The 72,089-nt window shown below is 34.1% G+C and overlaps 2 protein-coding genes across 4 annotated transcripts; one reads left to right on the forward strand and one right to left on the reverse strand.

Annotated features, from left to right (window-relative positions):
• Window positions 1–5,856: 5,856 nt before the first annotated feature.
• LOC149805710 (uncharacterized) lies at window positions 5,857–18,439 on the reverse strand. Of its 2 annotated transcripts, none has more exons than XM_089950384.1 (4): window positions 18,053–18,439; window positions 15,977–16,189; window positions 8,140–8,346; window positions 5,857–6,573 (listed from the first exon to the last, which is right to left on the reverse strand). In XM_089950384.1, exons 1-4 carry the CDS (start codon window positions 18,326–18,328, stop codon window positions 6,385–6,387), a joined length of 885 nt encoding a protein of 294 aa, XP_089806510.1. In that variant the 5' UTR covers window positions 18,329–18,439; the 3' UTR covers window positions 5,857–6,384. The 2 variants fall into 2 exon arrangements, with proteins under 2 accessions (XP_089806510.1, XP_089806509.1); XM_089950383.1 differs by having other exon boundaries at window positions 15,974–16,189; window positions 18,053–18,438.
• Window positions 18,440–22,573: 4,134 nt separating this feature from the next.
• On the forward strand, window positions 22,574–58,585 carry LOC149805711 (polypeptide N-acetylgalactosaminyltransferase 14-like). Of its 2 annotated transcripts, none has more exons than XM_089950386.1 (15): window positions 22,574–22,639; window positions 24,488–24,600; window positions 27,670–27,765; window positions 29,960–30,027; window positions 33,341–33,406; window positions 34,242–34,363; window positions 36,445–36,532; window positions 36,794–36,863; window positions 38,824–38,927; window positions 39,939–40,059; window positions 41,846–41,938; window positions 44,533–44,616; window positions 50,186–50,312; window positions 51,194–51,313; window positions 54,715–58,585. In XM_089950386.1, exons 1-15 carry the CDS (start codon window positions 22,613–22,615, stop codon window positions 54,856–54,858), a joined length of 1,443 nt encoding a protein of 480 aa, XP_089806512.1. In that variant the 5' UTR covers window positions 22,574–22,612; the 3' UTR covers window positions 54,859–58,585. The 2 variants fall into 2 exon arrangements, with proteins under 2 accessions (XP_089806512.1, XP_089806511.1); XM_089950385.1 differs by lacking the exon at window positions 22,574–22,639 and adding an exon at window positions 22,714–23,177.
• Window positions 58,586–72,089: the final 13,504 nt, after the last annotated feature.

A 72,089-nucleotide genomic window follows, 5' to 3' on the forward strand; every position in this document is an offset into this window, starting at 1 on the left:
TACATGTTTGCTGAAAATGCATATCTGTTTGTCTTCATTGCTGGGACCATTTTCTTTTTATAATGTGTTTCTATGATTGTTTCCATTTCTGCAGTATCCTTCTTCTCGGCATAAGTTTGACTAGCCACAATGGCACGGTCTAAATACATTTGACCTTGTTCATTTTTAATTTGAACGATACTTTATTTGGTTTTTGTTGTTGTTATAGGGTTTAACGGCATTTTTCAGCACAAGATAGGCTATAAATGGTGGCCAGTACAAGTGGTGGAGGAAGAACCAGTGAGAACCACAGAAAGGACCACCGACAAATTAGAAGCTTCTGGCAAGCTTTCTCACATACCAACATTGGCCAAGCCTGAGAATCGAACCCACGCAGACAGAGGTGAGATTTCAGTGATCCATAACAGTGAGCGCTTTAGACCACTCGGCCAACCATTTCGTTTGGTACTAAGAAGTTCATATACCGACAAAACGTTTCATCATCTGATGGCTAGGTGAAATGTGAGTCATGTGAAGAGTGACTTTAACATCGATCATGGCAAACTTGTTTTTGGATCGTTTGACGTGTTGAATTTTGTCAACAATTTTTGAAGAAGCTAATTCTGTATGTTTACTAAACTTGATCCATCATGAGCGATGGATAGTCTAAAACAATTGTCATTTTTAGCTTGACACTTGTCATTTCAGTGTCACTAATAATGGTTCTCATTAGTCTCTACTGAAACCTACTGCTTTATCTGGTGGAACTTTTTCAATTGTTCCATGTGTGTGTGTGTGTGTGTGTGTGTAAACTGTCGTTCAAAATTTTCTACAAATCACTTTTGCGGTCTCTTGAATATGACAATAATCATCAGGTGCTACTGAACAAATTTATTTTTTACTTCATGGTCTTGTATTGGAGATGTTGGGTCAGGCTCATTCATGTCCTTTTGAAAATCACTGGCATGAACATGTGCAAACACTTCACATTTCATCATCATTCAAAATGATTTGATCAAGGTAAACACTCTTAGCTGTGAGAAGTTTGTGAAAATGTGTGATATGTTAACACCCTTCTTTGGTTAACAATTCCGACTATCTCTCTCAGGACAACTCAAATCTCTATAAAAGAGAGATACTACTCAAAACTTTGCTGATATATGTGTTTATGTTAGTGCATGTTTACGTCTATGTTCACAGCCCAACTAAAACTTTAAACTTTCCACTCTTATGTGTAATATTACGTTTGGTTGGATATATTATGCATATAAACACTCCTACCGTTACTTGCATGTGATAGTATGTTTGTATGTACCTAAGTATATAGTGTGTATAAACCATACCTACCCATTTCGTTGGATAGTTTGGTGTAAATTGAACAGCATATCAATAGTGGTGTGTTGGATAGTATATATAAACAAAGGCAATGGTGACTGGATAGTATATTTAAAAGTGTTGTGTTGCATATCAATAAAAGCGAATGTGTTGGATATTATATTAAAGTTAGTGTTGGATTGTATCAAAAACTTTTAACATTTCCCATAGCAGTCCATCAATTTTTCAGCAAGGAAACGGCCTATAAAAATGCCAAAGTTAACATTTCATTTCCCACAGAGGGCAATGGTCTTCCACGATTTTTATAAAAATATCGGTCCCATAGAAGGCTCAAATGTCTCATAATGCTATATGTAACAGAATCTGCATACATAAAGTTCTACAGGAGTCCTAGAGTGTATATTCGTTTTTTAATTATATGATTTGAAATGAGCACTTCAGAAAAACTTGTATTTTTTATTTGTTCCATTTCAGTGTGAGACGGCTTTGCGCAATATTCTGCATATTATTGTTACCGTTATTTGCAAAAAAATCATCTTGAATACTCTAAAAAATGGTCCGACCTGTCAAGAAACTTTTTCTTCAGATAATGTATTAAAAAACTGCTTTGATAATGTACATTTAGTATTCCAAACTGTGTGCAATTAAGAGGTAGGAGAATCCTGAGTGGTTTTTAGAAAGATTCTTATTGAGGTTTTCTCTAGGAAACATCTTCTTAACACTGATACATTGAAAACAGATATCTTCACTTTTGTCTCTGCATTTTCCTGTCTGAGGGGTTCCTTTTCTTTGAGGCTGCGTACATTATGGAACCATGTTTTTCCTCTTACCAGACAACATGTATCTTCACTTTTATTTCAAGTGGAGTAGTTCGAAGTCTTGTTGAAAGTATACTTTCAAACAAATCCATGTATCTCTGATGAGGGCAGCGATCTGTTGTAAATCTTCCATGTTCAGACTGATTATCCTTGGCTTTCTCGAGGCAGCTTAGCTGCGTGCATCACCGATGTTATTATCATAATTATTTAAATCATCGTAATTGCGAGTATATGCATATAGAGACAACACGCCATCCAGGTTGTTTAAGTAAGGAGTCTGTCCTCTTAATCTTTCATTCACTTAGTCATGTCTTTATTCTGTTTTTAATGAATTCTGCAGGTTTTCTAATCGTTCTATTCTATTGGTCAGCGTGTGTAATTTTGTTATCAGCAACTATATTAAGATCAAAACACTTGAATAAATAATTTCTTCCTGCAAATGCTGGGCCATTAATTATTTATCCTCCAATCAAAACGCTTATGTAGTAATTTTTATAGAGATATTTAGCTATTTATCCTCCAATGAAAACTACTTGTGTAGTTATTTTTGTAGAGACACTGATGGTACTCTACATTTCCTATTTTGCAGGGTTAGATTTTTTTTAAAGAGAAATAATTTCCCTGGTTTTCCATACTGGTTATACAAGCTATTTAAAACAGACCTTGCAAACCTTTAACAATCTTCAAAGATCTTAATTCCTTTTATTCTGGTGTATGACTGATGGGTGTAATATGGGTTATAGAGCATACAGCTTGGCCTTACTTCAGATGTGTACCTTTCAAAAAACTGCCAACACCAATTAGTCATTGCCACTTCCTGGACTTAGGAGGTAAATTGTTTATATACAAAAAGATATATATATATAATTTCTCTGGATATTGTAACTAAAAACTATATTATCTAAGCACACAGCTAAGCAAAAATGAACTATTTTTTTAATGTTTTTCTAATTGCATGGTGTTTGTTTTTGTAATAATATTATTATACGTTTTTTATCTTATAGGTGTTGTCTAATGTTGTAAAATGCTTAGAGCTTCTAAAGATTAGGCGCTATACAAAGTCCTCATTATTATTATTATTATGTACTAAAAAAAATCAACCTAATTAGACTAAATTATACTATCTTGAGCAGTTATTAAAATAGGGAAAACTAATTTTTTCAGGCTTGACAATACCACCTTCAATACTTTGACCAGTTTTCTTTCTCCGACATTTTTATAAAAAAATGCTATCAGGAAACACCCAATCCTCTACAAAGCAGTCTAGGTCCAACATCATTGTTTTATATATTTCCTTTTTCATTTCATCCATTTTCCACCTAGGGCAGTACTTTTTAGGCTCATTTTCTTTTAGATTTAGTTTTTAATTGCTGCTCATTTCAGTATTAACTGCATCAGAGCTCTCCTTAATGCAAGAGTCTATTTAACCAATTGAGTTATAGACTTTTGATCCAAATCAGTTCAATATTTTCTCAATTGTTTCATGGTTTTATTTCATCAATCCTCCCTTGTATCATACTGATTCTTGTAACCACTTATCAACCAGCATATTCTTCTGTACCTGTTTCAGCTTGTAATTTATTGTACATCTCGTTGATTGCAAAATCTTTCATAGTTTTGTTCTTATAGATTAAATCTATGAGTTTGTCTTTGGAGTAATCAATACTTTTTGTTATTTAAATTAAATCATTTTGCTTTGCACCCCTAACGATGCATTATTTATTAGCTTACTCATTTCTTTATAAATTCAGATCTCTGTATGGTGAAAAGAGCATTTTTTCTCGCCTGCAATGAACATCACATAAGACAATACACAGTAGTCAAACTGTCCATCACTGTCCGGTGTCAGACATTGTTCAGCTCCTTTACTCTCACCCAAGGGAAAATGTTTCCTATTTGCTTCATTGTCAATGATTTCCTCTGTATAAATACTCATTACAAGTATCACAAACAATTCAGAATGGACACTTGTCAACAATTAATCTGCCATCATATCCCCTTCAGAGAAACCAGGCAAGGTTAGAAACTGCCAAATAACTTTTTGATAGCACAAAAACAAATACAAAAATCAGATAAGACTAACTTATGAAAATAGTTTGTCAATCAAGAGACAATTTTGATAATTCTAATCCAATGCCATGTCTGATCCTGCATCAAAGTCTGATCTGATGCCAAGTCTGATCCAGTGTAAAAGTCTGATCCAATGCCAAGTCTGATCCAGCATCAAAGTCTGATCCAATGCCAAGTCTGATCACATGTGTCGAAAGGTGGGCATAAGGGGATATTTAATAATGATTGTTTTTTTTTACTTGAATGTGTCTTTGATAATATTACATTTATATAGAATTACAATAATTACTGAAAATAAAGAAGATACTACAAAGCATTAATTACAGCAGAGTACTAATCTCACACTTCACCAATTTTCGAACAAACCTAACGACTCAATATCGTGTCAATCAGTCTGATGGTACACAGATGTTTGTCAGGTAAAAATTCTGATATTGTTGAATTAAACAAGTCCAGCACTTACAAAGCCAAAGATACTTAAGTATGATCTTTCACACATTTTCGCACAAGCTTGTGCTCACAAAACAACTTAAAATGTAATTTCACACTACTATATATGTGTATCTAAATTCTGTGCTTAACATTTATCCAGATTGTTGATTGTATTTGAAGATAATGGTCATGTCTAAATAGGATGCTTATTTGACTAATTTTTATCCAGATTGTTGATTGTATTTGAAGATAATGGTCATGTCTAAACAGGATGCTTATTTGACTAACTTTTGTCCATTATTTTAAGTTATAAATAACATGTTGACATAACTTTTTAAGTTAAGAATATTCTATACCATACATGTTTATGTAGCAAGAAGGTATGCAATAAAGATGGTTTACTGTAATGTGTTTTCTCAGATCTGAGGGTGCCGTGAATTCAGTGAAAATGAAATCAGAATTAAAACTACAGAAACCTAGGACTTCATTTCATTTGACTAAATGAAAATAACAAGTGACCAGTAAACAGAAGAATTTCTCAGGTTTTTACTAAATAAAGAATTTCATGAATTTTCAGACAAGGTAACCTCATTAAGGGAGATCACTCTAATGAATATACCCGGTATTCTTTATATGGTAGCATGGTAACAGCTTAATGTTTATGATACTCATGAATGCTTTTAAATAAGAAAAACATCCAACATGGCTTGTATCTTGAACCTGCCTTCTCATCTATCTGTTCCTCTTGACAACTCGGAGGTAGATTTTTTATACAGTGAAATACAATTCATATTCGGGGGCCCCGAGTGGCCAAGTGGTCTAAAGCGCTCTCTGTCACAGATCACTGCCATCTCACCTCTGTCTGCGTGGGTTCGAGTCTCGGATTCGGCTAATGTGGGTATGTGAAAAAGCTTGCCAGTAGCTTCTCAAGGGTCGGTGGTTCTTTCTGGGGATTTCCCGGGTTCTTCCTCCACCATTAATACTGGCGGCCATGTATAGCCTATCGTGTGCTGAAAAATGGCGTTAAACCCTACAACAACAACAACAACAACAATTCATATTCAAAACCTCTAGGAGTCAAAATTTTCTGTTTAAATATCTGATGTGTATGTCTCAGGAAGAAAAGAAAAACTTCCAAGTTACGAGAAACATCCAAGCATGTGATGCTCAAGTTATCAAGGTTAGTACTGTAATAACTTGACTAATTCAATGAAGATAGAAGTTCAAAAAAACATTCTTTATTTGTCATCAAGACATAGCCACATATAGCAAAAGGTCTATGAAAAAAGTGGACATATAATTTTATATCAAAATGTACACAAAAATGTAAAATGATGATAGTATGCTAGGACATTTAAATCTGGTGTCTTGGAAAAGCTGTGAACAATATTTTTTTTACAGTTTGTTTATTTAATACCATATTTACTTGCTTACAAGTCAAGTCAAACTGCAAACAACAAAGATCCTGATCTGCCATAACATAAACTGCCTGTAGACCAGGGTCTATCTTGCTTGTTGTAATGATTACCCCTAACAAACTGCACAGACCCAGATCTGCTGGTGCATTATGTGATGGCCGATATGGATTTGTGCAGTTTGCAGTTGGACTCATTTTATAAGTGAATATATACAGTAAATAAAGCTTTACTTGAATGGCAAACATCAAGTAATTGCACAAAAAAAAGCTGAGTAGAAAAGGTCATATTAACATGTGATTCAAAATATTTGAAAAACCACTACTTGAACCATTCTATGACTTTCGTCTCCAAACAGTGGCATGAGCAACTGTCCACTGATTTTTGTGAGCAGTCTCTCGGATGAAAAAAGGCATGTTTTTCTCCTCTATAAGATCGAAATCAGGTCCCAATTTCTTCTGCAGAGCCTGAAATCCACTGACTGGCCTCTTCTCCTTGTCATAGTAGCCACCAATCCATTTACTCTAAAAATTACAACATTTTGAATTAAAGAAGGTTTCAACAAATACAAGCACACATTTAATGAAGAATTTTAACAATTCTTTCAGGTTATTCTTTAACTGTTAAAACAGATGTAACAAACTGAGTAAAAATTACTTTTCCCTTGCCATTTAGTAACAAACCAAATGATCAATTATGGTTATATTGCATTATCTAGGCAAATATGAATAGTGTAATCAATTAGCTACAGTCGTCCCCCTCAGGAACGACCCCCCTGACCAACGGCCACCCACTCATTGCGGTCAGAATCCCTTGGCACCAATGAGTTTGTGTTAAAAATTAACCCTCAAGAAAAGCCACCCCTCTAATGTGACCAGCAACCAACATATTAGTGCACAAATGTAAAATTTACCCCTCACAAGCGGCCACATTTTATAATTAATATGTATCCAGAACCAGTATTTAAATATAGCAAGGTAAGTAATCCAATTATCTTTCCCTATGACTGTTTCTGGATGACAGGTTTTTGTTACTGAAAGAGGTGTTGTTTTGTTTTTTAATTGATGATTACGACTGGACGTAAATGTCAAGATCATAACATGGTCAGATAGAATTGGGGTCAACAATGTTTTGATAGAGCTTTGGGCTTATCACAGTGGATTTTTTTTAAACTGATGATTATGACAGACGTAATTGTCAAGATCATAACATGGTCAGGTAGGCTAAAAATAGATTTTGTGAATTAACACACACACACACAGAAACAATTAACCTTGAATAAAACGGGGTACCAGACAAAGATCGAAAAATGATGTGACAGTACATGTATCACTTCCTTTATAATAAGGTTTTTCATTTGCGTAAGATTTGTCTGCAAAATTAAACTGCAGTATTGTACAATTAGCAACACAGGAATAAATCATTACAAACCATTAACATGTCATCCTGTAAATGAAGAAATAATACTTCAGAAGGAAAAGTAAAAGTTATTCCACTTGATGACATTGGGGAGAGTTCACCTGCCGAAAGATTTTTGGGGGGGCAAGATTCAAATAAACAAAGATCATTAAAGATAAGGAGAATATTCTGAATCAGCAGGAAAATAAATATGAAACAATGTATGTACCAAGATTTAAAAAACGTTTTTGAATGGTTTTATAATGTGCATGCCAACATATCCAATTTACATTCCACGCGTGAGAATAAGTACTATTAATTTCTGTTACCTTGAAATAACTCTATTTTTAAGACAAGAAGAACATTTTAATAATTAATGCTACTTTTAAATGAAGATATTAGCTGCTTTAAGTTATATGTAGCTTTCCTGCTACATACACATTTACATACACATCTTATAAATATAGCCCCCCCTCCCCCTGGAAAGGCCACCAGTTTTATAAGTTCAACTTAACCAGTGCAGAAGTGGTGGCCATATAAGAGGGGGACCACTGTAATTATGATCATCTAATTACACTAATATAAATTTGGTAAATAATAAATCTAATAATTAATTGAACTAAAATTTATGTTTATAATTGGTTCATCTTTAAAAAGATGAAAATTAACAGTGTAGTATTGTAGTCAAGTACCTTGTCCGTAAATTGCTCCATCCATGTGTAAGGGGAGGTAATTACAAGAATGCCTCCTGAAGCAACAAGTCCTGGTAGACGCTCAAGGAAATCCATTGGGGAATGAAGCCTGCAAATAAGGTTAGCTGCTAGGACACAACCAAACTGACCCAAGTCAGTGGGAAGACTGCATGCATCACCTTTAATAAATTTAGTCTTGGACCTATCCTGAAATGAATACAATGAAACTTGTCTTTACTGATATCTCAAAAACAAGGTTCATGCATACAGTGTTTATGATTGCCATTTCCTCATTTCTTTTATATATTCAACCTCTATATGGAGGAAATCTGACTCCCAAAAAGATTTTTTTGTTTGTTTCTTTAATGTCCTTTATAGACAAGTTCCACACACACAAACATACGTGCACACACATATGCACTTGCACATACACACACATAAAACCAAACATTAAATCCACTAATAGGGCATTGACTGCCCAAGCTTTCGGTTCCAGAATGGGAGAGACAAATGATGGGAGTTTGGCATTCCACCTTGTTGCAAACAGGTCCCCCAACAGCTGGTCCCATCATGTATAGAACAGAGTGAAAACTGAAGGATGGAGTGACCATTGTGTCTGCATTAGTTGATTGTTCTGTGACAAAGAGTTAGCCAGTACATTGAGGCATCCCAGGATATGGCGAACATCAGGAGTTTTTGTTGACAACACCATTTAGAAAGTCCCACACCATGACATAAAGGTCTGGCAACTTGGATCCCCCTTGTCACTGGAGATAAGTCACCACTGTATGATTTGGTTCCTCCTTCTCGATTGAGATAAGTCATCACTATAACATTTTTGGATAGAATGAAAATTCTGTTGCCATGCAATTAGTCCTGCCACCAGTGAAAGGCTTTCACAATGGCCATCATCTCCAAAATTACTGATATGAAGACATCATTCCTGGGGAAGAGCAAGCAATGTTGGCTTCCTGAAAGGATGTTAGTAGGTGGGTTCCCCAGCCTTCCATACTTGCATTGGTACAGAGTGTAATCTGGGATGGTTATACTTGTAGAAGTATACCTGTTGAGGCCCAGTTATGTTGCCCCAATTCCACAGATGGTGCCTTGATTGGATGCAGATGGTGAGAGGATGGTCCAGTAGGCAAACTTAAGGACTCCATTTGTGCAGAAGAAACAGTTGCAATGGGTGCATAAGAAGCTGCCATGTTGAGCAAGCCTAGTAGGTGAAGAAATTCCTGTGTGGATAGAATTTCATGAAATGTAAGGTGCTACCATGAGTCATATTTTAATGTCCGATCCTGAGGGAGACAAAATACATTGCCTGTGTACCTAGGCGAACAAACTGTTGAGATGGTAGTAGGTTAGATTTTTCCTGGTTGACAAGAAGTCCCCACTGGCAACAAGGGTTGTCACATCTTGTTAGATCAAATTTAATGATGGTGCTGCAGGATGTTGTCCATGTAACTTGATGTTGCTGCTACAAAAATAGTCTGGACATGCACCATTACTCTATCAAAAGAGTGAAGACCGATGTTGAACCCTAGTGGGATTGCCCTGAAATGGTTTAGGATGTTGTAGGCAAATTGCAGGAATGTCCTGGGAACCTTGTGAAAAGAGACATTAAGGTATGCGCTGTTTAAGTCCACAGTGATGGCAAAGTCTCCCTTATGGACGATGTTCAAATGGATTGAGGGCACTTAGGCCAATCACTAAACATAGTGTTGTTTGCCTTTGGGACCAAGAAAAGTCCAATGAGGGGCCCTTGGAGCCTTTTGTTGATTCCTCATACTATCCCTATCTCAACACTGTGGCATGTGGGGGGAGGGAATATGTCTCCTTGATGGCTTGTTTGTACACTTCATCCTTCTGGACATTAAACAGAAGGTTAGAGGACAAAGGCTGTGTTCTTAGTCTGGCAGTAAAGTGGTCTTTCAGGAAAAGTGCAGGCAGAGAGTACTTAGGTGCGTTCCACCAATTGTACTTGCAGCTGTGGTTACGGCATTGGTCAAAGTGTGTTGAGTGGCTGTTTTCAGTATTTAGGCCATTCTTGACATGCAAGACCCTCATGCATGGCTGAGGTATTTGGAGTGGGAGAAGATAAGCTGTTACGTCTGTTGGAAGATAGCCATAGAGACGAAAGTCCAACATTCATGTCAAACAAACAATATGCTCACTAACTGCTGAGTGTCATCAAAAACCATCTTGTCCGTAATTGTGGCATGGTTATCCTCCATGACTGGTGGGAGGCAAAGGTAGAACCAACAACAACCACATGTCAGAATGTCTGTAACTCTCCCAGACAGAAGAGTAATTGAAGTCAGACTCTTCCATTCTGTTGTAAGATAAACAGCTGCTGGAGCTCTGGTCCAGATTGTTGATGTAGTAGGAGGAGGAGGACTAAACTATGGGGGTGGAAAACATCCTCAGTGGAGACTCAGAAGGCTGAATCTTCAATGCCATCGGATAATGTATAATAGAGGGCAGTTTTGGAGAATGTGCTAAGGTCCCCTGTAATGTTTGAGACTTTGCTGGTGAATAGGGACAAAGTCTGTCACTCACTAACTCATAGAACGCCCTGAATTAGAAACCATGACTACAAGACAGTCACTGAGTAAGAGTCCCTACTCATGGCAGAGCCTAGAGAAATTACAAAGCGACATCTTTTGAGGTATGAGGAACTATTCATGGCATAATACTAAATGAGTGTCTCAAGGTGGTATGAGGGTCAGACTGGTCCCAACACGTCTGTAAAAGTTGGGTTTGACATACTGGAAGCCAGGCTGTTAGTGATTGAGTCTATAATATTGATGTTTGGGACTTTGTGACCCCAAGTATATGGCCTAGGCTGGTTGCAATGGGAATAATCCATCTATCAGAGGATTTTGTCATGATCATTAGATGGGATGGTTTATGGTATATTTGGTCCAGGTAACCTGCCCATATGTCTGTTGAAAGAGTGAGGACCAGGCTATTAGCTGTTCTGCAAGAAGAATGAAGTTGGACCCCAAGGAGGCAAGGTAGAGGCAGACCTGCCAACCCTGACAAGTCCATCTCAGTAAGGCAGTTGAATTTTATCTGTAAGACTGACCAATTTTCAGTAAGGTGTAACAAAATATCAATAACTGCTACTCTAATACTGGAAAGCATAATTAAAAGTTTGACGCTTCGACGATATACATTATGTTCAACTGAAAAGTTTGTAAAGCATGCATAGACTTTATTTAACACTAGTACAGTTCCACAAACTCTAATTCCAAACCCTATGCAGCTCAATGGCTCGCTGCTATCTCTCAACTTGACATAATTCTTGAAAATTCTTTTCCATTTCACATGATGATGGCAATCATATCTCCCCCCACGAGTCATATTCAATTGGCACGTAATGTCCAATAAACGTAATTGTGTCCTTTCTAGCTTTTATTCACAAGGATCTGAATACTCCTTTTTATTCTTCTGTGTTGATTATTAACACTTTTCTAGAAGCTTATTTTCCCTTTTGTCTTAAACATGCACTGCTTTCTAGACGCTACATAAAAAAATTATATAATCAAAAGATTGATCGTGCAGACACTGCACATGAACAAATAGGTGCAGTTTATCAAAAAAAAACCACATATGAACCAATTATCTGGATTTTGTGTCAACTATAATCTTTCTGTAGTTTTTGCTAGCATGCCATTAGTCTGTATTTTAATGCTAATAAGACTTATGGCAAAATCATAAGTGTTGGCAGGTCTGTAATAGCAGGTCTACAAATGTCCTGTGATGACTTGGATGCCAGTGCTCTTTCAGAGCATGTCAATGACCAGCACTTTGTGACAGTCCTGCTTCAACCACCTGTTGAGTCGGAAAATGTGAAAAAATTCAGTGGGTGTAAGCACCTCCCCAGATGTACACATTGTCATTGTACGAGTACATCAGAAGAATATGATCCAATAGCTTGGCAGCAAGATCAAAGACTTCAAATAGCTGCTGAATGGTGGGAAAATGTGCTGATATTTACGAAGACTGAATTCAGAGGCAAAAAGACCCAGTGATGTACATGTGTATAAGAGTACATCAAATAAACAACTTTAGCTTTCATTATTGTGTTCATTTCCAAGTGTAGCCAAATAAGTAGTGCGTATGACTTCAAAATCATGAAAATACTGAGAGTTAAACAAAATGATGTTTGCAAATCTGGATAAGAAATTGTGGGTTAAACGGCAAATTGATGAAGATTGTAACGAGATTCAGAAAAGTGCTAAAGTGGCTAGAACTGATAGTTTGCATAGAGCATTACAACCAGATGTAAGAAAGTGTATGATGCCTAGGTTAGTGCTTGAAATAGGACCTTTCCTTGGCCTGAAATAATTCACTCTCACTCTAATGAACAAACAACAGCTATATGTCCATGAAGTTAGAAAATTAAATTCCGTGGCAACCACTGGTTCTTCTCATCTGGAAATTTAGCCACTTCAGGTATGCCCAATATGCTTCTGGTAGGGGACTGCAACCTTTGCTCGAGTCCCTCCTTTTTCCCCAAAAATAGGAGTCCTGGACTCCTAATTTTAAAATCGTAGCAAAACCGCTGTTAATCATTAAAAGGTTGGCCCAGAAATTTATAACAGACAGTCTAATAAAGCAATGAAGCATACAGGTACAAATATTATGACAAGACCACCTCCACAATGGAGAATTATAAACCTGTGGGCCTGCACATGTGATGTTTGAATACCCTGTGGACGCAGAGTATACCAAATGATGGTTACCTGGAAAAAAGTGATAGCAGATATCAGTTACAATGCTACCTGTAGGGGAGGTCAAGGACGGTCTGTACAGGTAGAATCATTGAAGTATGGCATTAAAAGCTAAGGATACTGTGGTAAATGAAACTCACATGTATGTACCAGAATAGATGGAATTATATATATCCAAGGAATTTACTAAGAGGATAAAGACATGCACACATATAAAAAATGAAGTCCGAACCTATCTTGTGAAGTCGCATTGGCTACCCATGAGAGCAAATAAATACTTGTTAAATATGATGGAACATTAATGCAGATAATCATGACTCAAGTGTCGCCTACATGAACATGCATAAACAGGACATGACTGAAAAAACCATGTATAGAGCACTGACCTGTATTTGTCTGACCAGAGCTGAAGAAATAAACAGATGTACACGAGTGTCTATATTACACACAAAACAAATCTTAACAGAAAAGGGAACTGAGGTACCGTAAAAAGACTACAAAAAGTAGGTGCGACAGTATCCAGTATGAGGCAGTACATGTACTTGTAGAAAGAAAAGGCCCACAATACACAGTTAAAATAATCATCAGATGGCCCATAAATAACCGTAACATACTGAATCAACAAACAAGAAAATATTTAGTGGAAGACAGAAATTACATACAATTCAACAGAAAAAGCAGCTCTCTTGAAAAGGATGATTTCAGTCTTACAAAGGAATACATGTTCTTAAAACATTAGCACACAATATCAAATAACTTTATGCAAAAAATGACATTCTTCTCAACTTTTTAACCGAATTTCTTCCAAACGTTGGAGTGCATATTTTTCAGGCACCATGATGGCATATGTGACAAGTGTCATGTGTGTGATTCAAGGTTCATAAATATAACTTTATTTTGTGAAAGTCAACATTAATCTGTGATAAATACAACAATTCTGTAAAAACGTTACTAATTTTTTTAATTATTTTTCCATGAAAACCCAATTTTTCCTAGTAAAAACTGTTTCTTCAAGAATACTTACCCAATCATAATACTTTAGGGAACTACTACTACCTCACAAATCCAGCCCTCACAGATACTAATTTTAGCTAAGGGAGCTAAAAGATGACTGCCAACCTATATGGGGTCGGGCAGAGTAATTTCCCCTTAGTTATAAGGGCTGGCAATAACATGTCAGTTACTACTTCTGATTGTGCCAAGAAGCACGCTCTAGTCACAAGAGACATTACAAAAGCGAGAATCTACAAGGAAGATATACCATTACAAGTAAACTTATTAAAGAAGAAATGAAAAGATTCTTAAAATATCATTAAATTTATAATAAGCTTACTTGTCAAGTTCCATCAATTCCTTACTGATGGTCACTACCATAATACCAATTGAGTGCTATAGTACTAGGGTACATACCACCAGAACAAAATAACATGGTAAACTGGTATACTGGTAATATCATGCACCCCTATCCTCAATGATTAATAAGTTTTCTCTAAAATTGTTATTTGTAAAAATAAGTTTTCTTTCTGAAAACTATACCATAGAATTCCACCAGGTGACAGCATTTTATGCCATTCCACTGCCATTAATTGATGACAAGCAGATTTACTACATATCAATGAATTAACAGACATTTCCAGCCATTACTGAACAGTTTTATTTGATCAGGTCCTCAAACGCATATTAAAGGAATATAATAAAAACTAGTTGTTATTGCAAGTTTCTTTCTTCTTTTTAATAAGGGCCTAGGCTATCTATCTATCTATCTATCTATCTCTATATATATATATATATATATATATATATATATATATATATATATATATATATATAGTTCAAAACACCTAGTATGTGCTGGCACACAACCACACAATACAAATTAAAAGAACATGGTGAGGGACTGCTGTGGTATCTATAGCACACACTTGGTGGCAATTGTTCAATGATAATATTTTTATAATTCAAAGCTTTCACACCTCTTTTGTCCTGTGTTTTGCTGTTAAAGAGTGTTCAAACCATAGGGATAGTATAATTACCAAACAAATACATGAGATAATTATGGGAACCTTACATCCAATGCCTGAGAGTCATTCAGCTCGTTTGCCAGTCATATCCAGCAAGTAAGGCCATTTCAGATAGATTAAATATGTCAGGTTTTTTTAACTGCAGTCACTGATTATAATGTTGCCCATGGGAACCTTAAAGTGTCCTCCCATATGAGTCAGTCACCTTGTGATAAAATATATCATATATATAATTTTATAACTACGTAATAAGACCGCTCTGGTAGCCTAGTGGTTAGAGCATCCACCTTGGATGTGGGAGTTTGTAGGTTCAATCCCCCGCAGAGTCATACCAAAAACTTACAAAAATGGTACTAACAGCTGCCTCGCTTGGCGCTCAGCATTAAGAAGTTAGTGTTAGGACTGGTCGGCCTGGTATCAGGATAATGTGTCTGGGTGGGACATCATGCTACATGTCTGCAGCATGATGCCCAAGTGCTAGACATCACTATAAACTGTCACACTGCAGACATCGTAGCGATATGACTGAAAAATTGTTAAAGCTACACAAAAAGTCCAAATCACACATACTTTCATATATGCTACATAATACAGGATCAATGACCTTAACCTCTTAGAAGGAATCATGTTTTATTGATGTTATTTACAGAGAAAGTGGGATAAAACAGTATTAAAATAAAGGCAAAGTAAACAACTTAAGTATTAAGGTTTCTCTAGGGTGTTGATGGATGGATGGATGGATGGATTTATGGACAGATGAATGACAATGCACACAGATGCCAAAATATGGCTACATTGAGCTAACACCAAAATGGGCTTGACATAAAATGTATGGAGATAATGAATTCATTACATTTTATTTTAATTCTTGGTTAAAGTAACAAACATAACACTTTGTGTGTTTTTACTGACATAGTATCTTTCAATATCCCTCAGAAGAAGGTTACTTTACTTACAATTCCTGTCACTTTGTGACTTCCATGAACAGAGTTAAAAAGAGAGACAAATCTTACTGTAAACTGTAACCAATGATAAGCACTAACACTGAATGTGTATCTGTTTATCACATACCACCTCATCATCCACTCTGGCAGTCAGTGAAGTCCTCAAATCTCCCTCATCTAGTACATTATACTGCATACATCCATCGACCTTCAGCTTGTTACATACATCTACAAAGGCCTGGCTGTAGTCTAGACCAATTACAGAGTCAAATATCTTTGCCAACTCAAACGATGAGCGACCAACTGCACAGCCGATGTCAAAAGCTCTTGATGGAATTCCATCCTAAAAAAGATTATTATTAACTAAATTGAATAATTAAATAACAAGGATCTGATTATTGATATCTGGCATTTTAGGCCAAATAAAAAAGTATGAGTGATTCTGGTTGCACAACTGCCCCTGTTTGTTTCTGCCAGCTCTATGGTTGTTTTGCAACAAACAAACTAAATTGGAAAATAAAAAAAAAAATTTATAGAGAAAACAAATTAATAAAGGAAGGTAACTATGATCAAAGCTAAAAACAGGATGCAAAGTTGCAAAGAAAACTCCAATCTTTATCATTGCTGATAGTTTAGGAGAGTAATAACTCCAGTACTAGACTGACCACAATAAAGTCACACTGCTAATGTAGCTGATGTCAAAAGTGTGCTGCAAATTACAATTATGCATCAAGTACAAAAGTTAAGAAACTGAAAATTTCACACTGATCATCATGATGTAAAATTTCAATGCTTTGCACATTATTTAGACCCATCTGAGAATTTTATAATTTGACTTTGTTTGATAAATATATGCATTATATTTTATCTTTTCCACACTAAGCCAGTGCTAGTCTGATAAAAATCCAGATGTTCAGTTATGTTGTTGTTTTGGGTTTTAATGCAATTTTTAAACACCACAGGCTATAAAAGTCAGTCAGTATATCTGGTGGAGGAAGAACCACTGAAAATCCTGGGAAGAACAAATGACCCATGGATAACCAATGTCTATCCCTTCTCACATACTATGTTGGCCAAGTCTGTAGCTTGAACCCATGTGGACAGAGGTAAAAAGTCAGTTATCTGAAAAGATGAGTGCCTTAGACCACGCAGCCGCCTGGTCACCCAACTAGTTATGTAACCTCATTGTGTAGTGCAGTGAAGGTCCATCATCAACATGCTTTATAGCACAATAAAAATAAAATAATGGGTACTGAATGAAATGTCACACATTTTTTTGTAAATACAGGCAAATGCTGCAATTCATTAAATGCATCATCTCCAGCATCGTAATAATAGCGGTTACTGGGAACACATCAATTTACTCACAAGAACTGTGATTTGTTTTTGTTTGAACAGTAATACAGAAAAAAATAAAATATGATTGGAGCAATTTTGATATGAATTATTTTACTTTTTTTTCCCTAGTTATAACACTCGTCAATCATACTTTATTAGACAGGTATCATAAACGGCTGATCGTTTCCTTCCGGAACAAAAAAGGTATGATAAAGACTGATCGTTCCAGAACGGAGGTAATCTCTGGATTAGACGATGTAAGTCAGTTTAATTCATATATAATAAAAAATTTAAAGTAAATCTATTATATAACGTCGGCAAATAGGACTCATTCTTTTCACTTTCATTCTGTGTATGTATTACTACAAATCTGTTTATTATATCTGTCTAATCAAGTACGACCGAGTGACGCCATTACTTGAATTTAGCTATACAGTAAACATGAATAAAATAATTCATACCAAAATCACATAAATCATCTTATTTTCCTTTATATTATTATTAGTTAAAAATAATCAAATAATATTTCCTGTGTGTACACCGATATATACACACCGAGAATATGTAAATATATGTATACTTCAGTGCATAATTGGGGTTATCACATTAATATTATAAATATTATCCAAACATTTTTTCAGCGGTTATCGTGCAAGACTCACAAATGAAAGGGTCTGCCCATATCGGCTACCTCCCATGTCATACCCCTACTGACACTTGATTCTGTGGAAACTAATGTCTACGCTCACCATGTTATTACGGTGAGTGTATACGTTAGTTTCAACAGAATCAAGTGCCTGTGGCTAAATATTTTCCAACATCATACAACACCAAACCAAACGAATCATACTGTAAAGAAGTAAATTACCATATCCTTAAAATGCTTGGTGCACAGTTCTGCGCAGCGCTTAGGAAAGTGTAGGGAATCTTTTGGGCCAAAATCATAACTCAAAATTTCTGCATCCTTTCCATAATGGAAAACAAGATATTCGCTGACAAGTTTCTCGGTTTCATACAAGTTCTTCTCTCGTTGTCTCTTCCTCTCTTTCCAGAGCTTGTAACTTGTGTAAATGGATACCCCTGCACTGAGGCAAATTGTGGTAATAGCAACCATTTTATGGTCAACTCCAAATAATGTTGCCATTGTAATCCTAATGTAAAATTAAATTTCTAAATACAGATGTCACAATTGGGAACATAACAAAATGAAAATAAAAAAAGCTGGCCCGTGCTTGCCAGTGCGGGGTGGTTTAAAGAACGGAACGGACCAGAACGAATGCATTCAGCGGAACGGACCGAAATGAATCGGAATTTTCATATTTACAAGATGTTTGTTCTCGATATTATTTTTTATTGTATTAAACTGTATAGTCATGGATCTAAATATTTATAGGTAAATGCATTTGGGGAACTTTTGATATTATTTATTACAATTTATTCCGGGAACAAATGTAATACTCATAATTTAAAGCATTTTATTATAGATTACAATAAAAGGAACGTCTTTTTTTGTCCAAGAACGTCTTGGTTTCTTTTCAAAAATTGTAATTAAGTTTCCATGTCTGCTAAAACGTTTACTATTATTCTTTATTATCTATATTTAATACCAATTTATTTTTTTATAGCCAGCAAGTATGCATTTGGTTACTTAAATTTAATATCCGTTAATGATGCAGTCAGAAAATAAAATAAAAAATAAAAATAAAATATTACCGAGTACAAGCATTTCGTATCTTCCGATAATTACATCTGTTCCAGTTCGTTCTGGTGGTAGTACTAAAGTGCAAAAAGAATTTCTTTTCGCGAAAAGAAGAAATACGTGCGAAAAGAAATCTTATTTATTTCTTTAAATAATTTCAATAACTCTTTTATTTAATAAAAAGATAATGAAATCACATTGAACAATGCATTTACAACATGATTTTCGTGACGTTTGGGACTTATGACCAGTCTGCATGTACTGGGGTTTGTCAGATGAATTGCGAAAATAAGAATATGTGCGAAAGGATCATATATTTTCTTTATTTCTGAATCAAATTTAAAAAAATAAATTAAAATGAAAGATAATGACAAAACACAATGACCAATGCAATTTACAACATGTATTTTCATGACATTTTTGTTCTAGGACCAGTCAGTACATACTGCCGTATGTAAGCTGACCTGCGAAAAGAAGAAATAAATGCTAAAATAATTGGTATTTTATTTCTTGATCAAATTCAATTTTTAAAAAATTCAAAAAAAGATAACGACAAAACACATTAAATAATGTATTTCTAACATGAATTTTCATGACATTTTGGGCCTACGACTAAAGTGCCATTGTCCCTAAGGTATCCCCATTCACTACTGACCAGTCAGTACGTGTTGCCTTATGTAGAGTGGCTTTCGAAAAGAAGAAATAAGTGCGAAAAAACTTCTGTTTTCTTTATCAATTTCAAAATTCTTTCATAACATGAAAGTTGACAAATACATTGATTGTAGCATAAGGTATGTAAAATGACTTGCAAAGAGAATAAGTACAAAGCAAAACGCATTTTCTAGTAATTTCTTTATTACTTGTTCCAATTTCATTATTCTTCTTTTTAAAAGCCAACGGCATTAAGAAACATATGGACAACATACCAATATTAGAATGTTTTGTTATATGACCTTTCAGTACAAAACACGATGCCTTTAAAATATTTGTCAAAGGAATATGCAAGTGCAGAAAGACTATGTGTTTCCTTTATTGCTTGATCAAATGGAATATATATTTCAAGGAAGACAAAAGATAAAATTACACTGAAGTAAACTAGGCATAATTTTTGAAAATATATTTATTATACGACTTGTAACAATTAGATCAACGCGCAAAAAAAAAGAACACACAGGTTCCTTCTAAGTTTATCTTACATGAATAAGTCCCTCTGGGTAATAACGCCGTCCATTAGAGGATTGCTGCGTTGTTATCAATTTTCTTTTTGCTGAATGAATTCTCGACCTTTCCGCCCCTTTTCTTTTCGTTTGGTTTAGTTTTCTCCGCGACGAAGATGGTATTACTATCGTTCTATTTCCATCCATGGACACAACAGCATAAGGGTTCGTTTTCCCGACATCTGACAAAGAGCGATTCACTCTTCGTTCCCGTTATTCCTCAGAAATAAATCTATCAAGATCTATGTCATGTTGCAAGAATATTTCTTTTAACTTGTAATTGATCATGTTCCTCAATTTTCAACAACTCTCTACTTTGTCACCGTACACAATGTCTTACAGCGTTTTGAAGATCGTTGAAAGAACCTGGAACATCCAGTCGATCGCAGACTTCAAAATATGGTTATCACTCTCGGAATTTGTATTCGTCCAATTAAACGGAATTCTACATTTCCTAGCCAGTTTTGTTATGTTTTATTTTCCTGAAGTGGCAGCAATTTCTGGTCAAAATAGGTTCTGAAAGGCTTTCCACTCACCGTTTCATCCAAAATGTATATTTCCCTGTGGAGTCTGTCAATACGAGTGGAATATGTGTAGATTCAACGATACCGTCTGTGCCAAAGATGTCCGTCGGAGTATTGTGACCTCACTTGCAAGAGTCTGCTGTTCTATGGGAACATAACCCTTCCTTCCCATGCTTTGGTTTTCTCCAGGATTATGGTTGCTGTAGTTGAGCCATGGTTCAATGCCCAGCAATTGTTGCAAAACTCAGAACGTTTCCTGTATTTCCATCTTTATACACTGGATGTATTGCGCATCACAAAATAATAGCCATCCTTTCGATGCGTTTGTATTTCGTTTAAAACTTTGAAGGAAATTTAAGAATATTGGAAGTGTCATTTATGTCCACGAATGTCTTTCCAAGGGGTCCCGGAGTGAATATTGGCTCTTTTTGTACATTGTATGGAACTGTTTTAATCAGTTTCAACTGGATTTTGGTCAATCTCGTTTGTTGACATCGGCCCTTCTTGCAAAGAGTCTACATGCATGTCAGTTGTAGACAAAGATGATGTATTCGCATCAATTTACTCTTCTATAATTGTTGAACGGTTGCCTTCTTGATTAACCTATAATGGTTCAGTTTCCATTGAATTTGTTTTATTGTTCGTATTCCTGTATTGCTAATATATCAGGAGCACTGTGCCTTGGCAATTCTACCAGGGGCACAAAATGATTTGGTATCCATTCCCACTTGGGTTTCCTTCATAAATTGGAGTTTTCACGGTCGAGTTCCACTGTGTTAGTCGACATTATTGTTATTGATCCGTTTTTAGGGTCCGAAATGGAAGGGTTGGAGGTCATGTTCACGCTCTTTAATACATTATGTTTGGTCCTGTTAACACTTGTCATGAAAATTCACGTTTATAAATGCATTAGTCAACGTGTTTTAACGTTATCTTCCATTCATTCAAAAAACAAAAAAAGAAGAAGAAGAAGAAGAAAAGAATTATTAACTTTGATAAAGAAATATAGATAATACGATATTACGAGTTCTTTTCGCACTTATTTCGTCTTTTCGCGAGTAATTTGACATACTGCAGTATGTACTTACTAGTCGTAGGACCAAAATGTCGTAAAACAAATTCGTGTTGTAAATGCATTTGTCAAAGTGTTTTGTCATTATCTTCCTTTTAAAAGAAGAATTTTTTAATTTGATAAAGAAGTAAAGAATATAGGAGTTCTTTTGGCACTTATCTCTTTTATTCGCAAAAAGAAGTTCTTTTCGCATTTTAGTACTACCGCGTTCCTGGTGAGTCTACCTACATGCTTTGCCGGTATCTTTCCGATGTTATGGAGAAGAAATAAAAACGTATGATAAAACACACTGCAATTCAATCATTTTGAGGTCGTGAGGATGATGAGGGTATTTCGAAGTTAACAAGAACTTTATCTGCCTTTATGTCAGGTTATTAGAGAAGCCTCGGATGACAGTCGTCGGCATTGAAAACTATATTCTGAACTACTTTTGGTCCCGTGGATAAAATGTGGTGGTGGATGGAGACAAAGTTACAACGGAATACTGCCAGCTTTTGCTGTAGTAACATATGTGGTGCACTCGGCCAGAAGCAAACCACCAAATATATACACTTGATGGTATAACGGTACTAAGTGTACAAGCCCAGGTGGGCGGAGCTTAATGTGTAGGAACATAGTATTCAGAAATAAACAACAATACAGTAACTGTGATTGACGCATTATGTGATAGTTATACTTTCTGTTAGGCTTACAAAAGTTGAACCTCTAGGCAGCATGTGAGATTATGTTAATTCATATCTAGATCATATTTTGTATTTTTTAGGATTTTTTAAAAAATGTGGTACACATGGCTGAAAATATCTATTGTTACTAGATAACTCTTATCCCTGTCTAGTTCCAGCAGAGTTAGCTCTCTTAAATGCAATGGAGTACTTGGTTTTGTCCTTGTCAGATTGACAGTCTAACATTATTCTCTATGACAGTGTGTGACATGCATGCTGAGGTAGGATAGAAAGTATATTTATTTCACAAAACATTAGCATTGAGCCCTATGGAAAAACATTCGGTACCGTGATACCTGATGTGCAGTCCTACGACAGCTTCCGCAGTTACATCATGTTGTGTCGAAAATGACCGACTCCGATCGCGAAGTCAATAGTTATATAGACGGGTGTCATAACGTTAGATTATTCTGAAAATTAGACATGCACTAGTTTGAGATGCATATCTCTTGACAAGAGGCAGCATATTTTGTGATGTTAGTAAAGAAAGGTCCACGTTGCAGGTCGGGTAAAGCAGTTCATGTGAATGATAATAAACCTTGAAAATTGAGTCGTAACTTGAAAGTTATCAGTGTGGACAACAGGTGGAAGCGCATTATTTGCATTATCAGTGTAGATATGAGATTTCAGTTAAAAAGACTTGTGTATATACTTGTAATTTTGTTGGGATTGTTATTCCTTTATCGAATCAAATATGCCATTTTGTACTTCATATATTTGACAAAAAATGCACAGTTACAGGCCAAACTGAGACCTAAGGTGAGTTCATTATTTGGATTGAATATATATATTAAATGTATGCTAAAATAATAAAATAAAATAGAGACAAACAGTCATACATATAATTATATTGTTATAAAGGATATACAATATATCAGTTTAAATTATACAATTTTATATAGTGCATTAGCATTAAGTCCATTAGGATACAGAGTATGTAACTTATGAATCCAATAACTTATTGGATTCATAAGTTAGATACTCTGTATCCTAATGGACTTAATGCTAATGCACTATATAAAATTGTATAATTTAAATTTATATATTGTATATCCTTTATAACAATATAATTATATCCAGTAAGTTATTGGATTCATAAGTTAGACACTCTGTATCCTAATGGACTTAATGCTAATGCACTATATAAAATTGTATAATTTAAATTTATATATTGTATATCCTTTATAACAATATAATTATATGTATGACTGTTTGTCTCTATTTTATTTTATTATTTTACTAATTCAAGTTTCATTAAAGACTCGTGTATCTTTTAGATCCTGTCATATATAATTGTTATGATGATGCATATCATTTATGACGTTACGTAATGACATAATTGTTGTTTTAAAATAAAAGACGTCATCCGTTACTTTCAAAACATTTCGTGCTGAAGAAGCATAAATTAAATGCGAAACTAGTTGCACAGAATTTTCGGCGTTTGTGGTATGCGACTCAAATAGTCCTATGATTTAAGTCACATCCACTGATATATTTTTTAAATATTTTTTACAAACAATGCCAGTCATTTTTAGCCAGTTTTGTTAAATAAAATGTGTTTTTTGGGGGGGTGTAAGTTTTTGCTGCAGTTCATTTGACCAGGCTCTAGTAGCATATGACATTCTTTAGAGATTGATCTTAATAAATGGGGGAGCATTTTTTAATTTTTAAAAGATACGTTGAACTTATATAATTGTGCACATTTATATTTTAATGGAGTTGGTCTTTGCTTTCTTTATCAATGCTGTTACTTAACTATGCTTGATAACTTTTATTATTGAATGCTGAGCACGTAATTTTTATGTACATTTTGGATTTGTAGAGTAAAACATAACATTAAAGGACCACAAGTGTAGAAGACTTGCATTTCATGAAAGACCAGATTTTTAATGCATAAGTCAGTATTGTTTTTTAATTAAGTCCACTAAGAAACCACCTGGCATGGCAAACTACATTTTGTTATCAGGAGAGTGGTCTGTTGAGACAAGTCTGTATGAGATACACTTTTATGCTTAAGATTTTTGGCAATCAACATATAGTTCAGATTCTTGATTTGGTATATTTTCCAGGAGTACCATGTCAGCCTAGGAGCATTTGATGTTGTCAAGTTCTTTTACAACACCAGCCATGGATCATTAAAATCTGAATTTGGGAGACAGTTACCAGACACAAGAAACACTCAGTAAATAACTCTTGATTTGCTTTCATCTGTACATGTTTCTATAGCTTGATATTTGACATAGCCATTGAGCAAACTAAGTACATGCTTAGGGAAAGGGGCTGGTGCAGATGAGAGGGAACCTCTACTTTTGACTGGCTGGAGAATTGTTACTCGCATGTAATGTGCTAAATTTTTAAACCGTAAATGATCAAGTACAATTGTATTATTTACCTGTCAGGTTCAGGAGTTAATCATGTCAGTCATCATTTGAACTAGAGCCCTGGATAAAGGCTGCATGGACAACTATCTTAAAAAGAAATTTTTTCTTTTTCATATCCGCAAATTAGGATGATTACATAAAAGTGATGGTTTTATTTGATGATAGAACTTGTCATCTTCGGCAGAGCAAAACGATAAGAAACAGTTTTGGTTGTTTCAGTAATTAGTGTCCTGCTTGACAGAGTCAGCTGAGTCGTATAGTAATCTCATCTGTCATGTAGTCCAACATCTACCCATCAGAAATTTGGTTTCTGCACGAAAACTTTACTAGGAATTGTTAGATTTTAACCAGATTTGGCTTGCAGCATTAACTTCATGAGTCTTTTAAAGTTTTTGATTTCAAATCTGGCTTCATCATCTAAAGGAGTTATGACCCATGATTGTCAATCCTACTGAGTTTGGTTTCTACAGGATAACTTTACTACCACATATAATAGCTTATAAGTTGAGTCCAACTGCAAGCTGCCATTGTATAATGCACTGATAGATTTGGGTCTGTGGAGTTTGTTAGGAGTAATCCGTAGAACAAACAACATGAACCCTGATCTGCAGGCACATTATGCTTTGGCAGATCACCATCTTTGTTGTATGCAGTTTTCTCTACTTATAAGCGAGTATACATGGTAGGTTTGTTGGATTTCAACTAAATTTGCTATGCAGCATTATATTGATGAGACTGGATGAGATGATCTACAACTCAATGTCATTTGAAGGAGTTATGCCCCCTGGTTGTCCCTCCTTCTGACTTTGCTTTCCGTAATATAAACTTTACCAAGGTTTGTTACAGTTGAGCAAAATTTGGTCTGTGACTTGATATTGATAAAACATCTATATTATTTTAATTTCCAGCATACCATCATTTGCAGGACTTGTGTCATCCTGATTATCTATTTGCCTAAATTTAGTTTTCTCAGCATATACCTTTACCCAGGTTAGTTGGTTTTAAAAAAAGTAGTTACACACATTATATACTGATCAGACTATGAAAACATTCAGTTATCAGCATTTCACAACATCATTTGCAACAGTTATGCCCCATTTTTTATCATAATTTTCAAGGGTTTATTGAATTTTAACTAGAATTGGTTTGATACCTTGAATAACTAATCTCCATTATTCCACAGTATCTTTTCTTACAGGATTTATACCCCCTAATTAACAGTCCTCCTGACTTTGGTTTCAGCAGCATAACGTTACTGAGATTTGCTGGATTTCAGCCAAATCTGATAGGCCACTGTATATTGTTGAAACCTTGAATAAGTTCAATTTCCAGCATTCAACAATGTCAATTGTATGAGTTATTCCTTGACTGTCTGTTCTCCAGACTTTATATATGCGACATTACTTTATCAGTGATTGTTGGAGTTTAGTCAACTTTGGCAATCAGCTTATATTTATGTTACCTTGAATGAATTTCCAGCAATCCACATTGTCACTTAGAAGTATTGGACCCTGGTTAGTCATCTGCCAAACTTTGGATTCTGCAGCATAGGTTTCATACTTAGTAATGTATGATTCCAACCAAATTATCATGCATCTGGGGTTCGATCCCCGGCCGAGTCATACCAGAGACTTAAAAAATGGTACTAACAGCTGCCTCGCTTGGCGTTCAGCATTAAGAGGTTAGTGTTAGGACTGGTCGGCCTGGTGTCAGGATAATGTGACTGGGTGGGACATCATGCTACATGTCTGTGGCATGATGCCCCAGTGCTAGACATCACTATAAACTGCCACATTGCAGACATCGTAGCGCTATGACTGAAAAATTGTTAAAGCTATGTTAAAAATCAAAATCACATCACATCATGCATCTGTATGTAGATGACCTGGAATTAGTTGGATTTCCAGCATTACACATAAACATTTTGAGGAGTTATGTCTCCCAATTGCCTATTTTCCGTTCTTAGTTTTCCAAGCATAATTCCATCTGTTAGAAGCCATACGAGCCAATTGCAGTGAGTTGGCCCAGTTTCTTGTGCCCATCACTAAAGCCTTCATTTCATATTGGACAGTATTATTTTCTTTGTTCAGAAATACTAGAAATTATGAGATGAACACATGTGCAGATATTTCTTCGTATTAGATAGTTAATGCAGATTTTTTATTTGTGTAAATATTTGTTGTTAAAGTGACCATTTCTTTTTAAATCCTTCATCTTTTGCCTCCGTTTTGTTTCAGAATGTCTCTAGTTTTAAATTGCTGCAATTTGGTGAGAAGCTTGACTGAGAAATACAATGAAAATGCATTGTATATCAGTTTTCTGTGCCATTTTGATTTCTTTAGTGATTTCCTTGATAATTTAGATTTTATTTTTAATATTGGAATAAAAGTAAGGATTTTTTATGAAGTTAGTGGAACTGCAAAATTTTGCCTTATCTAGCAACTTTGAAAAAAGATTGTCATTAAATTAGCTTTTTAAACCATGTTTATTTAGTTGGAATAAAATCATTTGAAAAAAGACTGTCATTAAATTGGCTTTTTAAGCCATGTTTAGTTGGAATAAAATCATTTCCTATTAATATTTGAATGTTTGATGATTACATTTTGTGGATAAAATACACATGCACAGGAAATATGGTGACTGAATACAAACTAAAACATAACTGTCTACTTACCACTAAAATTACAAAAAAATAAAGAAAATTTGTTGATTCTTAGACTGAAGATTTCATTTGGTCATTGCCTGTGTGCTTGTCACATCATAGCAGAAATTGTATCCAATTTTGTTTGATTTGATATTTTATCAAAACCAAACATGCTACTAAACATGACTTTATATAATGGTCAAACATGTTTTGCTTATTTTTCCAGATGTAAAGATGTGGAGTTTGTATCAACTCTGAAGGCCAGTGTTGTGATTGTCTACCAGAATGAATCTTTGGTCACACTTCTTAACGCAATCTACAGGTGCCATAATAGACATCAATATAATCAGTTGCTATCCTCCACCTCCTTCTCCAACCCCCACCCCAAATACTCTGCATGGAATGCATTGTATGTGCTGTAACTTTTTTAGTTATGAAAATTTAAGTGACACTTAAGAGCCATGAGCTTAATATATTCAGTGATCTTTGGCAATTTATTATTTGGAATAGAGATTATCTAATTTGGAATAGAGATTATATCATTTGGAATAGAGATTAGATCATTTGGAATAGAGATTAGATTATTTGGAATAGAGATTAGATCATTTGGCATAGATAATATATCAACTGGCATAAATATTGTATCATCAATCATTGATAAAATTTGGCATATATATTATGCCTCAAGCATTTGTTGGTATCACAACAAATTGAGTGTCTATTTTGGACAAATTTGTACATCCTGCATACCAAATACAAATTGTCAATGCTGGCAGGAACTGGCAGTATCATGCAGTGGAAAATGACAGTATTATGCAGTAGAGCATCACGCAGTGGAAAATGACAGTATCATGCAGTGGAGTATCACGCAGTGGAAAATGACAGTATCATGCAGTGGAAAATAATAGTAATGTAGGGAATAGATCCAGCACTGGAGATTTAATGCCTGTTATCATCTTTTTCCTTTCTACCCTTGGTTGTTTTCATTTTTTATTCTGCATGACACTGCACATTCCTTCCAGCATTGGTTTACCCTCTGTCATTAAAAATAGAAATGACTTGGCACATAGGGTGTGAATTACCAACACTCAAGGTCTCCAGCAACTTATACATTGTGCAAGATATGCTTGTTTTAAACAATATTTCCAGTACTTCAGAATGGATGGACTTGATATCATAAACATGTTTTGCTCATGTCCTATGTTAAATTTTATCTCTCTTTGTATGCAGATATATTTACATTTCAAATGTTTTACATATTTAAATGAGGGGCCCCGATTGGCCGAGTGGTCTAAAGCGCTCTCTGTTACGGATCACTGCCATCTCACCTCTGTCTGCATGGGTTCGAGTCTCGGATTCGGCCATTGTGGGTATGTGAGAAGGCCTGCCAGTAGCTTCTCGTGGGTCGGTGGTTCTTTCCGGGGTTTTTCCCGGGTTCTTCCTCCACCATTAATACTGGCCGCCATGTATAGCCTATTGTGTGCTGAAAAATGGCGTCAAGCCCTACAACAACAACAACAACAATATATTTAAATAAATAGATTCATGATTGTTGCGTTTAAAGAATCTTCCAGCATTTTTGTATAATCTCTTGCATTTTGCTTTTAAGCTTGATATATTGACTTTTTTGAAGATAGCATACCCTTGGCATTAAGAATTACACCATACAGTTAAACCTCTCTTCAAAGACCCCTCTTATCAGAGACAACATGTCTTGAGAGAACAGTTTCTAAATGGACAGATTTATTGATTATGTAATGCTATTTGACCTGTCATAAGAGACCATCGGTCTTTAAGGACCATAACTTTTGGTGATCATTCGAGACGAGTTCAGTTGTATCAAGATTTTAAATTCACACTAGAAAGTGATAATGTCTTAGTGATGTTACTTAAGTCATTCTTACATGGTAGTATAAATAATAATGTTACAGCTAAAATGTCAGATTACACTTGGTGTGCTTATTACAAAAAAGGTTGCACTGTCCTTGAAGTTAATTTTTGTAAGAAGAATATACACATTTTGTTTTACAATTAATCTTTTTACTATGTATTCCTTAATCTGGGTATTGTGGGGGCCCCGTGTGGTCAAGTGGTCTAAAGCACTCATCATTCTGGATCACTGCTATCTCATCTCTGTCTGTGTGGGTTCAAGTCTCAAGCTTGGCTGATGTCAGTACATGAGAAAGCTTGCCAGTAGCTTCTCATGGGTCAGTGGTTCTTCCCTGGGTTTTCCAGGGTTCTTCCTCCACCGGTTGTGCTGGCCACCATGTATAGCCTATCTTGTGCTGAAAAATGGCTTTAACCCTACTACAACAACATCTGGGTATTATAAATGCATAAAAGATACATGTTTGTATAAAAATGTATGGATTGGTTGGAATTTAATGTGAAAAATCTTTACCTATAAGTAATCAAGGTTGCAAAGCTGTAAAAGAGAGTAACAGAATACACACTTTGGTGCTGTTGACATACATGTAACTAAAAACGCTTATTTATTCACCTGTGACCTATTTCAGCATACTTCAGAGAAGTCCACCAAGTCTGCTTACAGAGATTATTGTAATAGATGATTTTAGTCAAAATGGTAAATATCAAAAAGATTATCCAAACATTTGTTCTTATTCTTCTTGTTCTAATAATTATTAATATTGTTAATATTTGAAGGTGTTGTCCATCTTCATGTTCTGTTATTAATTTATTATTGTTTTTAGCCTTCCTGTCACTAAGGCCAAGTGTACATGTGGCACGACTTGGCAGTTTTGAAAAAGGTTATCATATGGTAGTCTTTATTACAAAAATATTACCAACAGTGGACATATCTGATTGGAGGTACATATTGCATGAACGTTTTCCACAGATTTACATTGGAGGTCTAACCATTACTTTTCTTGAAGGGATTGTCATATTTACATGAGGTTTTCAGTCCTAGTAAGACTGTTACCATTACTTTTCATGAGGTTTTCAGTAATATACTTCTCACTATATATAGCTGGTCCTAAATGAAGCCAATATGACCTCCCAAAAATTAGAAATCTCTATTGCAATATATAGTTATTAATATATTAAAATGAGGCTGATCTATCTTCCATAATGGCTGCCATGAAGGCCATAATTAAAATCTGTATATGGCTGCCTCTTCTGCATGGATGGTTGTATCAACATGGAGTTTCACTAAAACACTCTGTCAGCTTGGAGTTTCACTAAAATACTATTCTAGTAATACACTATTGTATAGCTGGTTCTGAATGAATACTGTGTTCATCTGACCTCCAGATGACACAAAAGTGGCCATCTAAACTTTTTTTTATCATGAACCCTCTTTTACAAATGATGACATTGACATGGGATTTGCACTAAACACTTCTTGCAATATATAATTGCTTCTAAATGACAACAACATATATGACCACCATTATATTCAAATTTAGTGAATTAATTTTGGTAATGAGTCCTAGTTGGGATTGGGATCATGTCAGATATCAATGCTTGCATTTTTGTGTGTCCTTGAGCCAATGCATACAATGACTTGCACATATACAAGTTGATTTTGACCAGACTTGTCTTTCATTGCATTCAAGTAAATGAGCTGATAGTCACCACTCTGACTCTGGGTTTTATCTGTACTGGCTTGTGAGTGTGATAACACAAATTACATCTGGTGTTTTATCATGCCAATTTTGTGGATATATCTAATGCAAGTTAAATAACTTTATATTTCTCCCAAAATATTAATAATAGATATAACCAAGTCATGTTGTATATGTTAGCATTGTCTGACACAAGTTCAGTGATTTTATATTCGTGATTATCAGATTCAGGGTAACAAAATATTTACTGTACATGTGAGCCCAAATATGTATGAAAATATTTTTGTTACCAAATTTGGCAAGTTGGAGTTTCTCATAAATATCATAAATAGTTTGGTCTTTTGTACTTAAAGTGTTAATCCCATAAAGAGGCTTTTGTTTTGCTCACCAGACCATTAGGCCAACTGAGTTTATGTTATGGCCCTGCATGTATTATCTATTGTGCATCCGTCAACAACTGCTATTTTCAGATGCTTTTCAAAAACCAATGGACTGATTTTAACCAGACTTGGCATTTCAGTCTGTACAGATGATACCAATCTGCCATTAAATATAGCTGTCTATTACAAAAAGTATAAAAACATTTAAATGAGTTTAAAAAATTTCCAGAATAGAGTAAAATCAGATTTAACAGAAAGAAATGTAGCATTAAGTGTTTTCAAGTTTATACGAATGATGCCAATATACCATAAGATACAGCTAAAGATTCAATTTTTAAAAATATCTTAATTCCAAATCACAAATTAATTGACCAAATTGACAGAACACATCCTTGCATTAAGAGCATTCACATATTTATTTATTGTATGGATTGGATGTGAACTATAGACCTTGTTACTTAAAACATAAAATGTTTTAAGGACTTCTCAAAAAGTCATGAACAGAGTTCAAGCAAATTTGACAGAAGGCATGAAGGACTATCATATTTATAGAAAGGATTATTGTCTGCCCTTAAATACCTTTACATGTACTAAATAATAGTAAAATGTTTGAATTACTTTCTCTCAGCAACTGATATTCCGAATATGAACAAATTTGACAGAAAGCCTCCAGACGTGAAGTGATTTAAAATTTACACAAATGATGCTGATTCATCAAATATGTCTGCCATTAATAAAAATAGAGAAACTATGATATTATTTTTTCAAAATGAAATGCTCAATAGAATTTAACAAACTTGACAGCACCGCTCCAGTGGCCTAGTGGTTAGAGAATCCACCCTGGATGCGGTAGGTTGTGTTCCAACCCCAGCCAAGTCATACTAAAAGACTTCTAAAAATGGTAATAACAGCTGCCTTGCTAGGTGCTCAGCATTAAGAGGTTAGTGTTAGGACAGGTTGGCCTGGTGTCAGGATAATGTGACTGGGTGGGACATCATGCTACATGTCTGCGGTATTGTGCCCCAGTTCTAGACATCACTTTAAATTGCCACACTGCAGACATCATAACGATATGACTGGAAAATTGTTAAAGATATGTTAAAAATCTGAATCACACACACACACACACAAACTTTACACAGAGCATCCTGGCATAAGAGCCCATCACATTTGTACAAATAATATTGATGCACCATTGGATAATGGTCATTGTCAATATGATCTTAGAAAAAAACTTTGCCTTTTTATAAAAAACCATGCAACAGAATTTTACATTCTTTGACAGAAGGCATTGTGGCATGAAGGATGTTCATGTTTTCACAAACTGTGCAGCTATGGTTGTAATATGTTCCTAAAAATAGTAAAAATGTTAATACTATCTCGTCAAAAATGGCTCAATAGAATTTGACCAAATTTGACAGAAAGCATAAGAGAAAGAAGAACTTCCAAAGTCATACTAATGAAATGATGCCAATTCATGATCAAATATGCTGCCTTAACTAAAAATAGAAAAGCATTGAACAACTTAATCTCAAAAAAGGTTCATTAGAATCAGACCAACTTTGATAAAAAGGATTTCAGTAATGGACAAATGCAGATGTACTAATATAATATGGATCAAGAAAAAATAGAAAAACCTTGAAACAGTTGTTATCATAACATTTGCAGTAAACAAAATTGGAAAAAAATTTCCAAAGAGTGCTTCATGATGACCCAGATTTTTGGTCAACTGCTGTTGTAATTGGCTGACAGGTCCCATGGGCCTCTTGCTTCTTGTTAAACTGATGAAACTTTTCTATTTTTAACTGACAAAATTTGCTTTTATAGCCAGAAAACGGAGTTTGACATAAGGTCCCGAACTTCCTCTAAATCCATCACTTAGTTGTTAAATACACACCAATTAAATGAAGTATTACTCCATTCATTACAGGAAACAACTTACGACAATTGACAGAGATACCTGCAGTTAAAGTTTTCAGGAATGAGAAAAAAGAAGGTTAGTAGTGTTTCTTTCAAAAGAATTAACAGTCTTTAATCAATAAATATTTCAATAAAGTTATCAAAATGAGGAAATTTTGTTGGATTTGAAGGGAAAACAACAAAATTGTAAAGAAACATAGGGTCATTGATCTGTAATATGTTTTTATGCTTGGACTTGATCTAGAAGTTCATTTTTTAATGGATTTATTGATTTTGTAACAAATTTAGATTCATCTTTAAATATTGTAAGTAAAATAGATGAATATATTTCATGTTCAAGAAATTTTAATGTTTCACATTAATTAATATGTTTCATGTTTAATAAATTTTAATGTTTTCAGTATGTTTCTTATTAATTAATGTTTTATGTTAAATAATGTTTAATGTTTCATATTAATTAATATGTTTCATGTTTAATAAATTTTAATGTTTTCAGTATGTTTCTTATTAATTAATGTTTTATGTTAAATAATGTTTAATGTTTCATATTAATTAATATGTTTTATGTTTCATAAATTTTAATGTTTTCAGTATGTTTCTTATTAATTAATGTTTTATGTTAAATAATTTTTAATGTTTCACATTAATTAATATGTTTTATGTTTCATAAATTTTAATGTTTTCAGTATGTTTCTTATTAATTAATGTTTTATGTTAAATAATTTTTAATGTTTCACATTAATTAATATGTTTTATGTTTCATAAATTTTAATGTTTTCAGTATGTTTCTTATTAATTAATATGTTTTATGTTTCATAAATTTTAATGTTTTGTTAAATTTTAATATGTGTTTCAAATTTTAATATGTTTCATATTTATCAATGTTTCATGTTTCATAAATTTTATTGTAGAAATCATCCATTCCATGAACAAATGTGCTGAGTCAGCATCTGGAGATGTGCTGCTGTTTATGACCAGTAACTGTGAAGTTAATGTGGGCTGGCTGGAGCCATTGCTGTACAGAATCTCTCAGGTTTGATTCAAAATCTTAATACAGTCCAGCACTTTAAGGACTTTTATTGTGACCTGGAAACCTACTCCATTATATCCATGATTTGTTATGTCCATACTATTAATGGACATCATGCTTCAGTAGCCAGGTATGCAGATTCACTTCATTGTAATCAAATATGTTGTGTTCATGTTTTGTATTAGTCTTGATTAACTATATTAAAACCTTATATAATTATAAACCAGATAATTTTTTTCATATGTACACAGCTATGAGTCTAAGCTTTTAAAATAAGTAACACAAAAGAGTGAAAGGCAACAAGCTTAGTAAAATCCCAACAAATATATTATTTCCATAGAATACAAAATGAAAATGAGAAAAAAAGAACTTATGTTATTGCAAATTAAATCCCAAAATAATCCAAGAATTACAGACACAAGTCCTAAGAATTTAAAGTCCTGAATAAAATTCAGTAGAAGTCCAGAATAAATCCAAAAAACCAAAGACGATGATGTGTCTGTTAGCTTATTGAGTGTTGAAGTGCCAACAGTCTTTTGTTTAATCACAGTAATATAATTCTGGATTTGAATTCACGATAAATTCAAGTGAATGTCTCTATCCAAGAATGTTGTGAGAGCGCTTGTGTATTTCCAGATGAAATAATCACTTGAATTCATTAATTGAAGGAAAAAAATTCATCCCAACTGGACACAACATATAATGCAACTTCAGAGTGCTAGGTCTTAAAGCACGACTGAAAAAAACTCACAGTTATAAGATTATATAGTTCTCTACTAGACCTCAGGTCACAATTAGCATTTTCTATTTTAAAAAAAACATTACCTGTAAAATAACCTTCTAGAATGATCCTGATGTTTACAAAATAAATACCACAACCTCGATTATGTACAGTATACTAAAGAAATTCCAAGACCTAGACTTTGACCCAAATAAACATATTTGTTTCCATTAATAATAATACTGATTTTAAACCCATTAAAAGTTTTTAGTGGACAATGAGTGAACATGTCATCTACTAATTGCATGCGAGTGGTTTCCCTTATACATTATCCTGTGTAACATTGCATGCAAGTGGTCTCCCTTATACAGCATCCTGGAAGTACCATTATTTTAGTTCATCAAAGCAACTGATAAATCACGAGCCATCATTATAAACAGGGTTCTTGTGACTTAAATGAAACATGGCTTGAACAGAAGGAATATAGAGATTAGCTTTGAAGAATTGAAAAAGTGATAATAAAGTACACTGCTTTCCATGCAAAACGGTCATTGATATTTTAGCGATGGGAGAGTCTGCATTGTCCAGTCATGCAAGTGCAAATTAGCATTCAGTGTTAATAAGATAAAATTGGCCTGCTGTTCTAATTACATACTTTTTTTCATGCAATTAGTGTCCATTATAGTAAAGTTAAGTACTGCCACTGCCCCAACATGCTCTCATTGGCCCACGTTTTACTAGCTTGAGTATTTTTGCTGTAAATGCATCAAATGTTCTTTAAGCAGAAATGTTGTGGACTCTAAAACTAGTCTTAAACCATTTAAGTTTTCACAAACACCTGTATGAACCATGTCTCTAAAAGTGTCAGTTGTATGATACAAGTGTTTGGTACAGAGACAGGGCTCAAAATTAATGGTTGTCTGCTTGCCCAGTCAGTTTTCACTCAGACTTGTAATTTTAATAATTTCAATAGTCAGATGGCTAGTTAATCTTGATATTTGTCTTACAGTGTATTGTGTGCTGGACTAGTGAAGATTCAGCAGGACAAGTAAATTTATCAGTCCACTAGTCCTTCTGGCTACAAAAAAAATTATGTTGATGTCTGGGCCAGAGAGTGAAAACACAATCACTAATCTATTGTTAAGGAATTTCCATTATTTTCCATTGCCATTAATTTAGTATACTCTGTATATTTACAGTGTGAAATTGTAATGATCAGTACCTTTTCAATACGTGTGGGTGATTATGTTGCAGTCAAGACAGACGACATTTCAAACAACTATTTGGTTCTCAGCATTTTTGTTGCAGTTTTGTTTTTGCAAGTGATTTTCTTTTTTTAATAAAAATAATCAATTTATTGCAGAATCCATATACAGTTGTGAGTCCAGTTCTGGATATAATTGATTCCAAGACCAATCAGTATACAGCAGGAACCGAGGGAGCAAGGGGAGGTAAATCCATTTTTTCATGCTGACAGACAAACAAGAAGACATGGAGATATGTACAGGTACTTGCTATGGTCAGAAAGTCATATTTAAAATGAGGTACAGCATAGCAAGCTACTAATATAGTAGTAAGCCTTGAACTCAAGCAGAATACGTGAAGAATTCTCACATCCTTTTCTATCATACTTGTTCTTTATAGAATAAATTATCCTATCATTGTATGTATTTTTATAAATATAACATAATGATGGGGGGGGTTCATTTCAGGGTTTGACTGGATTCTGCAGTTCAGATGGGAAGTAGTACCTGATTATAATAACACTAAAGATTTTATCAGGTAAATAATACTATTTTTTAAAACTTTAAACTTTAGTTAAATCATTTAGTCTGTATGCACCTCTAAAAGTGTCCCACACCCCCAATATGGAAAAAGTTCATTTCTTGTTCAAAATTGATTTCATAAATACCTCTTTGCTTTTTCTGATCTTTAGGAATATCCCCTTTCATTTGATATACATAGATATAGTATTTGGCTAGAAGAAAAAAATAAAATGGTTGTTCATATTTCCATCAAAACGTGTATCTCCCGATGAATGTTTTTGCACTTGGCACAGTAGCTGTGTTCACTTTATTCCAAAACCAGTGGGACACATCATTCCATAGTCTGATTATCACATTACGTTCCCAAAAGAAGTGCAATACAGTTTCAGGGAAATATTGATAAAAAGTACGTTTATCAGCATCATATGATTTTTATTTTATACAGAAATGAATTCCTTGGTAAAATTCTATGAGTAACACGAAATTGAAACCATTTTAATTTTTAATTTCTTGTTATTGTTCAAGCTTTAGCATTATGGCCATGTTCAAACTGAAAATTTAATTCCATTTATTTTCACTAGTTGGTTTAACATTCTTTTCCAAACGTGACTTGTAATAGTCTTTACATCCTTTATTGTTATGAAATACAGTTGCTAAATGTAAAGGGATAAATGGTGTCATTATATCTAACTTTTTACTTAAGAACATTGCACATTGAATAATCCCTTGAAAGGCAAGGCAATTTGTGTTGAGACTATATTAAGCTTTATGGCTATCAAAGTCATTAATAGTTCCCTAATCTGTAAGCATATCATCAATATAGATTACAGTATTTTCAAAACATTTCCTATAAAAAAATTGGTCCCTTGTTCACCCTTCCAAGGGAGTTCATCCATAAAGAGATCATGTTTTAATATAATCTTCTCATATCCGGTTTATATTTTGATCTATTCAAAGTTTCTAAGCCATAAAACCATTATGCCCAAAAGCATTTTTATTTTTTTATTTTTAGATAAAGTCATCCCATATTCAACTCCTGATAGAAACAGGTACTTAATTTCACATATTTCATTTTCAGACAAATCAACCAATTTTTTATTAGGATAACTCTACAAATCCAGGTTATTTTCAAAGCTAATATAAATCTGTCAACATCTGTATTTCACAATAAATCTGTCAACATCTGTATTTGACAATAAATCTGTCAAACAGAAACATTCTTACCTTTGACTAATTTGAATATATAAAAAAATTACTAGACAAGAAAATGTCTTAGAAGCGAAGCTAAATCCCTGTACAAGTTCCTGTTCTATTTAGGATTTCCACTTTCATCCAAAATCAACTCCCCTTAAAACAAGTGTAGGTGCCATCTTTTATATGGTCTTCACATATTATTGTAAGTTGATACAAATTACAATTTGACTGCAGAAATACAGTGGTTATATACTTATAATTACTACTGAACTTTATTTAAAAGAAAAACATTTTCTTGTGGAATCAATATTAAACAAATTGAAGATAACCCAGTAAGTTACAGCCTTCTCATTATCTTTTGAAATTGCCTGCATGAGTTCGAGTCTTGGATAAAACCAATGTCGGTAAGTGGTAAGTGAGAAAGCTTGCCAGTAGCTTCTCATGGGTCGGTGGTTCTTTCTGGGGTTTTCCCGGGTTCTTCCTCCACCATTAATATGGGTCGCCATGTACAGCCTATCTTGTGCTGAAAAATGGTGTTAAACACTACAACAACAACAACAAATCTTTTGAAATAGTCATCTCAGAATTAGAAGTACAAGGCTAACTCAGTGCAACAGAATAACAAAAGAAGTTACAGGTTTGTAAAAGTTGACAGCTCAGCAAAACGTAGATGGCAATATAGCCTGGTTCTGGATGATTATAAGAAGGCTGAGGTACAAAGTGTTTAAAAAAAGTAATGATGACATTATGAGGTGTCAATCAAAAACTTTTTATTCCATCAGATCACCAGTTGTGTTCGGAGGAGTATTTGGTGCAAGCAAAGAATGGTTTATTAAACTGGGAAGATTTGATCCGGGAATGGTGACATCTGAAGGGGATAACATAGGTGAGTTAGAACTGTGTTAGTATGATGTAAAGTAGCTGTTTAATATTAGACATTTATGCAGATTATATATTTATGCTAAGTAAAGGAGCCAAAGGTTAGTGTTGGGACTGGTTGGCCTGGTGTCAGAATAATGTGACGGGGTGGGACAGCATGCTACATGTCTGCGGCATGATGCCTTAGTGCTAGACATCACTATAAACTGCCACACTATCGCTATGACTGAACAATTTTTAAAGCTGTGTTAAAAATCCAGATCACACACACACACCAAAACTTTCCTGTTTTTTTGTACTTTAAAAGAAAATGTCTAAGTTGGTGTAGACCTAATATTATTAACCAGACGTTTGCATGTGAATACTTTTTTGAAAACATTCTGATTTTAAATGTACTCAAATAATTTCTTTAGCTAGTGAGTTTGGCAGCATTTTGTAAAAGAAACAAACAAAATGTAAACTATGCACTGTTGTATGTATATATATATATATATATATATCTAGAAGAGTACATCTATAAGAGTACAACTTCAAATATGCTAAAATACCTGAAATTAAAACTCTGACCCAGAAGATCGCTCATAATGTCACATTTATGAATAGTCACATTGCTCACATCATTGCCATTTCTATTCATAGTCACACAGTCACTGTTGAAATGATAATAGGTAATATGGCAAGTTAATACGAACTATGGTACAGAACAGGTTTTTATATTAGAATAAAAAAAGCCTTTTCATATCAATCAAACGGTACAATTTTAATTAAATAGCCACATGTCTATGTGATTTTGCAGAAATTATTGCTTCTATAGTCCCAACATTTAACTGAACAGGTAATTGAACATTAATAACCTTTTCCTATAGGCTGTCTTCAGTACTGAAAAACATTTTTGGTCACAATGAATTTGAAGATAAAGAAAATAACACCCACATTTTGGGGGGTATTTTTAGTCTGAATTCCCCAACCCCTGATCAGTTTTGAGATGTTTCTCAATACTGATTTTCTTATTATTTAGAGTTTTGCCTGAAATCATGGTTGTGTGGAGGCAGTGTTGAAATAATCCCCTGCAGTAGAGTGGGTTACATTTTTCCATCACAGCAGCCAGATTCCAATAGAAAGGATTCCTCTTATCTCAGGTAAGTTTGCTTTACAGGGTCCTTCTGTAACAGAATTCTTATTGTATAATTTATTCTAATAGAGACTATGCAATTCAGTCTTACTGAATCTCATCAAAGATGAGATGACTAGAACCATTAGAAGATTGCTACACTGTTGAGACCAAACTAGGCCAGTGTGACCTATACTTCATGTGTATGATTTAGATAAAGTTTTTGTGTTTCACAAGACTGTTGTTACAGTTGTGATGCTTGATATACATACATGTCATGAAGAGTACAGCTCCATTCCAACAAAAGTATGTTTTGTAGTTTAGGTATGCTGCAATCAGAGTTTCCTTGCTTAATTGAACTTGGATAATTAGATCAAACCAATAAAGTTTGACCGGTTAAATCATTATGTTGGCCTTTTAGACTAAAATATCACCTATTCTATAGATGATAGCTTCTTCTTTGAACATCTCTTTGTCGGGGCCCCCAAGTGGCCGAATGGTCTAAAGTGTTCTCCGTTATGGATCACTGCTATCTCACCTCTGTCTGCGTGGGTTTGAGTCTCAGATATGGATAATGTGGGTATGTGAGAAAGCTTGCCAGTAGCTTCTCATGGGTCAGTGATTCTTTCCGGGGGTTTTCCTGGGTTCTCCCTCCACCATTAATACTGGCTGCCATGTTTCAGCCAATGGTGTGCTGAAAAGTGGTGTTAAACCCTACAACAACAACAATATCTCTTTGTCTTACATGGTTTAGTTTATGATTTATCACAAGTTTTTCCATAATCTGAGATGTCTTCAATACAACCAGGAAACACTTGATAACTGAGGAGTCCCTAATGGGTAACTTCATCCAGTACAACTGAATAATAACGCTTGTGTGATAATAATATAAGCAAAACTTGTAAAGTTGCCCTCCTTGTCTTGGCCAATTTCAAGAATCATGTGAAAATATATCATTAAAAAGCTTTGTCAAATTTGACCAGTATTTTTGAAAGGTCAAAGTGATATTCAGACAGTATTGATTCTTGTTGAGATAATTTTATCTCAACCCTCAGGGAATTTAGAATTTTTTTCATTTTCATGTGGACCGCTTCAGTGGCCTAAGTGGTTAGAGCATCTGCTTCAGATGCAGGAGGTCGTGGGTTTAAATCCTAGCCAAGTCATGCCAAAGACATAAAAATGATAATCGCAGCTGCCTTGCTTGGCACTTAGCATAAGAGGTTAGTGTTAGGACTGGTGTCAGGATAATGTGACTGGGTGGAACATGATGCTACATGTCTGCAGCTTGATTCCCCGTAGTGCTAGACATCACTATAAACTGCCACACCGCAGACATTGTAGCGATATGACTGGAATATTGTTAAAGCTATGTTAAAAACCCAAAACACACACACTTTCGTGTGATTCCATTTATGAAACTTGAGAATTGAGATTTCCCGAGTTTTACTTTGTGGTACATAGGTAATTTGGAAATGGTAAGCACATGTGTCATACATTTGAACTCAGTAGATTTATCTTGTGCCCAAGATTACCAAAATTGACCTGGGGTGTTGCTCAGTTTTTTCAAAGTGCATCATTCCAGCAAGATGATTCAAACTGCCTTTATTTGTAATACTCATTCGTATGGGATGATTTAAGCTGACAATTTCTTTAATACTTATTCAGATGAGATGATTCAAACTGCCTTTTTTGTAATACTTATTCAAATGAGATGGTTCAAACTGCCTCTTTTTTATACTCATTCAAATGAGATGACTCAAACTGTCTTTATTTTTATACTCATTCATAATTTGATTGAATATTTTCATTGTCAGAAATGTCAAGAGAATAGCTGATGTCTGGTTGGAAGAATACAAAAGGTTTTTCTACCACATGAAACCCTCAGCTAGATTTTTCCCAGAAACCAGGTATATATATATTTGTCTCACCTGATCTAGAATTCTCCCAGAAACCAGGTATATATTTTTGTCTCACCTGAACTGAAATTTTCTGAGAAAGTTTTTGGCATTTTTGGCATGTTGCACAGCTTCTGAAAACTAATAAATGAACAGTCATGAAATTAGGGGGATGTATTTTCATCATTGAGGGTACTGTTTGCAAGCAAAATGAGGTTACAATGACCAGCTTTCATGTTCCAGTGACTTTGTTGGACATTTGGAATATGACTTGGTGGAGCAGACAAGATATATCATTCTGTATAATTCTTGTTTAATCATACCACTCTCCACTCTAATCAACCCCCAACTTCAAGAAATGAGCAGTCTGTTGGAATCAGTCATTGCATACATGTATTTGGTGCTCCATCCATTCCTCTGTCCTTGTATCTTTCTGTTCCTTTTCCTGTCAGAGTTTTAACCTAATATCAAGTGGTATTCTACAGATTTGATTTTCAAAAAAAGGTGTTTCATTTTTGTTATAGTATCTTTCCCAGTACTTCAGTGAAGTGTGTACTATCTTGAGCAGAGAAGGAGAAATTTAGGTGAACACCCCCACCTCACCACATCCGCTCTTAATCTGGCACATAATCTCTTGATGTCAATATATGTAATATTCCTAATTAGTAGATAAGAATTGTTATGCTAATGCTGATTTCAACATATTGCATAAATTAATTGGTGAGAAATTTATCTATTTAAAGGAACAAGTGTAAATAAATTGTGTAGATTGGGAAATTTTATAGATTGTGTTATATCTGTTTCCTTAAAAAATGAATTCATAAGGAGTTAAAAACAAAAATTGAATATCACATGATTATTAGTGCAAGGGATATTGTTTATACAATGAAAGTAATTTTGTCTCACCTCCAATTATGTAGACTGAAGCCTCATTAATGTGGATTTTCTTAAGCCAAATGTTATGATATTCTTATGAGAAATTCCAGTTGTGATAAAAAAGTGACTTACAAAACATCTAATTCATATGATTTTTAACTTTTCATTCCCTTATGTTCTGCTGAGTCTAACATATTTTGACAGTCTTGTTATCTGTTTGTTTTTATGTTGGAAGATTTCACAACTCTTTTATCCATCAGTAAATAAGGTAATATCAGAAACTGTTGCAAGTTAGAAATGGGAAAAATTTTGCTTTGACGAACTTACTAAAGATTCGTATTTGTTATATTCATTGTAATGTAATTATAGTAAATACAATAATCAGTATAATATATTAAGGATTTACAAATCAACTTGCCCAATGCCCATGGGCAAGTCCCAAAAATTGAGTTGCTATTGTTTAGTGTTCTGTTACTAACTGAAGCCAGCTTTGAAAAATAAGCAATAATATTGCTACTCTAACTTCTCATTTAGATGCTGATCATAATGTTTGTACGTATCTAGGATTCGCCAATGTCCATGTTCCTAATCTAGCATTTGGTAGTTTGTTAGCTGGCAGAGTGTAAGATTGCTTTTTGATGCATGCTGACATCTTCAGGTGAGTAAGGTGTTAATTGTTAATAATATAACTTGTAAGATTTTATTGACAGGTGTGTTTGGAAATACAAGGCACTTATCATTAAAAATTTACAACCAGGATTTCATTCAAAGTATGTGTGTTGTGATGTGATTTGATTTGGATTTTTAACGTAGCTATGAGTAAAAAATGTAATGCTCACATGCAGTGTTTATGCTGTTATTTATTTGGTAATTGACAAGAGACCAATAAGTAAATACTGCTTGAAAAACAATTAAATGAATATAAAGAAATGTTCTCAATCACAAAAGTCGGCTTGTGGAATAATTTGATGACTGTCATTGATTTCATGGTGACAAGATGATAACTGGAAGCAGAAGCAGACGTGGGTGGACATAATTACCCCGGAAGAACACAAATTAGTGAGATCATTGACAATTTTGTGACTATTTCAGTGATGGACTTAATTTAACTTTGTTTTCCTCATGGATAAATAATTAAACCTGCATGATTATTTGAAAATTGTTGGAAAGATAAAGACAAATGTTATGTATGAAAACATGACTAAAATGAAATGAATGCAGCTGTATTATTGATTATTTGAAAAATGTCCTCTCTATCTCTGTCTCGTTTAAAAATCTAGCTATTTCAAAAATATTTTCTACCAGAACATTTTTGGGGCAAGCTCAGTTTTCCCATCAGTTTGCCCAGGGCAAGCTGACTTTTAGAAAATTTGTAAATCCATGATTATATATATATATATATATATATATATATATATATATATATATAATTACACAGAAAGTAATCATTATTATGCATTATTTATTCACATAATAAAGCCAACAGAGGTTGCAGTTAATTCAATTAGCATTTTTGTTCCTCTTATGTCAGTTGGATTCACATTATTTTTAAAATGCTGAATTTCCAGTTTGAACATATTTGCAAAAAGCTGATATCTTCCAATTTTGTCAGTAATTATCTACTTGTAAAATGACAGACAAGTTAAATAATTTATTTAAAGATATACTCAGATACATTTGTGTAGAAGTATACTATTCTAACAGCAATGTTTTTATTACCACGCTTGCAGCATAGCAGAAAGAAGATCATTGAAAAAACAGTTGAAGTGTAGAAACTTTAAATGGTTCTTGGAGACTGTCTATCCAGAATTAAGGTAACATTTTTGGTTGATTTTAAATAATGGTTGCTCCTAATGCGTTTTTTTAATATACGCTCGTAAACTACCTGACTGTGATCAGAATAGTATGATCATGAGCCAGATTTTAAGATATTTTTTTTTTTTGCACGATGTTTACTGTGCTTTTGTTTTACATATCCATTTAATCTTGCATGTTTTATCAGGATTTATATATTCTGAAATCAAACTTTTATAAATCTTGATTTGTTTCAAGTTCCATTCACACTACATATATTGTGTCAACATCAAAGAAGGGGTATGTAACATATATAAAATGACATTTGTGTCTTTGTTACGAATCGGAGCAAAAGATCTTTTTCAGTCTGATGGCCTCAATATGTCTCAATGCTATATCAAACTTGTTCTTTCTGAAAATTTGAAACAAAGCATGTATGCATTTTTATATTTTTAAGGTGTGTAGGATATTGATTTTAGACTTTTTTAAAAATCAGTTCAGATAAAGTGATCTCATGATCTCATCATTTTGTGACATTAAAAGAATTCACTTACCAATGTGCACATTTCTTTGTTTATTTTATACATGGAGACTATGGTCTTAAGCCAGTGCAAATTTCATGAACTTTTTAAATAAACAAGCAGCTGTTACTTTGTGTAGAGTTGTTGACATGATACTATTTGTTATGCTTTTATAGTTAGGTACCCTTACTTAACGATATGAATTTAAATTTAGTGCAAGAAAATGCATGCCAACATACATGCTTTTGCTTTAGAAATGCTTCAACCCATAACTGTATCAAAATATAAAGTTTTCAATATTTAAAAAATCACAACATTTTACCAGCAATTATTCTCATGTTTGTATATGCAGCTATATTACTGTTAGTATAATAAAATAGTGTGTAATATCAGGAATTCTACTGCTAATGATATATAGAACACAAAACAGTAATTTTTCCACCAATCAAAATTTCAGATAACTAACAAAAAAAATTAAAAATCAGCCAAGCCTATTCACATAGTTGTTGTTCGCTTAACTGGGAAATACCATTCACCTGGCTGCCATGTACACAATCTGCAGAAAGCTTTTTTCAGATATTGTTGTTAAGATTGATACTTATAGGTTACTGCATTTTTCAGATGATATACTGCAAGACCTTGGAAGTGGAATATATCCATCTGACAAAATGAGTTCATATTTTCCCATACAAATGCAGTAACCTTTTTATATACTCATTTTCTTATTCTAAGGCTTAATTATATAAACAAAAATACATTTCAGAAAACGAAGTAACTGAATTTATGCCATATTCTAAATAAAATACACAAGTGCAGGTTCATCAGTCCACTAAAACATTATTAATGCAAACATAACTCCGCCCAGATAAATTTGAACTTAGTTGTGCTAGCAGCACTTTGGAAAGAAAATGGTGTTTGGGTCTACTTCAAATGGAAATTTATAATTATATTGTGAATTAATGCGCATTGCAACAACTACTCAATTTAGTCTGGAATGAATAGATTTTGGTATATTTGTCGATTCTATGAAATTTCATGATTATGGATTGGGTTTATCTGTGCCAATTCTGCATGAAGTATGTCTGATTTCAGCATTACAGCAACATGTTGACATCTGCAAGTGTGTTTCTGTTTTGTTATTGAATGTTTCAAATCATAATGTGCAAAAAATTTAAATTGTAATTATCAAAATGACGCTATGGAATATAATGTTCATTTTATTTTTAGTGCAGTAAGGAGGATGTAATTGCACATGGAATGTAGTTGAAATTACATTACAATTTCAAAATATATAATCAAGGTTTAGAACCCATGACATAGCTCATGTAATTTGGATTTGCTAAGAAAGTACATTTTGAGGAAATTCAGGATATTAAACTGTAAGTAAATGTTTTGCAATTCTTATTACTAGCTAAAGAAAACAGTTCATGCCTTGTCACTTGCATGTTATTTGTAAGGACCCTGTCTGGCATCTATCACTAGCCTAATTCCAAAACATTGTACCAAAACAGTTAACATGGAATGTGGCAAAGCAGCTGGTATGTGGCAGTCCACAAAACATCTGCTTTAGTTCATGCAGAAACAAATTTAATAAACCAAAATGTAAAGCACCTACTATGTGAATGTACATGATTTGTTTACAAAGTAGTTCCTAATACACTATTGGGCACACATGAGTGCAATATGAAGTGCACATGAGTGCAGTATCGTAAAATACTGAACAATTCTGACAAGGTAAAGTTAACGGAGAAAAAAATGAGCATATAATAAAATGTTTTACTCTTTAGTATTCCCTGAAACAATAGAAACTTTTCCAAGAAAAAAATCTAATTCCAGTCATACCTAAACTACTGTGCAGAAAATTTGCCATAATGACTTGCCAAAAAATGGCTAATTTGTGCATGAAATTTTACATTTGCTGTTGTCTGCTATAAATTATGCTTCTAGCTGAACCACACAATCATACTTTTAAAGTATACTTTATTTTAGTATTGCACCGAATCAAAGTAAGCAATGATCATGTTGCAACTGGTGCAAACCCTCTACCATCAATCATATAGAACAAACACAGCCTCCGATTTATGGCATACAGTTTCATGATTTTTATAATCCACACTGTCAGGCAGACAGTGTATTCAGAATATTTCAGACTTATCTCTAATTTATTCACTGTTGCCATGCAGATAGCATTGGAACTTGGCAGCTGTGCAAATAGTCTTTGTAACAAGGTTTTTATACAGCTCTCTATACAGATAGACACTATTATCAGTTTAGTATTCTTGTCATTTTGTTGAGTGTGGGATAAGGAAAAATCCCACTGGAGTTAATAGTTTTTAGGCAGGAACAAGGATTTGCAAAGTACCAGTCCACAAAATTCTGACCTTGAGGATGAGCATTTCAGCCTTGAAGGTGAGGATGAGCATTTCCTATCCATCACCAACAGATTGATTTCTCACCAACTGCAATGTTCTGCAAATGAAATAGATATTGTCAATCATAGGCAAGATAATTATAATTACAGGTCATCAAGTACATTTATGGTGGAATCAGTTGAAATAACAATAGACCTGTGCATACAATGACTGTATTAAAGTACTACAGCTCTTTCAAATGCTGATTTAGTAGCACTAACATTTGTATCTTTACCTTTTTAGTTTATGACTAGAAATTTAATTAATTTATTTCTTGTTTATTGCTAAACATCACTATATGAACAGAATTATTTTTAAAAAGATGCTGGTATTAGCTAATCTTGAGCATACATTAGTAGCAGAAGATACTAAAGTTACATGCCAAGCATGTTGCTACATGCTCATTCAAGGCCTGTTCTTCTTGATCTTTTTATTTTGTAAACAAATTACAACCTGCAGAATGCTGCTTTCACTGAGTTATCCAAAAGTCCATTACTTGTGATACATAATAGTTTGTATAATTACTATGACATATTATGCCTGGGATATGCACACATTTCAAACTTAGTTTTCCTTAAGGTATATAACAGAGTGTCACAACTTTTTAAAAGTAGGACACATTTATGAAGTGCATTTTCATAGTTATTTTTTCAGAAGATTTATTACCCATTACTAATAATTGTCAATTTTTTTAAAAATTTGGGTAATAAGTTCTATTGTTTATGTGGTAGAAAAAATTTTTTTTTGTTTTTGTTTTATAATTCTCATTTTTCAGACATATCTAAATTCTTCCATAAAATAAACTTTGTCTAATATACTTTCATTCATAGATAGACAATAGACCTCTGAAATCTACACCTACTACATTAACATGCCTACATATATCATTCCCATAAGTGTATACACTAAACACATTTATTTGTATGTCTCCATGTAACATTCACTTATAAGTATACACTTAACAGATGTTTATTTACATTGTTTGCATGTATCATTCCCATAAATGTATACACTAAACAGCCAATTATTGACATGTCTATGTGTATCATTCCCATTAAGGATTATGTTAAATGGACAATTTCAAACAATTTAAAATTACATTCTGTGATTACAGTTGGCATAATAAATTATGTATAGCATCTTTTTCATGGCCAAATATAATTCCTTGAAATTTTCATTCTTGTTGTAATGACTTCTATATTGATGCATAAATGATTGAAATTTTAATAAATCTATTCTCATCATCTGATATCACTCTTAAGTTTAAGTAACTTAATAATGCAGCTCTATTAGACTAGTTGTGCATGCCTTAATGACTTTTCAAAAAGCTTTTCTCTAGCCTTATGAATTATTCTCCTTTTTCTTCTTCTTTTTCTTCTTTTTTCTTCTTCATATTATTATTATTATTATTATTATTATTGATGATAATTGTACAGCAATGTCCAACATGTTCATTGTACTCTGAACAGCCTGATGTTGACTTTACTTCTGGAAGTACATGTATTTAATTTGGAGGAAATCAGGAAAGCATCAAACATCAAAGTGTCGACAAAACTGGGAATCGAATTCAAGCCCACTGAGATGCAAAGCAAGCACATTACTATATTTTAGCCTGGCCCTAATCATTATTATTATTATTAGCAGAAATAGTGTTGTTGTTAGTAATGTTGATGCTAATGTCAATTATGCATGTACTAATGTTGGTTGGTTTTTCTGAAAATATTTCAGTGCAAGATATGCAGATACATTCTACTGTATTGTTATTCCTTTATCATTGACAAACATCAAGATCTATATTGACATCATTTATACCAGGAGTGAAGTTGTTTCCAGGAAACATAAACATCCCATAAATTGTATTCTTTGGTGACAATTCCAAAACTGGTTCCATTAAACCAGGTTTCAGATCTTTTTGAAATCTTGATACTTCTGATAACAGTAGTAAAATTAATTGTCACTTGCAGTAGATAATTAATTCATTCAATGTTTCTTTACATATTATCTTGTATGAACTTTTCTTGGACTTGTTGCCTGTTTTTTGCTAATTCATTTCATAACAGTATAACATACTAGTGCTGGTTTTCAAGCTGAAGATCCAGCATGCTTACCTGCAATAACACAATGTGTCATGCATAGAATATGACTTTTTCTTCCAAACCCCACAACATAGGTGTGTTTTGAAAAAGATGATATCGATAATCTTAGAAAAAAGAAGGAAAAGAACCAACCTTTTTTTACCACTGCTATACCTGACCAAAGCACGTAATCTGTGTACACAGTAAACAGTCCTTCTTAGAGCCCATGTAAAACTATGCTTGGGGCAGTTTATACAGCTGATTGTCACAGAGTGGATTAAAAAGTAATGTGGTCAGAGAGAAACAACCACCATTTCACACATTACTTACCTGGCTGATAATAGCTGGGGTTTAATGCTACTTTGGAAGAGGCCTTTAGGCTATAATGCATAGGTAAAATACACTAAGTGGAACAGCCCAAATTGTTTGAGTTCAATACACTCATAGAAATCTATGTTGAAGAACAAAAGTTAGGTATGTCTGCATCAATGCCATATTTCTGCCCCAATAAAACCAAGGGGCCAGCATGCATGGGCTTATCCTTGGATAAATAAAATATGCAAGATGCTATTAATTTTCCAGGCTTCCTGTTACAGATGAGATATTGTTTGGCAAAATTAGTCAGGCAGGAATGTGTTTAGATGTGGTGGTTGGGCAGGCTCCAGCTATTGTTAAACTCCTGCCGTGCAGAGAGGGAAGAGACAGACAGGTAAAATTAAAGACTGGACTTGTTTATGTAAATTATAATTAATTGTACATGGTTTCAGTAAGTTCATTATATTTGTAACTTCAGATTTATTTAATTTGCTTAGTGGGAGATAGATGAAGCATGGGACTAGTAATCCAAGAGTTATAGGTAATAGATACCCCCTCCCCACCAGTAATTGGGAAAGGCACTTAGAACCCATTTCTTCAGCATGATATACATAATAATGTGTTAAGAGTGTTTTAAAACCAACAAAAAAAAGAAAAACCAAACTTGTAATTTGTTTCTGGGCAATTTACTTATTGAACTGCCATTGTACCATTAGGAATAAAGGGATTATTGCAAATTAAGTCTCCTTGCTAATTCCATGAAAATGTATGTTCATAGAGTATGTGTTCTTTGCAGTATTTAACTTCATTTTCATTGTAACGATCAGCATTTTTTTTGCAAAGTCATGTGAAAACTTTTTCAGTTGCAGAGGTTTTAAACTTTTTATTAGCATTCTTTAGGTGAAAGGAAATCAGGAAGATCAGAAATACATTAAAACATTTTTTAAAAAGTCCACAAGAGTATAGGTATTTATTGTAAGTTCATTGTAATTAATATTGTATAAATTTAGACAGTTCTAAATTTTGTCCCACAATATTATATTTCTTACATAACTCTGAGCTACTTGAATTGAAGGACAAATGTATAACACCCAGTGGAATTGGGTTGATTGAATCTAATTGAAAACAATTCAGATATCAACATGTAAAATTTATCTGTAGCTCATAGTCTCTAATTTCAACAATATGAACATAAAATTGAAACATGAAAATCATGTTGCACAATAGCAAGATAAAGGTACCATTTGATAAAGATTTGTTTCCCTTTTATCACAGACATGGTCCTGGAACAAGTCAGGGGTCATAACCACTGGAAGCGCATGTTTGACATCAGACCTAATAGAGACACATGGTTATGTAATGCTCCAATACTGTCTCAAAGAATGGAAATCACAGGTAAAGAAACCAATCAGCAAACTTTAAACATTATTTGATTGTATGTTTCTTATTTAACAAGTTCTAACATGAATACAATCTCAGGGATACTACACAGTCTTGATGGCCCATTCATTGGCGTAATATGACAATTGAAATAGAGGAAATTTAACCCTTAAATGAACTGCCAAAGCTCTAGCTCTTCCTTGTGAAGTAGCAGGGACTGAATCCAGGTATTGAAAAGTTACAAAGTGAATATTTAACTGCATCCTTATCCAGTCATTACTTAACAAAAATATCAGACATTAAATACATCCATATGGAACTCATTCTTCTCAGAACTGAATATTGGCTTAGTCTGTCCATGTCTGGTTCTCACATGGAACGAGGCTATTATGGCCAAATTGCCAGATTGCTCAATTATAAAGAATTCCTTATGAATTGATTCTAGCATGATTTTATCTCCCTTAGAAACTTTTCTTGCAAGAGAGCAACTTCACTGGCTTAGGATATGATGTCTTAACCATACAGTTAACACATTGGAACCATGGCTAGTGAAGATGGAAAGAGAGGTACAGCATGTTTTTTGAAAATAGATTGCAAACTGTTCACTAGGTGTTACTTCTCATTTTCCGACATCACTGAAGTGCACATTGTAGGAACAGATTGCTGTCAGTATTTTCATTTGTTTTCTTTGAAAACAATGTTCACTTCTGCAAAGTTGCTTTGCTGTTGCTAGGTTTTCCTGTACCCTATTTTCAACTCCGTTTTGATGTATATACAATGGTGATGTCAAGTATACACTGAAAAGCAGTGACAAATACGTGGGTGTATAATTGACACACTGGGTAAACCCAGTCGACCTTACGCAAGATGATAGATTGCTCCGCCTACCAAACCACGTGACATAATGTCCTGCTAACCTCTGACAAACATGCAGTATTTGGCAAAGAAAAATGTTTCAGCTTAAGTGAAATGTTTAATGAAAATATTTTGTATTATTCTTAAAAATGTAAAATTTAAAAGTTGCATAAATTATACTGCAGTAAACAATATTTATACATATAGTATGTTATTTCCATTTTAAAGCTGCTTGAGAACTCATTCATGTACAAGGAAATTCACTCCAAAAGATGCTGATGTATTTAGTAAATAATCTTATTCTCATTAATTTTATCTGGCTTATGTTCATGCTACCTTGAAAGTAAATTAATTTAAAATTAATAACAAAATCATAAATAATTACTGTTTAGAAGTATACTGTTGTACGTAATAATTTTGAAGTTCTACTATGTTCATCAGATGGAATTTTGATCACTGATGTATGTTAATGTAAACATGTAAAATGTATGGGATGATAATTATCTGAAACCATTGTTTTTGTATTTCTTTAATATTACATTTTGTATCCCCACCCCTTCTTCAGCCCAATGAGACTGTAAAGAGTCACTCTAGTGTCTGAATTATTGAGACAATAAATCATTATTTTTGGGACAAGCCAACATTAAACTGTAAATTTTCAAACTTTAAAATAATGTGGTCTGGGGTTCAGTGCTTCCTGTACCAAAAAAAAAAATAATATACATCAATCAAAGTCTGAAAGTTGGGGGGCTCTCCACACATTCTAGCTTTTATTTTTACATATATTTTTTAATTTCAATTATTTGTTTCCCTTCAAATTATCAATGGGACATGCTTTTCTACATACTTTTATGCAAACAAACATGTTGTAATTGCCATCAATTGTTTCCCTGTTCAGCTGATCGTACATGTGATCACATAAAAGTCTTTATCCATCTAAGTTTTTTCTATGTGTTGGGAAAGGAATAAATCTATTTCCTCCATTTAGACGATCTCAGACATGATTTTTCTCCTGACTTGAATCAGATTTTTCAACAACCTGTAAATTATTTGTTCCATATAATAGTTAGCACATGACTCTTGTAAAGAGTATTCTGATTGGTCAAAGGTTTAAATTCATCCAGTGAATCTTTGTGTAATGGAAACTGATGGCAATGGAAAGAAGAAGCATGCTTGCAAAACATGGCATCCTGAGTTGTTGAGAGATACCATGACACAAAAAGTTTAGATAAAGGTTTAAAAAACATGGAAATGGAAATGGCTGGAGCAAAAAGTTGATGGAAATTTAATGGGTCAGTTTATAAGAAAACAGAATGCTAGAGGACTGGCATTTTGTGACCTCTGCTCTACGGTAATCGTGGTTGGATGAGTTTGGAACAGCACCTAAAAAGAAGCTGCATACAGAAAAATTGAAGCTCAGAAGGCATCTGAAAAAGATCAGTTAATTACTATAAGAAGAAAGATTTCTTGCATGAGAGAACAGATGTAGCCCTCTGTCAGAATATGCGCACTGCATGTTGCCAATACAAGCACCAGCTTGAAAGGAAAAAGGCACTCATTGAGAAGGAAAAGAAATAATTGCACATTGAGCCAAAAAAGCCAGTGGTGGCAAAAAGTAAGGCTAAAGAAATCTTTGCCAAAGTCACAAAAAGAGCTTGACTGTCATATCAACAGGTTTTGTCCATTGGAGAAAAAGTCAAGGGAATGTATGGGATTATTTGTATATAGTTGATGTACTTCGGTGTTAATTTACAGATTTGTTATGAAAAGAGAGAAGTATATGCTTGCTGCAAAACTTTACAAATTATTGTGACTTAATTACAGTGTGAACACACATGCACATGAAATAACTTCAGCATCAATAGCATTGGAGAACAAATTCATGTGACTATAAATATTGTTAAATTATTGAAGCAAAAGTGAACATTTTTGGTGAGTTTATTAGTTTTTCAAATGATTATTTTGGTTTATTTTATGATCATAAGTTGCACCAGGAGCAGTTTTTTATGAGTGTAAAATGCGTTTTTGGCCAAGGGTCCCTCAAGGCCCTGTTGGGGGAGGACCCCTAAACCCACCTTAAAACATTTTCATTTTTTTTTATTGGAGACCAAAATCATGTCTGCGATTTGGATATCAACAGTCAGAATTATAAGGCTCACATTGACTTCTTTTTACCCTATCAGTCGAGAAGTCAACAAATCATTGCAAAAATTGTAAATACTTATAATAAATTCATTATTACCACAAGCAGCTTGTCAGAGGAAAATGGCAGACATAAGCAATGCCTGGAAGTATGTTTGATTTACACTCGCTGATTGGTTAATTGATCAGCATGATTGACAAGTGGCAATAGGTCAGTTGTCTTGATTCAGACAAATATATCAGCTTGAATTGACATAATTATGGAATGAAGAATGCTAATAAAAATTAATAAGATTGTATAATTGGAATGTTAGGTTTCCTTTAGTAAGACTTCAGATTTGTTGTATCAAATTGTAAAAATCAACATTTGCAATTGTACACTTTCTTCACATTAATTGGATTTTGCTGTGCTATTCCAGATTTGGAGTCTTAAACATGGACAGATTGTCCTGGCTGATACAGAGATGTGTATGGACAGTTACAAAGCTGAATCAGGGATTGTGATTGCACCATGTGAGGAACTCTTGCCCTCACAGCAGTGGCACTTTGGTCAGCAGACATAAGAGAGAAATTAGTGTTAGGACCACAGATCATTCTTTGCCAAATTGACCAGTTGCCAATACACACACATATATGGACTTGGTTTGGTGTAATTCCTGCATGCAATAAACATCATACAATTGAATTACTTGTTAACCTATGCATTTATAAAAGTTTTCTTTTTCAGTTCATGATAATGACAAAAACCAGTTAAACTTTATTTTGTTTTCAAAACAGTTCCACTTTATTTTGTTCTCAAAACAATTCCATTTTCATTTTATTTTGTTATCAAAATAGTTCAATTTTATTTTGTTCTCAAAACTTGTAATGACTTTTCAGACAATCAAGGTTAAAGAGAGACTTGGTTTTTTGTTACTTGAGAAGCATTGATAGCAGAAAGTTTAGCAAAAGCAGTTTCATTATAATTAATTGATGCAGTTTTCATTTCATGTCAGAATAAAATTATTCTATATTACATTATCAAAATTAGCATCATTGATTACTTCTATTAAAAGAGAAATACTTCAGGTTCAGTCATTTCTGTGAGTCAGCTTAGTTCTTTTATGTTGTCTTCAGAAATTTTTAATTTAATGTACATTTCAATTTCAGTTAAATGTTCCTTTTAAAATTTACAGTGTTTGTAAACTTTTACTTCATTCAAACTTCCCTAAACTAGCAACTCTGTAGCCATGCTTCCTCTGCAGACTGGCTACATATTTTGGTTCCCAAAATTCCATTTTAATACTAAACAAACCTGTGTGTTTGTGATTTGGATTTTAACGTAACTTTAAAAAAAAAATCAGTCATATTGCTACGACATCTGCATTGTGGCAGTTTATAGTGATGTCTAGCACTGGGGCATCATGTCGCAGACATGTAGCATGATGTCCCACACAGTCACATTATCCTGACACCAGGCCGAACAGTCCTAACACTAACCTCATAATGCTGAGCGCCAGGCCAGGAGAGGAAGCTGTTAGTACCATTTTTGTAAGTCTTTGGTATGACTTGGCCAGGAATCAAACCCATGATCTCCCACATCCGAGGCAGATGCTCTAACCACTAGGCCACTGTAGCGGTCTAAACAAACCTGCCTCTCCTGGTCACCTCTGTACAATGGCCATAACTATTGGTCCTGATGGTGTCAAGCTAAGAGAAGTTTTACTAAATTTTCTTGTAGAAACTTGTAACTTAAATTAGATACAAGTTATTTCCATTTTTAATGATATCAGGCCACTTGGGTCCCTTGTTGATACATTATCAACTTCAGATTATTTTTTTATAGATTCTGCCAAAATTAAATGTTGATTTTCAGAAGTTTTCAATTCATAAAATGTAAGTATTATATTTCAAGAAGAATTTATCTGTCTCAACATTTTGATCACAGCCTAGAAAAAAAATGAAAATAGTAATAACTTGAACCTTGGCACTATTACATTATTGTGTGTGTGTGATGAAACATGGCAATTTTAGTTGATTTGATTGCCATTTAATTGGGGGGGGAGATTCCACTTTCTGAGATAAAATAAACTATTACTCTTTCTATTTTTCTTCTTCGGCTGCCTCATCTCCCATTTTGATGGTATAATATAGCCAATAATGTTTCAATGAATTCAGTATACACAGGTATAGCAAACATTTGCTCAAAGTGTCCTAAAATTGAAACTGAAATCTTTTTTAACTGACATCAGATCTTGGAAATCAAAATTCTTGAGCTTAAGTTTGAGCTTGAGATTTTGTTTTGACCAAGCACAAAAGATGTTACTTCTATGATTTTGGTTAGGACAATTACAAATGATGTCACTTTTGACAGCTTGTTTCTGATTGGCTAAATTATAGACTCAAACTCAGAGTTAAGATTTTGGGGAGAATTTAACAAGTACAGTGCAACCTGTCTTAAGAAACACCTGTGTAAAAGACACCTGCCCAGATTAATTGTATGTGTGATTTTCAGTTTCTTTATAAAGGACACATGCTAATTACCTTGTAGATTTTGAATCAAGATTTGTTGACAACAGAACATGTTTCATGCATTCCATCAAATCGTGAGAGTTTCTGAAAGTAAAATATATGATACGGTGCAAAAAATGATATTCAGCTTTAAAAGTTCAGAATTATTATTAAGAGTAAAGTTCCAGTGTCAGTTATGCAGTGAGTATGCATGTTATATCTTCCTGAATAACAGGGAAACCCTCTAATGTAGACCCTAAAATAATGGCAAAATATTTAAGAAATCTTCGTGATGGTATTAAAGAATCGACAAAAACAGTGTCTATAATTTTAGAAAAAAAACATAAAGAAGAAATGCTGTCTGAATGCTGTGCCATAAGTATCAAATCTTTGAGTGACAGTGTATGATTGTCGCAAAGATCATTTTCCTAGGTCCATTATTTCAAAGATAACTAAACAGAAATTTTCAAGGTGACTTTCAAAAGTGCTCTTCACTATCTAGATATGATATTTAAAACATGTTTCTAGGTGCTTTAACATTGTATCCTTAGTCTTTTTTCTTGAATTAATACTTATACCCTTCAATGCACACCGTTTTCTTGGAACAATATAGCTGTGAACATAAATAAAAAAATTCTAATTGTATGTGAAACAAAAAATGTTTTGATGATGCTACCATATTATCTTTACATTGTTGCAATTTTGTATTAATTTGTTAAAAATTGCCATCTATTCTCTCATGTAGAAATATGTAGTAATAGATCCTTTTTCAACATTGTACCACATGTGTTTCTTACAATGTAAACCTGCATAATACTTTTTTTTACATGATGTATGATTTTTATTCTATTTCACATTCATTTGTGCCATGCATAAGATTTTTAATGTGATGTATTTTCATATGAAGTCTTCCATTTTTATCTTTTAAATGCATCATTTTGTATTACATACCTAGTCAGCTTATGAGTTAAGGTGCAATAGATGCAAATATTATTTGTTAAAAACTGCAATCAGAATGGTAAACTTTCATGTAGTAGAGATGTGCATGTAAGGAGTGCCTCTTTGTTTAAATGGGCATGGAATAAATACCTTTTATCTGGTTTAAACATGCATGAATATTTTTGTCTGGTTTAAACCGACATGGAATGAACAACTTTTTGTCTGGTTTAAACTTTAGTACTGTGAATTCATTCATTTTTGTGGGCATCATCTTTTGTGCTTTTGCAAAGAATAGATTTTCATTTGTACTTAATATTCATCTCACAGATATAAGTCATAGACAATTTTCATTTAGTAATTTAAATATTTGCTTTGTAGAAACAACAAACCCCACAGAAATATATAAAGTTTTCACATTCAACCATGGCTCTATAAAATATTTGGTGAAAGTATGCACTTTCCTTGCAAGACCAGAACAAAACTTTTGTAAACTTTGAAAACACGATTGAATTGGCTGATGAGATTAGGTACCATGTGGCTCTTTGATGAGGTGGTGGCATACTTTGCATAGACATATTGGGACATACCTCCTGTGTTAGCATCTGTTAAAACAAAGATGCCAGATGATATCCTTTTAAGCTTGAGATAGGCTGTCTACTTCAGTGTTCAAAGAAGTATGTCTGTATAAGTATTGATACAAATAGATATTGCCTTGTAGTTTCAGCTGTATAATATTTGGTTGAAATGCCCTCTATCGATAATACTGCTCAATAAATCATTATGCCAGACCTCATATGGCAGACATGTCATGGAGCCATATTAGACATGAAAAAGACTATAAATAAAGATGAAGTTACAGAATATATTTACTCTGTTATTTTGTACTCGATTGATATTTATGCATAGTTACCTGGAGCCATGGATGGCCAAGTGGACAAAGAAGCTTGCCTTTACAGATCACTAACATTGCACCTTTTTTTCATGGGTTTGAGTCTCAGCTCAGTCAATGTGGGTACATGGGAAAGCTTGCCAGTTACATCCCATGGGTCAGTGCTTCATCCTGGAATTTTACTAGGTTTTTCCTCCACCATATATATGAAAGCCTATCATGTGGACAAAAATGACGTTAAAACCCCCCAACTAAACAGCATAGTCACCTGGACAGGAAAAAAACCTGTTCATTGTTTACTTACTGCAGACTTTTGTTTATGGAAAATTATTGATGTCTTACATTCATTTGAACTTTAAGTGACGACACTCTTATTAAAGAAGGTGAAAATGTCAACATTGGAAACTATTATCATCTTAAGTGGCACATCATGAACTTATACTGGCATATTTTACTGTTTTGTCAAAGACCATAATTCCAGTTTGGAAATTAATTAGAAAAACTTCAATTCTAGCATTTTCCAATAAAACTACATCTTTAAGGGATTTTGTGAATAATTAGAATGATTCCATTTTTCAAAGTGATGTGTATAGGGCTGGATTAACCCATAGACTGGATTAACTCATAGGCTAATAAAGAGCCTTTTTGGAATGCCTATTTTGCAAGCCCTCCTGACATATATAATATTCTTTTAGGTCCTTAATTCCAAATATGTAAACTCCTTTAGACCTTCCATTCCAGTATGTAATACAACTTTAGACCTTCCATTCCAGTATGTAATACTCCTTTAGACCTTCCATTCCAGTATGCAATACTCCTTTAGACCTTCCATTCCAGTATGTAATACTCCTTTAGACCTTCCATTCCAGTATGTAATACTCCTTTAGACCTTCCATTCCAGTATATAATACTCCTTTAGACCTTCCATTCCAGTATGTAATACTCCTTTAGACCTTCCATTCCAGTATGTAATACTCCTTTAGACCTTCCATTCCAGTATGTAATACAACTTTATACCTTCCATTCCAGTATGTAATACTCCTTTAGACCTTCCATTCCAGTATGTAATACTCCTTTAGACCTTCCATTCCAGTATGTAATACTCCTTTAGACCTTCCATTCCAGTATGTAATACAACTTTAGACCTTCCATTCCAGTATGTAATACTCCTTTAGACCTTCCATTCCAGTATGCAATACTCCTTTAGACCTTCCATTCCAGTATGCAATACTCCTTTAGACCTTCCATTCCAGTATGTAATACTCCTTTAGACCTTCCATTCCAGTATGTAATACTCCTTTAGACCTTCCATTCCAGTATGTAATACTCCTTTAGACCTTCCATTCCAGTATGTAATACTCCTTTAGACCTTCCATTCCAGTATGTAATACTCCTTTAGACCTTCCATTCCAGTATGTAATACTCCTTTAGACCTTCCATTCCAGTATGTAATACTCCTTTAGACCTTCCATTCCAGTATATAATACTCCTTTAGACCTTCCATTCCAGTATGTAATACTCCTTTAGACCTTCCATTCCAGTATGTAATACTCCTTTAGACCTTCCATTCCAGTATGTAATACTCCTTTAGACTCTCCATTCCAGTATGTAATACTCCTTTAGACCTTCCATTCCAGTATGTAATACCCCTTTAGACTCTCCATTCCAGTATGTAATACTCCTTTAAACCTTCCATTCCAATATGTAATGGATACTTAGGCCCTCCATCCCTATTAGACTTAAGAATCTCAAAACCATAATTCTGCCCTGTCTTGGTGAATGGCAAGTTTAATATGGATTCCATCACAAAATTGGCAACCCATTCAGAGAGTAATTTCTTACTACAGTAAATGGCAAGACCAGGGACATGTCATAGCACACATTTCGCAGCGGGAACACATAGTTTTGTATTCATATGGCAAAAATGTGATCTACCATCATGGTTTTTTCTCCAAGACTCTCAGTACATAATGTAATCTTACCTACCAGAAATTAGCGAATATACCACATGGGTTATCCAAGTTTTTCCCTACCATCCACCCCCTGGGTATATATGTTTGCATGTTATACAGTATGATTTTGAATTGTATTGCCATATTGTAGTAATATTTTAAAAGGAGTCTTTTACAGTTTCAAAAACATCAAGTTTGAAATAGTAAACGAGTCTAATGTTGATTATATAGTTATCCTTGACATTACCGCTAAATTGTTTGAATTTTATGGACAATGTTGTAACAAGAAGATAAGATCAGTATCATGTTCAAATTAATAACTTACTAAATTTTACTTTTTTTTGACAATTTTTTTAACAATAGCCCAGCTCCACCCCCTTTGGAAAATAAATGATCGAACTTCCGTCTTAGTGGACGGTTGAACCGCGTCCCTAACTTGGTTTACTTGAGAGTTATCTGGGATTAACGTCTTAGCTGATGGCATGACCTATGTAGGTTAGGTTCCTAAACAATTCATGGCACTTACATTGTCTTTAGGCAAGTCCCGCCTAAGTCGTTCTAAAACCTATGTCAGCAAAATTATATGATCGTCCCAAGTAGCTGTCGCTAGTGGTAAGTCGTCCATGATATTCGAAACTCCAGTCCTTTAACGGTTAGAGTCATTTTCTGTTCATACGGTTGAATGGACCCCGAATGGCATTACTACCTCATGGTATGTTCTGTCTGGGTTTGCAAAGGCAAGTCTTGCTCTGTCTTCCCTTCAAACTGGAATTTACCAATACCCTTTTGATAGATCAATTTTCTAAACCTATTTGTCCTCCCTTCTCGGTTACAACAGACGGTCCCTTCGAAGAGACTTGAGTTATAACGACAACAACAGCAACATTTTTCACCCATCTCGAACTGTCGTTCCTTCATTTTTTCTGTTACAATACTTAGTTTGACTTCCCTCTTGCGTCTTGGAGATTATTCTGCGCCAAGTTACAAACTTCCTCCAACTTATTACAGATATCAACAACATACTGATATGTTGTGCGTACTTCCTCGGATGCATGTTCATCTGTTATGATAGGGATTCATATCAACATTATATTATATTGAAAAAGTTAGATGAATTTGATAGAGTCACATGGGCTAGGAATATTAAAGATATGCTATATCAACATAGCTTTGGATACGTACGGATAACACAAGATGCTGGCGATGAAAAATATTATTTCGGTGTTCACATGAAAGATTAGAGACACTGCATTTCAAAATTGGCCAGAGCATATTACTAATTCCACAAAATGTTATTACTGTAGTCCCTCATAAGATGTGAGAAATACCTCACATGTATTCTACCTTTTAAGTTAAGAAAACATTTGGTGCAAGGAAGGTTTTCAAGCCATAAACTAATGATTGAAACGGAAAGAAGGGATATAATCGATAGAGCATTCAAATTTTGTGAAATGTGCAGGAGAAAAAAATATTTATTTAATAGAGGAGGAATTTAATTTTGTTTGCGTTTGCCCAGAATATGATATTATTAGAGGACACTATCTCAAAAAATGTACATTATGTCCAAATGATCATTGGCAAATTTATCTCGCTTGTGGCTAGCAGTGATGTAGTGACGCTGTGTAATTTATCACACTACCTGTACAGCTCATTTGCTTTTATCTCCATCCGAATAAAATCATGTGTAAACTTCGGAAATAAATGTAGAAATAAGTGAAGACGCAAATCAAGAATTTATATTTCACCTGTATTAAAGAAAATTTGGTGTTCCAATTGTGTATATCATATAATATAATTCTGTGTTATGGGCCATTGGCCTTTGTTATTGAAACAAGGTGATTTCGCGGGGATATGAGGTTCCGTAGCAGACAATAGCTGATCCAATGAGAATGTTGCAGTTGAAATGTTAATGTCATATGTCGAGAATTCCAATTTCACGTGTTAAATCAAATTGCATATCCTTACCGTCCCATTGTCTTGGTCGATATTTTAAATTTTATATGTTGAATTGTGCAGCGGTGGTTGAAATTTCAATATCCTATGTCTAGAATTTGAAGTTCACACATTGAATCCAACTGTTTGTGTTGACAGTTCCATTTGATACGTCGAGTAGTTAGATTTCAAGTGTTGCATTACACAGCGTTGGTTGAAACTTAGATATCAAGTGCTGATTTTTTAAGATTGTATCTAAGCTGGTTCATTGTGAACGTTACAGTTGAAATTTCAATGTCGTATGTCGAGAATAAAATTTCACATGTTGAGATTTAAGATTTTATCTGTTGAATTGTACAGTGGTGGTTGGAAGTTTTATTTCACCTGTAGATTAAATAGATTTCAACTGATAAATTACGCAGCGTCGATTGAAACTTCGATGTTCAATGTCTATATTTATATTTTAGCTGTTGAAGTGTACAGCGGTGTTTGAAATTGTAATGGTACAAATCTTGAATCATTCATTGTGCTGAAAGTTCCATTTAGTACGTCAAGTTTTTAGACTGTATCTGTTAAATTACACAGTGGTGTTTGGATGTTTTAGTTTGCTTTGTCAGATTTGCTTTTTTTTATATAGTGAAATACTTGTTGGTCTTCATAGTTGCATTTCACGATGAGAATGTTTACTGTAACAATTCAAAATAATATAGTGTTAAGATGTATCATTTGTGTATTCAATTACCAGGTCTCATTACATTTTATGCATTTACAGTTTGAAAGTTATTATTCTTTTTTTGAGAATTACTAGGAACTTCCTCGCTAGAGGTCGCTCTTGCTAAAAGAACTGCGTTATTTTTAAATATGGAAGATTCTCGTTGATTGATTTTTATGAGAGACAATACAGTGAAATATCTACTTATATTAGTTATCTTACTGCTCTTTGTTGATGCAACTGTAACTAGTGAGCTGCAGGACTACATTTCAAGTATATAAAGTGAATTATATTCTTACGTTTTGCTTTATTATACCTATCCAAATATATGGACCTTTTTGACCTCACTCGTTTATTTTATTTTTTTAATGAATTTTTATATTAGGCAGGTGTATGCGACATAAAATGTGTGCATAAAAATTGTCCATTGCACTCATAGTTTCCGAATGAGGTCATCAGCAACCATATTTGTGGTATGCGGGCAGATTTACCGTTGAGTTTTTATGGTATTTGGAAGTTTAAATAAATTCATTGAATCTGATGGTATTGTTATAAAACATATGCATAAACAGAACGCAAATCAGGCCTTCTGTTAGTATATATCTAATCTGTTGATGCTTGACTCTGCTTTACAAGTTGATTTTGCTTCAGTTTCGGCTTGTTCAAAATTGTCAGTTTTGTGGTGGTTGCATTTAGGAGAAACTGCCAGGTTGCCCATCGTCCAAGTAAAATTGTCAGAATATCATTTGCTAGTGACCTTATCGGTAAGCATCTGTAAGAATGGTTTTGGGTAATAAACCCGGAAAATTACCTGCATACATCTGATTTTTAGCTAATTATATTTAGATGAATGCGTTTACAGTGTATCAACACATCTAGGCAGGGGAAAATGTGGAGGGTGAGTGTCACTCAAAAGAATACAAAACAAGCTTTAAACAAAATTGTTGTATAGCTTTATTAACATTGACAAATATTCGAATTCTATCTGAATACTAATCTTCAAACAAAAAATTGCTTACACTTAAGAAAAAGTTCAGATGCAACACGCACGTGTATCATTTACCTAAAGAGACTCCTAACTTAGTCTCGACTGTGGTGGGTCCTGCAGCTCTGGATCTTGCAGACGACGGATGTTGATATTTGACTCTACTGTCCGTCTGCCCTCATCTAACAAGTTAGCAGCTGAATCAAAACCATTCATGGCGGCTGCTAGATTCGTTAGAATGTCACGGAAATTAAGGTTCAAGCTTACCTATCATGTCATTTTATCAGCGTAATTGCAAGAAGTTTTAATGTCCTTAAAAATAGATAGAATTAAGTCATGCAGCACATTACTGTTGTTTGTCAAAATAAGAGTAAGATCAATACTTTCAGCAGAGATGTACTCGTATTTACGCGCATCATGATAAGAGAAACGAGCGACAGCGACAAGCAGCCTCCTTTTTTAAAAATAATACGCACCGTATTACAAGAGCGATCTCTAGTAATTCATAGTATTTCTCGACCTGTTTTTCAAATTGTAAATACGTAAAAGGTAATGGCGCCTCACAACTGAATACATGAATGATACATCTTACTCCTCGATATTATTTTGAATTGTTAAAGGGGGTGTTCTCATCGTGTAATGTAAGTTTTAACACAAACGTAACATTTCACTATATAAAAATTGCAATTCTGACAAGCACAGTGAAAGGTCCAACCACCTCTGTGTAAATCAATAGATACAGTCTAAAAACTCAACATACGAAATGGAACTTTCAACACAATGAATGTGAATCCAGTTGTAAAACTGAAATTCTCGACATATGACTTTAATATTTCAACAACCGCTGTGTAATTCAGTAGATACAATCTAAAAGCTTGACCTTGGACTTCGAAATTTCAACAAACGCCGTGTAATTCAACATACGACATGGAACTTTCAGCACAAACAGTTAATTCAACTCATGAATTAAGAATTCTCGACATGTAAATTTGAAATTTCAACTACCGCCGTGTAATTCAAACGACACAATCTAAAACCTCGCCAATGTAAATGGAACTTTCAATCATTACTGTGTAATTCAACAGATACGATCTAAAATTTCGATATAGGAAATACACTTTATGGACAAGCAATTTGATTCAACACGTGAAATTGGAATTTTTGACATATGACATTAAAATTTCAAAAACCACTGGTTAATTCAAAAGATACAATCTAAAAACTTGACATTGGAAAGCGAAGTTTCAACAAACGCTGTGTAATTGAATAAATGAAATGTCAGTACTCGAATATATAATGGACTTTCAACACAAACTGTTTGATTCAACAAGTGAAATAAGAATTCTTGACATACGACGTTGAAATTGAAACCGTTGCCGTGTAATTCAAACTACACAATCTAAAACCTCGACCTGGAAAATGAAATAGAACTTTAAGGACAATTAATTTGATTAAATCGTGAAATTAGCATTCTCGACATATGACATTAAAATTTCAACTGCAACGTTCTCATTGGACCAGCTTTTGTCCGCTACGATGCCTCATACAGGGAAGTATCAATCCCAATACCTGAGTCGACCTTCGCAAAGCTTTCGCAGGACTTACTTCAGGGTCCCGTTAAAAAGCGCTACTTGACCATTGCACTGAGGGTGATACGGGGTGGTAGTCGGGTGTCTAATGGAAAGTATCCAGTTTTGTTTCGTCCATCACATGGCTCACAAACTGTGTCCCCTGATCAGTTTGTATCTCTTGAGGGACACAAACTCTCGACCACACTCGTAACAAAGCCTCAGCCACCGCAAATGAGTCAACGTTTTTTTTTTTTTGTTTTTTTTTTTATATATATGCCACGGCCTTCGGGTATCGAGTGGCGCGATCAACTATCTTTAATACATAACGATTTGCGCTCTCCGACGCATGCTTTATCGGACCAATCAGATCCATTGCCACCCTCGAGAAAGACTCGTCAGTTAGTGGGGTTGCACTGGGCGATGTGAGGTCTTGGATGCCACCCGTTTATGCTTGTCACACGACAAACAAAACCTCCGCACATCCCATACACACCTGGCCAATAGAACTCAATTACTAGCCTATCACTGGTCTTCGCCACACCGATGTGGCTTCAAAAGTAGACCTCGTGTGCCAGCCTTCGCTCTTCTGCTTGCTTAGTTTTCGGCACAGTAACCTGTTTAAACATGTCATGTGCCCCCCCCCCCCCACGGTACTATTACTAACACGGAGAAGGACGGACAATTAAAAGATTATCTAGCTCCGAGCCCTCAGTCAGCAAGGCCGACGGTCTAGGCGTATAAAGTATAAAATAATAAGGTGAAAGGTATAACAATTTAATAAACTATATCACTGTATTCAACAATTACAGGACAATTTTCAAAGCAATTTATCTTAATCAATCCAAAGACCAGTTCAAATTGCCATTCATTTCATCACGCGAAATTAAAGGTGAGAGTGTTTCCTTCCCGTGTCCCTTCTATGTTACTCATCTGCAACTTCCGCCTTGTATCCCGAATCGGTACTTTCGGTACCCTTGTTTCCATTCTCCGGCCCTGCTCCTTCGCACAACTGCCAATTCCCACGTGCTCTCCACGTCTTCTTCTCTCTTTAATCTTCTGATGGCAGCCTATCCCACCCGGAAAACTTCCTCAGAAGTCTTTGTTCAAAATCGACTCAAAATTTCATAGAACTACTTTTTTCCGCTCTTTTTTTTAGATATATATATTTTTTTATTTTTGGGGGACAGACAGATGACCCCCCCCCCTGCAAAAAATAAAGTGTTTTCATGTTTTCCTGAATCCCTCTACTGTGCGTGGGTATGTATTTCTTTTTCCAATATAATATGAATCATAAATTTATTTAAATACAAATTTGTTATTGGGTATATTTATTTCCCTATTGTAAAGGGTTGTTCATCCGATCTAGACACCAATGTCCTTGTCAGATTCCCTTTCCTTTTTGTTTTCGAGTAACCTTAAAGGCTAAGGGTCCTTTATTCCTGTGTATGCTATATTTATATGATATAGATTTGTATGTAAGGACATCATTAGTGTCAAATTTCCCCTCAAGTTTTCATATGATTTTATTTTATTTATCTTTTTAAAAAGGTAAAATTTATTTTGGTTTTTTGGACATTTGGGCCAAAAATTAATTTTCTATAATTTGGAATTCTGATTTTAGATTTGAATGAGAACCGGTTGCATCTATAAAAAAAGATAAAAATAATTATATTGTTTTGTATGTGTGTTCATGATGAGACGTTTCTCATTTTGAGAGAGACAGCCATGCCCTGTTTAAAAAACCGCATTTCTTTAATTTTTTTATCTGCTTCTCTTAAATTATGGGCATATCCTTGTTTTACAGTATGGTCTAATTTGGCCATATCTGGGATATATGGTACCTATAAAACAGAACAGCGATCCGAAAGGGCCTAAAATCAAATAGGTAAAAATAATGTTAGTTATCTTCCTACACGTTATAATGGGTAACCCTTAGTGTTAAGTTTACTATCTCCACGTCTATGTGCTCTGTCTGTCCATATCCTTCGCATGGGTTTTTCTTAGACTCTTTCCCAGGCTTGTTCACTTCGCGTATCGCCCTGTGACTTAGCCCTGCAACATCTGTACCTCATACTTCTCCCATGCAAAGGTGCCCTGTGTCCCTCTAAAGTTTATCAAGGAAAGAGAAGAAGGGAAAGAAAAAAAAACAGAAGGAGAAGAGCATTATGTTTATTAATTTATTAGTAATTATTGGGTTTCCCATTTTCTATATGTTGGTTACATTTTATTAGTTGTATTATTTTTTAGATACCGAAGGAACAATTCATTTTCTGCTAATGGATTGTAATTAGTAGATTATTTCTTTGCTGCCATGAGGTGAGAGATGAGATTAAAGCTCCAGCCCGTGCACAGACCGGTACATACCCCTACTTGGGCTGTAAACCGAAGCATCCCCCCCCCAATCCCCCCCGCCGGTTCTGATGTCCTGTTTCGTCAAGTTTCTTTTTGATAGTATATCACCTGACCACAGGCCATCATTGTTTCAGTTATATAATCTGTAATTTATAAAACCAGTTTTTTTTTGTCGAAATCTCCGTTTAAAAATAACATGTTATTCCTTCGATACCTCTCCCTGTTACATATTTCCATAGTTAGTTTTTATCCTTTCAAGTTTTAGTTTCTCGCACTGCGCTATTGCGTGGTATTTAATGAAGTTAGCCTGTTTACACATTGGGCATTTTGGTATTACTTTAATCATATGCCTTCTTAGGGCTACTTCCCTCGTTAGCCATGCATTATGCATGGATTTAAAACTTAGACTTTGTATTTTTAAAGAACTGATGCTGGCACAGTACCCCCATGTTCTATCCCAATTAATAACAAAATTTTCTTGCTCTACTTTGCTACGTAAGTTTTTTGTGATATCCTTTCTTTGCCATTCGTAAAATTATTTATTTATTTATTCCCCATAATTCCTTTTATCCCAGTGTTTGACTAATAAATCTTTTATGTTTCTGAACTTCCTGGGAACTTCTTTTTTTTAACGTATTATTTTTTTATATAGATATCTTCCCTATTTCTAATTGTAAAGCCAAACCAATAAATTGTATAGGGCCTTCCATGGTATTTTAGGCTCAGAATTTAGCGTTTTTATTCGATTAAATATATTTGTACATTTTAGTAATATTGGGCTCTGCAGGGCTAGCCCTCCTCTCTTTTTTGCCATGTATAAAATTTCCTTCTTAACACAATGAGTCTTGTAACCCCAAAATGTAGTTAATTATTTCGTTTTCTAATTTATCTAACTTTTTGTTTTCTATGTCGGTTGAATTTAGTGTGAAATTTATATTTTAATACATGCAAGTTTGGGACACTTGGGCTCGCTCCATTATGCATAGTGGCGTAAGTGCAGATAGTGATGGTTTTTTTATATAAAAAAATCATGTTTTTATAGTTTTCTTGTTCCTCTTCCTTTCCAAAATGACTTCTAGGGTTTTTACCCATTGCTTTACTAAATGGGGGTTTGGGTTTCCAGGTTAATTTTCCCGCCAGTTTCCTTTTTTTTTTAAATCTCAGTTTTATCATGATTTATTTTTGACCCAGAGGCTTTTCCAAAAGACTCGAATGCCTTTTCTATGTGTTTGAAGGAGCTTGAATCTCTTATAAAGTTTGTGGAATCAGCCGCATGCTGAAGCATCTTGAATTCTTCTTTTAAATTGGTGATTTTTATTTCCTCAATTTCTTTGGAGTTTTTTTTTCTTATTATTATTTTAATGCTTAAAATTTCAATTGCTATTACGTATAATAGCGTTGACAGTGGGTATCCTTGCCTCACTGATCTGTGCATATAAAAAATTTCCGTAGCATCCCCATTTACCTGTACTCTTGCAATTATTTTATTATACGGGATTTTGGTCCATCTTTAGAAATAAGTTCCAAATTTAAATTTTTCCAGAACTTTCTGTTTATAGTTGTGTTCCATTCTATCGAAAGCTTTTTCTTGGTCGAAAAGTACCATGGCACCGTTCTGACCTGTTTCCTGAATGTAGTCTATTACTGTTCTTATGCTTAAAATGTTATTTTTTATGTCCTGCCCTTTTGCCCCACATGTTTGATTTATCTTCATCATTGTGTTCATTCCTTTTTTAATCATATTCGCTAAAATCCTACTTAATTTTTTTAAAATCTACATTAAGGAGGGAGATGGGCCTCCAATATTTTTTAAAAATCTTCCCTATCTCTCTTCCCTTTATAAAATAGTGTAATTAATCCCTCCCTCATTGAGTGTGACATGGTTTCGTTTCTCAGTACAATATTATAGAGTGATTCAAGAATCGGCGATAACTCACCTTGAAATTTTTGATAGAATTCCGCGGTGAGTCCTTCTCTACCTAGGGATTTTCCTTTCGCTAATTGGTTAGTGATATTTTTAATTTCTTCCGGGGAAATAAATTCATTACATAAGTCCTTATGATCTGATGATATTTTCTCACATTTAATTTCTTCTAGATATTCACTTATAGTGTTCCTATCAGTGCTGTCTTGTGTATAGCTCGGTGTAATATTTTCTAATTTGTTTCATGATTTCCTTAGTTGTTCTGTGTTTTTCACCCCCTCTTCTCTTTTGTACAGTCCCTCTGCTTTTTTGTATATTTTTGTAATTTCCAGCTCTTTTTTTCATACCTTTAGTTTCTTCTTCCATAATTATATTTAATCTTTCTTTTAGTATTTTTTCCTTTCATCTTATTTTTTTCCCACTCAATTCTTTTTTTATCTCCTCCTTCTCCATTTTTTGTAACTCCCTTCTTCATATCGAAAATTTGCTAGCCTCTTCTTAAATTTGTTCTTTAGAATGCCCCACTCTTTAATATATATATATATAGAGAGAGAGAGAGAGAGAGAGAGAGAGACTCCCTTTTTGTTTAGATTCCTCTATAACTTCATTTATTGTCAACAAATTAATTTTCCTCGATAATTTTGTTATTGTGTTTCCAAACCTCTTTCCTCCATTTAATTCTACTTTTTATACAAATTTCAATATTAATTGGTTTATGGTCTGATATTTTGACTTCTGTGATTTCGGCATTCTTATATAATTTATTATCATAATTCGTACCATAAAATCTATCCAGTTTGCTTGCTTGTTTATTTTTATATTCATAGGTATATTAATCGTTCTATGTATATTAACCAGTTTGTGTTTTTTCGATAAATTTTCCTTTTCCCGTCTAAATCTTTTGTCATCCGGTGTAAGTTCTCCTATTCTATCTATATTATCCCCAACCCAATTAAAATCCCCTCCCATAATACGATTTTCCATTGAATAGTCATTTAAATATTTAAGCATGCTTTCTATTAATTGTTGTTTCTTGTATTTATTTTCCGGGAAATAGACATTTAATATGTGTTTATATTACTGCATATATCATCCTACCGGCAAATAAATCTCCTTCATTAATCCTTTCCCAATTTAAATACCTTCTATTTTTAATAATTGCTGTCACCCCTCCTCTTATGTCATCCTGTTTATAGTTATTTAAGATTACAAATGCATTTAATTTATCCTCTGAAATTTGACTAAACCTTTGAAAATTATTGTGTGTTTCTCTAAGATGATATTATAATCCGTTTCCTTAATTAATTTTAGTGCCTTTTCTCTATCCATCATGTTATAGTGTTAACTGAAGCTATCCGGAAGTTTTTTCCTTCCATTTTTGTTTTTCCACCAGGTTGCCGCATCTCTTGGTATTATTAATTATTATTTATTAATATATGTACATTTTATCACATGTGGATTAATTAAAAGGCTATATATGTGTAAATATAGGTTGCTGATCACTTCCGCTGTTGGAGTTTTCATTTAATTCATTATCTTCGTCTTTGTCGTGTATAAGCGTGGTTTCTGTCTATATTTCAGTTTCCAGTTCCATGTCCGTTTCCGTTTTACCATTGTCTTCGTCTTCGTCTTCACTTCCATTATCCTGTTCATTGTCCGTTTCACTGTCCATATAATTTTCCATATCATGTCCTTGTGTGTCGTTTTGGGGCTTTTTTCCTCCCTCTTTTTTGAGAACTGTAGTCACTCTTTGTTACGAATGCATAATTTATTCTCGGAGTACTGTGATGTTTCTTTAGTCACGTCAAAACCTGTTCTGATTCTTCCAAAATGAATGTAACAGGCTAATGTCTGGCTTCGTGAGAAACCCGCCCAGAATTTGACTATCTTAGCTCTGATTTGATACTGGTGGTCTCTTGGAAAACTGCATATATTAGTAGCACTGACATCTTATAATGTCGGGGTTTCCGGTCTCTAAGCCATAACCGACCCGTGACATCCCTGGCTGATTGCAAAACAAAGCGAGTTTCTCATTACCGCAGCTAGGT

Source organism: Sinohyriopsis cumingii, chromosome 2, assembly GCF_028554795.1.
Source record: "Sinohyriopsis cumingii isolate HCF-2022 chromosome 2, ASM2855479v2, whole genome shotgun sequence".
Lineage (NCBI taxonomy): Eukaryota > Metazoa > Mollusca > Bivalvia > Unionida > Unionidae > Sinohyriopsis > Sinohyriopsis cumingii.

Bases quoted from the DNA above. Each gene is read 5' to 3' on its own strand.
- LOC149805711 (XM_089950385.1), top strand. From the start codon at position 23,037: ATGAGATTTCAGTTAAAAAGACTTGTGTATATACTTGTAATTTTGTTG. The intron at 36,533-36,793 runs GTAAATCCATTT...GGTTCATTTCAG, and splicing joins AACCGAGGGAGCAAGGGGAG to GGTTTGACTGGATTCTGCAG. The intron at 51,314-54,714 runs GTAAAGAAACCA...GTGCTATTCCAG, and splicing joins TCAAAGAATGGAAATCACAG to ATTTGGAGTCTTAAACATGG.
- LOC149805710 (XM_089950383.1), bottom strand. From the start codon at position 18,328: ATGGCAACATTATTTGGAGTTGACCATAAAATGGTTGCTATTACCACA. The intron at 16,190-18,052 runs GTAATTTACTTC...AATCTTTTTTAG, and splicing joins CCAAGCATTTTAAGGATATG to GATGGAATTCCATCAAGAGC. The intron at 6,574-8,139 runs GTACTTGACTAC...TGTAATTTTTAG, and splicing joins TGGAGCAATTTACGGACAAG to AGTAAATGGATTGGTGGCTA.